This window comes from Ursus americanus, chromosome 21, assembly GCF_024610735.1.
Source record: "Ursus americanus isolate L20-20 chromosome 21, mUrsAme1.1.p, whole genome shotgun sequence".
Classification (NCBI taxonomy): domain Eukaryota; kingdom Metazoa; phylum Chordata; class Mammalia; order Carnivora; family Ursidae; genus Ursus; species Ursus americanus.
In genome coordinates, this window is record NC_142147.1 from 46,963,364 (window position 1) to 47,034,701 (window position 71,338).

The window sequence follows — 71,338 nt, forward strand, 5'->3', positions numbered from 1 at the left end:
GCTGGAGCAAATCAGCACATCTGCTGGCACCTGGTATGCAGCCATTGTGCTCACATGCTTCCCCCCCCCCATCCCTGTTAGTAAACATCATCCAAAGAAGTTTAGTTTCATCTGGTAGGGCCGTCAATACACTTTTATGGCCCCAGGTCAGAGCTACACCAACTTTCTTATCTTTGTTCACAGTTGAGTCCAGGAATTGGCAAACCACCGTCCAAGGGTCAAATCTGGCTGCCACTGTTTTTGTAAATACAATTTTATTGAAACACGGCCATGACCATGTATGGAATGTCCATGACAGGTACAGACACTGCATGGAGCAAGCATACGTATTTGGGATTTGGGAGCAAATCCGTTCTCTGCCTTTCTCAGCAGGTGGCATTACTCCTGAGAAAGCAGCTTCTGGCTTCTTTGATCCCTACCTAAAACTAAATCTTTGGCCGTGAGCCAGAAAATTACCATGCAACGGAGTCATAAATTTGAGGATACCAGTAGCACTTCAACATCACGTGGCAGGGACACAGATGAACCTGGGTTTAGACAGAAGTCACAAGTAAGCTGCATGAATAACTAACCCAGATTGCCATAGCTCCAATTCCTGCTTCTGGGACTCCCATCTCTCAGCCCCTGCCTGGGGCCTCACGAGGAGTTCTCTGTGATCAGTTGAAGGAGAAGGGAAAAATTTGGTACTTTTCTCCAAAGACAGCTACCCAGCCCCCTGCTAGGAGTTTGGTTACATAAGCCCACTTCCAGCATGGAAGGGACAGCACAGTTTTCATTGGAGAAAAGTTGCTCTAGATATGAAATTGCCTTTCCTGCTCCAGTGCTTCTGCAAAGTCACCGTCTATGGACCTTACCAAATGCTGTGTTCTCCCTCATGGTATTCCATCCACCAGTGCTGGTGCTTTTGTTAAAAGAAAAAAATGGTAGCAATTGGACTCATGTTCTCGGATTCACTGATCTTACACCATGTTCCCTGTTAACTGTTCTGCTTCAGCAGCTGGATGCGCCTGGATTCTCAGAATGCCTACAAACTCTGATATCTCCTCCCACATTTGTGTAAAATTCATAGTGACACAGCTCTCCTGATCGGACACTGGCTGACAGTGAACCCTGTAGTGTAAATGCCTGACGCTAAGCTGTTGATTGCCGAGGCATCCATTTAAAAAGATTCATTTTGAATAAACCTATTGCCAGCAATGTGACACAGTTTCTAGCAAAACAACCAGACAAGGATCTAGGCCACCCATGTCCATGAACTTACCCTTTCAGAAGCCACGGGTGACCTAGATAACTGACCGCTTGGGTGACCTGGCCTCTGCTCTTCCAGCCCCTAATTCCACTTGTATGTTGCAATGTAGCCAATGATGAGTGAACCCATGTGGAACCCCAGACGTCCCATCCTTGGACCCAATTAAAGGCAGAGCTCCTGTGTGGCCCTTGGGCATGCCATGTACCCTCCAGGACATGGGAGTTACAAATATTATTCCTGTTTTGTTAGTGAAGTGTGTCCTGTAATCATAATAAAAACCAATAAGGGCTGATCCAGCCACAACATTGGCCCCAGTGGGGCTCTATACAAGTAATACAGAGCCTGGACCAGGGCCTCAGGCATCCATGGCCAAGAGCATTACCATCGGTAGGCTTGGACAGACACAAGACCATTTCTGCTGCTCCTTTTCAGTGACTACCCCTCTCTCTTGAATGCACTTTCCTAACTTCTATCACCACTGACTACTTTTCCTTCTTTTTCTTTACGTAAATGGAATTATATTGTATATATTCTTTGGTGTCCTACTTGTTTCACTCAGTATTGTGTTTGTGAGATTGAACGGTATTGCTGTTTATAAGCAGTCATTTATTGATTTTGTTACTGCAGAGCAGCAATAGGCAAACTACGTCCTATCAGCCAAATGTTATATATATTTTGGGATGTGTGCGTAGTGTTTATTTTTCTGCTTGCTGGAAGTGGAATTCCTATGGCATGGAGGATGCGTATATTTAATTCTAGCAGACACTACCAAGCATTCTCCGAGTGACTGAACTAATTTATACTCTCACAAGCAAAGTGATAGAGGTACAGTTGCTCCATGTCCTTGTCAACACTTCGTAGTGTCAGATGTTTTAATTTTTTAATTAAAAAGTTATTTTAGTCACATTGGTATGGGAGAGTGGTGTCTCATTGAGGTTTCCATGATTACTCTGATGACTAACGCAGTTGAGCAAATTGAGGACCTGTTCAAAGGCTTATTGTACATTTGTATATCCTCCTTTATGCAGTGCTTGTTCAAGTGATTTGTGGATTATTCTGTTGGGCTATCAGTCTTATCTTTAATTTACAGAATTTCTTTATATTCTGCTAAGAATCTTTCAATAGTTGTGTGTATTGTGATTTTTTTTTCAATGCTGTGGCTCACATTTTCACTTTCCTTATGGTACCCTTCAGTGAACAATCATGCTTTATTTTAAGTTTTTCAATAGTTTTTTTTTTTTTAGTGATTTTTAGAAATCTTTGCCTATCACAAACTCATGAGGATATTTTATTTTATTTTATTTTATTTTATTTTATTTAAAAGATTTTATTTATTTATTTGACAGAGATAGAGACAGCCAGTGAGAGAGGGAACACAAGCAGGGGGAGTGGGAGAGGAAGAAGCAGGCTCATAGCGGAAGAGCCTGATGTGGGGCTCGATCCCATAACGCTGGGATCACTCCCTGAGCTGAAGGCAGACACTTAACCGCTGTGCCACCCAGGTGCCCCGGATATTTTATTTTTTATGAAGATATTTTAGTAACTCTTTTTATATCTTTTAAGATCCACATTACATCTCATATTGATGTTTGTATATAGGATAAGGTAAAGATCAAGATTATTTTTCCATATGACTATGCAAAAGACCTAGCCTTACTTCTTGAAAAGACTGTCCTTTCCTCATTATACTTGAGTGTCATCTTTGTCATGTGTCAAGTGACTGGACATGTGTGAATCTGTTTCTGAATTTTCTTTTGTCTTCTGCTAGTCTATTCCTATATCCTTGCATATCTATCATACTGTTTTATTATTGTAAACTCATAAAATATCTTGATATCTTGTAGTATAAATCCACCCCTTTCTCTTTTCTTTTAGATGGTCTTGGTTATTATTGACTATTGCTGTTCCCTATAAATTTTAGAATCATGGGGCAACTGATTGGCTCAGTCAGTAGAGTGTGTGACTCTTGACCTTGGGGTTGTGAATTCGAGCCCCACGCTGGGTGTAGCGATTACTTTAAAATTTAAAAAAAAATAGAATCAGCTTGTTAGTTTACACACACACACATACACACACACAATCTGCTAGGACTTTTGCTAAATAGATAGATCATTCAGGGGAGCACTGATATCTCCACAGTATTGAGTTTTCTCAAAAAAATATTTTTTAAGATTTTATTTATTTATTCGACAGAGATAGAAACAGCCAGAGAGAGGGAACACAAGCAGGGGGAGTGGGAGAGGGAGAAGCAGGCTCATAGCAGAGGAGCCTGATGTGGGGCTCGATCCCATAACGCCGGGATCACGCCCTGAGCCGAAGGCAGACGCTTAACCGCTGTGCCACCCAGGCGCCCCATGTTTTCTCATATATTCATAGCACTACATCTTTTAAAATTTTTGTTGAAGTACAAATACATGTAACAAAATGTACATCATAGGTTAATTTTCAACAGTCAAATCACCAGAACCGAGATAAAGGAACCAAACAAAACCAGCACCTGTGACAGCCATGAGAGTGCACTTCACAAATACCCTAATGCAAGTGACCAAGGGCTTCCAGTTGCTGTGTTTGAAGACCGTTGCTGTGTTTGCACTAAGGCCAAACACCCCACGTACCACTCCCAGACAGTAACTAAGTGCAGCAAGGATTCTAATTTAAGCCCATTCCTGGGAATGCGGGACTCCTCTGTCAAGCAGATGAGATGGTCTCTAGGACCCTTCAGTGAACTTGCCTAACTTTCCAAAGATGACCCAGATAGAAATCTAGAGCCATTCCACCCCGTCTTCTTTCCCATGTCCTTTACTCAGTGTTAGACTTACAGCATAGTCTGGTGGTTCTTCCAGCCGCTCCTGTTCACTTTCCACTTTCTCTCACAGTCATTTCCCCTAGTAAAATTCTTGCGCATTTGCAGACCTGCTCTAGCCTATCACCTTAGAAGCTCCCCTCATGCTTCATTCAAATCACTACCCTGCCCTCAAAGTAGCCACTATTTTGATTTATAATAGCACAGCTTTGTTTTGCTGTTTTTGTACTTGATATAGTATCATAAGATACGTACGGTTTTGTGTTGGCTTCATTTGCTCAACTTTATGTCCATGACATTCATCCATATGCTGGGAGTGAAAGTAATTGATTCACTCTTATTGCTGTGTATTATTTAATGTATAAATATGCCAAAATTATTTATCCATTAGATTGTAGATAAGTACTATGCAGTTTCCTGTCCTCGGCTATTACAAGTACTGGGGTTTGAGCGTAAAAGGACATGTATGTTGCTGAATATATGGATCTATTTCTTTTGGGAATATATCTACCTAAGGGGTTACAGGGCCATTTTAGTAGTTACTTTAATAGTAGAACTAAAGCTACTCACCTTTAGTAGTTACTGCAAAACCATATTTCAAAGTGGCTGTATCAGACTACCTTCCTATCTGTAGGATACAAGCACTTACATCTTTGTCAACCTTTCTTTTGTTCTTTCTTTTTCATTTTAGACCTTCTGGTTGGAATGTACAATTTCAAAATAGTTTAGCTTGCGTTTCTTTAATAACTAATGAAGTTGAACGTGTTTTCATATGATTATTGGGTATTTTGATATCCTCTTTCCTGAACCTCCTGTTCAATTTTTTTTTTTTTTTTACATTTTTCTATCTGTTCGCCTGGCTTTTTCTTATTGATTCAAGGATGTGTCTATTCTTTATATATTCTTTTTTTATGTTTTTTTAAAAGATTTTTTAAATTTATTTGACAGAGAGACAGCCAGCGAGAGAGGGAACAGAAGCAGGGTGAGTGGGAGAGGAAGAAGCAGGCTCATAGCAGAGGAGCCTGATGTGGGGCTCGATTCCAGATCGCCGGGATCACGCCCTGAGCCGAAGGCAGGCGCTTAACCGCTGTGCCACCCAGGTGCCGCTATTCTTTATATATTCTGTATCTAAGTCTTTTGTCAGATATATGGATTACAAAGTCTCCCAAACTGAGGATTACCTTTTCACTATCTTAATGGTGCTTTGCTGAAGAAGTTCTTAATTTTAAAATAGTCCAATTTATTTATTTATTTTAGCAATGGGTGATTTTTGGTCTTATTTAAGAATTTTGTCCCCCTCTTTTGTGGTAACAAACATGTTCTCTTAGGTTTTATTTTTAAAGGCTTCATTGTTTTACTTCTCAAAATTAGATCTGCAGTCATTATGAAAGTTATATTTGTAGATTCTATGAAGTAGAAATAAACATACTTTTTCCCCATATAGATATCCACTTGATGGAGAAACATATATAAAAATACCTTTCTCTCTCTCTCTCTCACTCTCTCTATTGCAGTGTCTCCTTTTCACAAATCAAATGAGAGTTTCTGCTTTGATGTGCACTCTATTCTCCCTTATTTATCTGTCTTTAAGCAAACACCACACTTTCTTAGATATTATAGCTTTATAATATGATTTAATATGTGATGAAGTAAGCCCTCTGTTTTGTTATCCTCACATTATCTTGACTATTCTTAGGCCTTTGTTTCTTTACAAAATTTTTATAATCATGCATCCAGAAAATTTCCAGAAAAAAAGCTAGTGTTTATTGGGTTTGCACTGACATTGTAAATCACTATGGTAGTTGACATTTAAATTATGGAATTTTCTACCCATAAATACCACTATTCTATTTCTTTTGTATATGCAGAAGAATAAAGTGGATCCTCCCCTAATAACATATACATAGGTTGACTCCAAAAGGATCAAAGGATCTAAATATAAGGGATACATTAGAAAGTTAATTTTTATTTAAAAAATTTTAAGAAAACATTGCAGGGGAGGGGCAGAAAGAGGGGGAGAATCTTTTTTTAAAGGTATTATTTATTTATTTATTTATTTATTTATTTATTTATTTATGAGAGAGAGCGTGAGCAGGGGGAGGAGCAGAAGGAGGGGATAAGCAGACTCCATGCTGAGTGTGAAGCCCGAGATCACAACCTGAGCCGCAATCCAGTTGGTCACTTAAATGACTGAGCCACCCAGGTGCCGTGAGAGAGAGAATCTTAAGCAGCCTCCACCCTCGGCATGGAGTCCAACACAGGGCTCGATCTCATGACCCTGAGATTATGACCTAAGCCAAAATCAAGAGTCAGACACTCAACTGACTGAACCACCCAGGTGCCCCAAGAAAGTTAATTTTTAAGATGCAGGATAATATTGTTGAAACTTGGAAGTTTCAAAAGCACAGAAATTAAAACAAATTTTGTTAAATTAATTTCTTCATAATTAAGGATGTTTATTCAATGTAGGACACAATAATTGAATTTAAAAATCCAGTTCAGGTCTCAAGACAATTCAGTGGCAAAAGAACAGTCTCTTCAACAAATGGTGCTGAGACAACTGGATGTGCATGTGCAAAAGATGAAGTTGCACCCCTACTTCACACAACAGACAAAAACTAGGATCAAGAACCTAAATGTAAGAACTAAAAATCAAACTTTTAGATGAAAACATAGACATAAATATTCATGACTTTGGATTAGGCAATGGTTTCTTTCTTTTTCTTTAAAAATAAGATTTATTTATTTTAGAGAGAGAGGGGGAGAGGGGTGGAGGGAGAGAGAGTCTCAAGCAGACTGTATGCCAAGCACAGAGCCTCACACAGGGCTTGATCTCACAACTCCGAGGTCACAATCCAAGCTGAAACCAAGAGTCAAATGCTCAACCAACTGCACCACCCAGGCACCCCAGGCAATGGTTTCTTGATGTGACATGAAAGCGTAAGAACAACAATAAAAAAACAGATTTATTGGACTTCATCATGATTAGAAATGTTTGTGTATCAAATAATACCATCAGGAGAGTGAAAAGACATCTACAGAATGGAAAACCATATTTGTCTTCATATTATATGTGAAATCATATGTCTGATAAGGAAGTTGTAAGAGAATATATAAAGAACTTGAAATTCAGTAATAGAAAGACAAATAGCACAATTAAACAATGGGCCAAAGAATTTGAATAGACATTTCTTCAAAGAAGTTATAGAAATGGCCAATAAGCACATGAAAAGATGGCCAATATCATTAGTTGTTAGGAAAATGTAAATCAAAACTATAATGAGATAGCACTTCTCATTCACCAGACCGGCTATATCCAAAACAAAACAACTAGATAATAAAAGGATCAGAAGTGGAGAAATCAGAACCATTATACGCTGTGAGTGGGAACGTACAATGGCGCGAAGTCTTTGAAAAACAGTCCAGCACTTTCTCAAAAGGTTAAACCAGCTATTATTTGTAAATGTAAGCATATGAATATGCTGTGAACCAACAAATGCACTTCTTAGATATGTGTCGTAAATAAATTCTCATACATTTGTATAGGACTATGGAGACATATCACATCATTATTGCCAATGGAAAATTGAGTGTCTGTCATGGAATAGTAAATAGATAAGATGTTGTAGGTGAGTTCTATAAAATAGATCTGATGTATGCTAAAAACATGGATGAATCTTAAAGACATACTACTAAATGAGGAAAGTAAAAAATCAACATAGTTTTATAATAGTACCACATATAAATTTAAAACGTGTACACAGAAAACCACCCCACACATATTTTGCAGAAGAATACACACAAAAAGAAATAGTTGACCCTAGAACAACACAGGGATTAGGGACACTGATCCACCCAACTGAAAATCTGTGTATAAATTTTGACTTCCTCAAAACTTTAATAGTCTACCATTGACCAAAGCATTACTGATAAACGGTCAGCACATATTTTGTATGTTACATGTATTATATATTGTATTCTTACAATACAGTAAGCTAGAGAGAAGAAAATGTTATTGAGAAAATCATAAGGAAGAGAAAATATAGTACTGTACTGCATTTATTGAAAAAGAATCCATGTATGAGTGGACCTGCGGTTCAAACCTGTGTTGTTCAAGAGTCGATTGTACATCAAATATATAATATCCTATGAGATAGAGGAGTGAATGAAAGTATTCCATGGGCAAAATAAAGGAATAAATACAAAATTATTTTATCATATTTTATCACATTTGTCCAGGATTTCAACTGTACTGAAAAGAAGTTCTGAAATTTGCTTTTTTTTTAAAAAGATTTTTTATTTATTTATTCGACAGAGATAGAGACAGCCAGCGAGAGAGGGAACACAAGCAGGGGGAGTGGGAGAGGAAGAATCAGGCTCATAGCAGAAGAGCCTGATGTGGGGCTTGATCCCATAATGCCGGGATCATGCCCTGAACCAAAGGCAGATGCTTAACCGCTGTGCGACCCAGGTGCCCCTGAAATTTGCTTTAAAATATTCCAGCAAGAATCTTTTTGAAAAGTGTGAATGGGCTAAAAGGAACAAGAGTTTTTGTCATAGCACAAAAGAAAGAAAAATAGATAAAAGATATAAAGATTGAAATAGAAGAAACAAAACTGTTATTATTTACCAGTGACATGGTGGTTATGTATTTAGGAAATCTAAAATAACTTACAACTAAGTTATTGGAATTGACAAATAAGTTTGACCAGTTTGCTGGCTACCAGGCCAAGTACAATTTCATTGAAAGGGTAGTATTCAGCATTCTCTTCTGATTCCTGTCCTCAGAGATATAATTTTCAACATTTTATCACTAAGTATTACATGTAATTGTTGTGTAAATTTATTTTAGTTTTCAGGTGGATTTTTCTAGGAGTTTATAACCATTTCACATATATTTTCAAATTTATCATTGTAATATTTCCCCGAATGTTGTCTCAATATCTTTACTGATGTTTCCATTTTTATCACTGAAATTGGTAACGTGTCCTTTCTGTTTTTCCTTGGGTCACTCTTACTGAACTTTGTTAATTCTATTGTTTTATTCATAGAACAGTCCTCTGGCCTTTAGAAAAATTCAATCAATTTTGTTTTCCATTTCATGAATTTCTTATCTTCATCGTTTCCTTCTATCTACTTACTGTAGTTTTTGTTTTCTGTTTATTAAATTCCTGAGATGGATGTTTCCATTTTTATTTTCAGTTTCTCGTCTGTTTTAGTAAATCCTTTTTAAGACTCTACAGTTCTTCCTAGATATTAAAACTTCCCATTCTGATTGTGAATGTTTTTCTCCTTGTAATTCTGTCAGTTTTGCTTTTTTTTGCTGGGGGGGGGGAGGGCAGAGGGAGAGGGTGAGAATCTCAAGCAGGCTCCACACCCAGCTGGGAGTCCTACCTGGGTCCTGCCTGGGGCGGATCCCACAACCCGGGGGTTCATGACCTGAGCCAAAATCGAGGCAGTAGCATAACTGACTGAGCCACCCAGGTGGCTCTTAATTTTTCTTTTTCAAGTTTGCTTTATATTATATTGAAGCTGTTATTCTTGATAATTTGAAACTTATGAAATGTTTCTTTGTATACCTCATAATGCTTTTATCTTCAAGGACTATTTTGTCCGGTATTAATATATTTTAAAATTATAGCAATAATTTGAAGCCTAAAATGATGCTCTCTTTCTCTAGAAAGATTTTCATTTGTTTCTCCACTAGGTGCTTGAAGAGTGTAACAAAGAAGGTTCGCTCTAATCCAATTTCAAGTAGTGAGGTGATCTGGAGTTTGTCTTCAGTCTCTACCACGACAGCCCACCTCCCTTCTATTTTTACTCCTACAGGGCCGCTCTGTGGGATTACTCACCACCCTACCCCGACCTCCTCCATCGTTTTTGTTTGTTTATTTATTTTTTTATGTTCAGTTAGCCAGCATATAGTACATCACGAGTTTCTGATAACAGATTGGGCAGGAGCCACCAAGGAAGACGCTTGCAGCCTAAAATGCCACAATTTCCTCAAGATTCACTCTGGCATTCTAGGAGTTAGTATACACAGCCCGGGGTACCCGGAAGTATTTTCGCTTGGGGGGGGTGGAGCTGAGGGCGTCATTTATCTCGGGCATTCTGGGAGTTGTAGTCTGGGGGCGGGGTCCGTGTAGCCTGGAGCACTTCCGCTTCTGTATGGCAGTGCGCGGGAATTGTGGGAAGTGGGCCAGGAGCTCCCTCTAGTCGGAAGGAGACTCGGTGTAGGAGGGTTACGGCGCTGCCCACCTTCCCGTCAAGGAGATGTGTCAGCTGTGTCCCATCCCAGCGACCCTTCCAAGCCTGGAAGTGCCCAAGTCTGGGCGGGGAGCCAGCGGGGCCCCTGTTCTCGGGGAAAGTAAGAGAAGCCGCGGCCGTCAGAGGAGAGTGGAGTTGGGAGAGACTTGCTTTCCCCTCCGCTAAGTCTCCCGCATGGAGCACCCGGTGCTTCTCGATTTTGGGGTGGCCCGGGTCTCGTGTCGCCTGGTCTGAAGGTCTCCTGGCACTCCAGCCAGCTTTCCTCACCTACCAGTCAGCTCTGCCACTTCCTAGCAGAACAACGTAATGCGACTTATTTAATCTCTCTTGGTCTCGTTATTCTCATCTTTCAGGTAGTGTCATTGGTAGTGGTCCCTTATAATTTTATACGAATTAATTCATGAAATGACCTTAACAGCCTTGTGAGGTAGGTAATACTATTATTGTTATTATTATTTTTTAAGCAGAGGTAGTTGGAAGTAAAACATTGTACTAACACGGAAAGTCCTGTCTATATAATGTAGAAAAGTAAGCTATCTTATTACTGAATACTCATATTCAGAATACAGTACTGTAGGTAATTTGGGGGAAGAGATTACAAAGAATGAAGTTTCACCCTATTTATACAGCCAAGCAGTTACAAGCTTTGTATATCACTGTATTTTTAAACACTAGATTCATGCATTCTCAAGATTAACGATATCTTTTTTTCCTGTAAGAGGAGTTGACTGCACCATTTGCTGCAAATTCTTTGGTAAATTTATGCTAAATTTACTTGGGAATCATGTTTTAGTTAATTGACTTTATCCAAGGGAATAATGGAATGTATCTTCTCTCCCTTGCTACCAGATCTACAGTTCAGAGTAAAGCACCTTGGTTCAACTCCCGCAGTGATAGGGACACTAGATTATTTTCTTGGACGTTTACATTTAAAGGGGACAAAGCCCCGACCTTTTATTTTATTTTTTAAATTTTTTATTTAAAGCCCAGACCTTTGAAAAACACTTCTGGATTTTAAACTTGGTAAGCTTATTTAGCCTCTAACAAGATTTACATGTGTCAGAGAAGAGATCCAAAAAGCACTGGATTTTCTATGGTATCGCTCTAAGAAAAGGCGCAGGGAGAATGCATCATTTGGACAAGGAAAATTCTTTTTTTTTTCTTTTTCATTTACTCTTGGTGAGTTTGCATTGTTTGCCCAAAACTTACAACTAGTAAGAGACAACTGCTTTTGAACCCAAGGTGTTAGAGTCTCAAGTCTATGTTTTTAATCTCAATGTTGTACAGTAAAAAAAAAAAAATAATTTAGGAAATAGTTCTGTATATGGTTTGAGGAAGTCTTTTTCTATCAGGTTTGGAAGATGGTTTGGGACTTTATATTCTCATTATAGAAAGAATGCATGTTCATTATAGAGAGATTAAGACATAAAAAATATAAAAAAGGTCGGACACCCAGGTGGCTCATTTGGTTAAGCATCTGCCTTTGGCTAAGGTCATGATCCCAGAGTCCTGGGATTGAGCTCCGCATGAGGCTTCCTGCTCAGTGGAGAGTCTGCTTCTCACTCTCCCTCTGCTGCCCTCTGTGCTTGTGTGCTCTCTCTCTCTCTCTCTCTATCAAATAAAAAAATGAAATCTTAAAAAAATAAAAAAAAACCAAAAAAACCCCCATAAAAATATAAAAAGGAAGGAATAGGAATCACCCATAATCTCAGGATTTAGAGGTAACCACTGTTAACATTTGTAGTGCATTTATGCATTGGTGCTGTACCATGCGTGGTATTTTCCTTAAACTTTTATTATGGAAAAACCCAAACGTACACAAGCAGAGAAAATAGTATAATGCACCCGCCATCAGTCATCTGCAACCCCTGTCAACGTTTTTCCCATTTTATTTCATCCATTTCCCTTCTCACACAAAATATTTTTGGGGGGGGTTGGGGGAAGGAGGAGGTGACATATCTCTTTTCAGGAGGCTCCATGCCCAGCGTGGAGCCCAATTCAGGGCTTGAACTCATGACCCTGAGATCAAGGCCTGAACAAGAGTTGGACACTTAACCGACTGGGCCACCCAGGCACCCCAGAGCTAGTGTATTTTAAACCAAAACCAAGTCCCAGTCATGGCGTCAGTAGAGTTCAAAATCCGTGAACATAAATTGATTGTATATGGAGAGCAAAGGAAAGTAAATGTTAGCTTCAGGGTTTGCATTCCTGGCAACAAGTAGGATGGTAGGAAGCTAGGAGGAATAGAAGGAGGCTAGGATATACAGAAACGTCGAAGTTTGGAGAGGAATAATTATGAGTTAGGTTTCTTTAGTTGGAGTTTGACTTGACACAGTCATCTGGATCGTCATCTTTGATTTGTTTCTCCTTTGGGCACATGCTGCTCTGTTGCAGGGCGTGTGTCCCATTCTTTACAGTGTGCTCCTCACCCAGCCAGAGACTCGGCAGAAGTCCTGTAGTGTTTGTGGTCAGTGTAGCTGCCCCACATCCTGAAACACGGGTCTGCCACTCAGTTCGATTTTACTCAGAATTCCTGAAATGGATTTAGGAAACAATAAAAGGGAATGACATAGATTTTAGTGATCCTTTATCTCACTTTCCACGGGATGCAGAACCTACCAGTTTTTTCCACAGCATTCAAAAATGGGCATACAATTATTGATAATATTTTAATGTTCATAAAGCAGAGCTACTAAACCAACCATCCCTCATTCATGGTTCCCCTCATCTGAGGATAATATTTACTTTTTACAGGGTGGTCATGTGTCAGGTCGAGTTTCCAGTGCCCTTACATGTATTTATCAAGATGTTCCTCATCTCAATCCGATTGTAGTCTCCATTTTTGCAAGTGAAGAAAAAAGGGACAGAGTTCACAGAGTAAGTGGCAGGATTAGTATTTTAACCTAGGCAGCCTGATTCCAAGTATGTAGTCTTTGTTTTTACGCACTGCTTTTATTAGTGTACCAGACAAAAACCCACAGGAAGTCCGACTGGAGCAGGGGATATTTAAGCCGTAGATGAAGACTACACTCTGGAATGAAGAGCAGCTGGGTATGATGTAATGAACAGCAGATGCAAAGAGGCGTTTTGCAGGAGTACAAGTTATTCACTATGGCTGGGCATGAATAGACAGTGGGTTTGAAGAGGAAACAAATTCGGAAGGTTCCTGTTCGTGTGACTTGCTAAAGCATTTGGAACTTCTCTTGAGGGCACTGGATGGAAATGCAGGTGAAAATACTGACTTTCCATGTTATGCTATATCTCTCTAGCATCAGGGAGGGAAGAAATGATTCAAATGAAGTATCTGTTCATGTTGATTATACGAGATGCGGCTAATGAGTGGTTAGCACTCAGGCTCTGGTTGTCAACTGCCAAATTTTGTAACCTGGACTTAGCCCATGCTAATTTAGTAACACGGGCAAATTACTTAACCTTCCTCTACCTCGGGCTCCTAAACTGTAAAATGAAGAAAATAATAGTATTTACCTTAAAAAAAAAAAACGTTGTGACAAGAGAATTTCAGAGTCTAAAGTTTGGGATAGTCCCTAGCACACACTAAGTACTTCATGAGAGGTAGTTGGATGTAACAGAAGGAATACCTGTTTATTATTGAAAGTTAGATGGAGAAGGAAAGAAGCCTCAGTTGTTTTCGCTGCCACAGTTAAGAATTACAGGACAGTGAAATGAAAGTAAAGCAGAGCAAAGTTGTATTCAAGTACACTCTAAGGGAGGAGAAGACCAATTCATAGAGACAATGTATCCCCTGACCCCCGACAAACTCCTGGGTGTGGGCTTACATGAATTTTTTTCTTTTGGGCTTGTCCTAGGGTCACAACATTTGAGTGACAGGCCTGGATTATATAATAATTAGCCAACTACACATGTCCTTTCCCAAAATATATTGGAAATGCCTGCACGGGGTAGGAAACCGCAATATTCGCTTCTGGAGATGGGTCAATTAAGGACAAGAGGCTGCTTTCTGCACAAGTGCAAGGAGCACAACAAATTTACGTCTGCTAGGATGTTGTAACTACAGATCTGCTACAGGATGGAACAGGGTGGTCCCTGGGCGATCCTTGTTTGGGGCTCTCCATCAGGACATCTAAGGTCCATCCTCTTGTCGCTCATGCCTAGCTTCCTGCCTATCATGTTCAGTAAATAAGAAATGCAAACATATATAGTAGTGGCTATATGGTATTTTAAGGTATTCCTCTCTGCTCCCTATCTTTATTTCTTTGAAACACCAGTGTGTCATATATTTGAGCAAATAATAATAGTTTTTAGTGACCATTTCATAAAAATATAATAATAATAATGTATTCATCTTTCAAATTCAGAAGCCTCTCTGAGGAATGATTACAAACGCCCCGGTTGGGAAATTGATCACACAAGTATGCTGAAGCTTCTCTTTTTACTCTGAGTATGTCTAATTGTCCTCAAAAGCCAAGTTTTGAATTATTTGTGCTACTCACAAAAGTTGACGTCTACAATCAATACACTGTGCCTCCATTGCATTGGGGGGGGGGCTCTCATTCTTTTTTTATATCTAAAAAGTGTCTGAAACTGCAAAATAAAGGCTATCATTTTATCCTTTCTTTGGCTAGTAGTAGTGGGTACAATTTCATTAGTAAAGGAACACGTGATCTGCGTTTGTTACTAATTTTTTTTCTTTTAAGGCTCTGTTCAGATATTTGCTAAGTACGTTTTGTTTGTTTCTCAGTGGGAAAAAACTCAACTTCACTGGCATCAGAGGACTGCATTACGTCGGCCAAACGGGAAGCCATAAAGCGGATTCTGAAAGTTGCAGTCCTCAAGCTACCAATGGGGAGATTTGCTGGGGGTAAGGGGGGGAGGTGGCTTAAGGGGGCGGATATAGTTCTTCCCCCTTTTGACGGTTCTGGGAAATGTAGTCCTCAACTCTGTCCGGAAACAAGGAGCCGCTGAGGCGCTTGTTCCCCCTCGGGACTTCTGGGAAGTGTAGTTCCGGGACACCGTGTAGTCAGAGGCACTTCCGCCCCGGAAAAGCAAGGCCGCCACAGTCTTTTCGTCTGGAGGTGAGTCAGCCTTGCACCCCCACGACCCCTCCGAGCCTTGTCGTCCTGAGCGTGGGACTAGTCGCTACCTAGCCGGCCGTTTTAGGATGGAGAAGTCGCGGCCGCCGGCGGAGGCTGAGAGACGGAGGGCGGAAGTTTGGATTCCCTCAGCTCTCCTCCCCCAAGCTCTCCTCCCCCACTTACCAGGCAGCGCTGCTCCTTCTATCGGTACAATATCTGGCGACTTGTTCTCTGCGCTCTACTTTCCTCCGCCGTAAAGTAGCGAGCGAGACAGAGAAACTACTGGGTAGAATTGTGAGTCGCAATAAACGAGACAATACGTGTCCCAAGTTTTGAAAGGTGGCGGCACGGGATAACGGATTGGCTCTTGCTATCGATGATAACAGCAGTTCTGTCCCCAGCGCCCTTTTGCCCGGACGCCCCAGTGCAGCGAGGGAGGCTCTGGGAGCAAAGGCATGTCCCCGCTGTCATCCTCCCGGACAGCGAGCTCTTGCCGAGCTTCCCCCATCTTTCCTTTAGGACGCCACGAGTCGCCCGCGCTAGCGCCTGGGGATGTCCGCTGCAGTTTATCCGCGAGGCGGACGTGGTCGTGCTGTCCCACCGAATCATGGTCTACACCGCCCCTGACTTCGGAAAGGGGAGGAAGGACGGACTTCTCGGCTCCTCCCGGCATAGACCCGGGTGCGTACTAGCGAAAGTACTTTCTTGATCTGTGGTGTCTGGTTTCAGGTCATCAGGTTTCCTTCACTCGGTAAATGACTTACTAGGGAGGGAAATGTTCCAATATTTGTTGCATCCACCTGCGAATGTGTCATCTCCGTGTTAATATGTGTGAGTGTGTATGTGAGTTTTTACCACACGCACGTGTATTTATTTTTGAATATACCACGTTTTACATTTCTTTCTTTTGTTCTCCTTTCTTGTCTTCAGTTTGGTTCCCTTTCATTTGCTCTCCACTGGTTTGGAATAAAAACGGCCGTCTGTCTCAGATACTAAATTTAGCCAGCATGTATTCTCATTCTGAGAAACGTAGAGACTAAACATATACTTGGTATTTGATGATGGCACCTCACCACCACCACCTTTTTTTAAACTGGAGGGCAGGTTATAAGCCTATATTTTGTTATAACCACCCTCAAAATTGGTCCTATCGATCTTGGACTTTTATTTTTATTTTTTTAAATAACAAAGATGTTACCAGCATATTTACAAGTGTTCTCTTACCATTGCTTCTTTCTGGATTTGTGTTGTTAGGATCGTTCTTCCTCTTCGTTCAACTGAATTGACCTTTTTTTCTCCCTCGTGTCAATCATTCAGTTGAGCATAGAATTCAAGTTTGACAATTTTCTTTTTTCCTTTTGGAGATAGCATTCAGTTGTTTGAGATCTCCATTCCCTTTCCTTGATTCTGTCAATCAGATTGTCATTTCTGTTAGGTAAACCGTATTTTCTTTCTGGGAGCTTTAAGGATTTTTGTTGTTGTTTTTAGTTCTTATTTACCTCCTGAGTTTCAGCATGATTTGATTAAGATGTATTTATTTTTAAAAAATTTTTAGAGGTGGAGGAGGGGCACAGGGAGTAGGAGAGAGAGAATCCCAAGTAGGCTCCATGCCCAGTGCAGAGCTCAAAGTGGGGCTGGGTCTCACAACCCTGAGATCATGACCTGAGCCAAAATGAAGAGTCCCACGCTTAACCGACTGAGCCACCCAGGCGCCCCAGGAGTGTATTTATTTTTATTGATACTGTTCAGAATTGCTGTCTATGAACTCAGCAATTATCTTTTGACATAAGACCTCTCTGCCATTTCTTCTGGTCTCTTTTCCTCATACTCCTATTGGACAAATGTTGGAGCCTCTCAATCTGTCTTCTGTGCCTTGATTTTTTATTTTGTATCCTTCTTTATCTCCGTGCACATAGGATAAAAGGCTTTTACCAATAAGCCTTTTTGACTTCATGAAGTAAATTGACTCAAAATGATGCTTTTTAGAAAACTAATGCCAGTGTGGATAAAATGTTATTAGGTGGGCAACAAATTATTAAGAAGAAACTTATTTATTCATTTATTTTTAGTTAGATAAGTAAGAAGAAATTTTAAGTCGGAATTAGGATTTTCAGAGAATGAAATGTGATGCAGAGTATCTTCTGCTTTTTTGCAGCTGCAAGAAAAAGGGACTCCTGGTTCTTTGGACTTTCCATCTACTCATTTAACCCGTGGAACAACCTTATGAGGTAGGTATGACTTTGCAAGTCTTATCTTCACGTGCAGATGATCCCATGAGGTGCAGACAGTTTTTTCTTTAACACCCCCAACGTTATATAGATGGTAAGTATCATTTCTAGGATTTAAGCCTAGGCCCTTGACCTCAGAACCCTTTTTTTTTAACCTACATGTTAACAATACCCTTCATTTCCTGCATCCTCAGGATGAGAAATTCTTATAGTAGGGATACTGCATTTGGTTGTACAGGTTGTTCACTGTCCAAGGGCCCCTGGCTGACAGACTTAGTAGTTGGGATCTACTCCATGCTCTGCTCACCGTGCTCTATGCGGCTATATCTGCCTAGAAGTAGAAGAGCTCTTGTATAATTTCTGCAAAGATCCACATGGGCTCGTGGCAGCCCTGACCTGCGTCTCATGGCTCCTTTGTCCTTCCCCAGTTATGCCTTCCCAGGACTCTGACCTTCCCCAGAAGGAGCAGGAGAAAATGACCATGTTTCCGGTAAGGCATTCTTTTCTGTCTCCTCACATGTGATTTAATTTCTCAGAGATTAGGCACATCTCTCTCCTCCTCCTTGGAAAAGTTAATGGAAAATGACAGATTTCGAGTGCATGTTGTATGGCAGGCTGTGTGTGTGCGTCTGTGTTTTGTTTTATATTTATTCTTTCACAAGACAATCTTTGAAAAAATGATACGAATTTGAAACAGAACAGAAGAATTTACGCTACCGCTTTGCTTAGAGGCCAGCTCTTTGCATTTTCCCGTGTTCCTTTTTCACTTGCATTCTGAACTGTATATTTTGTAATATTGGAAGTAGTGGGATATACAATGGACCCTCTGACAACGCAAGGGTTAGAGACCCTGACCTCCTGCATGGTTGAAAATCCACATTTAACTTTTGACTCCCCAGAAACTTCTGTCTTAGCCTACTGCTGATCAGAAGCCTTACCAATACCATAAGCAGTTGAGTAACACGTATTTTGTATGTTCTTTGTATTGTATATTGTGTCTTACAAAATAAAATAAACTAGATCAAAGAAAATATTATTAAGAAAATCGTAAGAGAGGATACATTTATAGTACTGTAAGAAAATCTGCGTATAAGGTGGACCCATGCTGTTCAAGCCCTTGTTGTTCAAGGGCCTCCTGTACTTCGATACATTAGAGAAAGGCTTAGTAACTCTCTTACTAAGAATAGTAAGATAAGGAAAAATGAAGTTGGAATATGAGTAAAAGAAATGGAGTGTCAAGGCAAATTTATGACGAAAATAATGGTCATTAATAAGTAAATGTGTGTGAATGTTAACAAAGGTCTTCTATTTATTTGTTTCACTTAGATTGTCGAATATTTTTTTTTAAAAGGAATTATGTCCTACTTGGCCAGAGTGTAGAGATTCAGGAACACTCATACTCTCTTGCAGGAAAATGAATTGGGAAAACCTTCTGAAAGGGACATCTGCCACTGTGCTTTGAAAATTTTGAAAGTGTTTATTCTGTGACTTTGCAGTTGCCACTTTTAGCGGAGGTCTCTGTAAAAGGATCTTTGCAGCATTGATTAAAATTAAACATCTGGGGGCGCCTGGGTGGCTCAGTCTTAATCATCTGCCTTCAGCCCAGGTCATGATCCCAGGGTCCTGGGATCGAGCCCCGTATCAGGCTTCCTGCTCAGTGGGGAGTCTGCTTCTCCCTCTCCCTCTGCCGCTCCCCCTGCTCGTGCTCTCTCTCGCTCTCGCTCTCTCTCAAGTAAATAAAATCTTAAAAAAAAAATCTGTAACTAATGATACATGATTGGGATTGATGAAAGATCAATCATGAGTTCTAAGGAGAATTATACTCTGTGGTCATAAAATGGAACGAGACACTCTAACGATAATAACTGTTGAGATTTATGGAGGAGATTGCTACGTGCCAGGCACCATTCTACGTGCTTTACATATACTCACTCATCTAATGTTTTCAAACACCTTGCGGTTTAGACATCATTAAAGAGAAGAGGAAATTGAGATAGTGGGACGTTAAGGAATTTCCCCAAGGTCCTGGAATTAAAACTTTGAACTCAGTGCCTTCACCAGCTGTGAATACTGCAGGTGGATGCAGCATGTACGTTGAAAACACAGAAGAGCTGTGTGCTTGTCCCGGGAGGGCTGCCGAAGCCTGTGAACATAGCAAATGTTACAAACAGTGACAGAATCCAAGCTTTGTGGAATAGTCAGTTTTTTTGGTAATCCCCTTATCCTTCTCGATGCTGCCCTTTTTCCAGTGGAGATTATGGGATTGAGGTCGCATGTGCTTGGTGTTGTAGGAGGCTGTGACGTTCAAGGACGTGGCAGTGGTCTTCACCCTGGAGGAGCTGGGGCTGCTGGACTCCACCCAGAGGAAGCTGTACCGAGACGTGATGCTGGAGAATTTCAAGAACCTGGTCTCCGTGGGTGAGAACAGGAGCCCCATGACACCCCTTGAGAGTCGGTGTCCTTAGTTCAAAGCTTTGGACCTTTTGAATTGGTTCTCTGACCCTGAAGACACAAGTTTTGCTAATCCCTGGGACTACAGGCATGGGTTTTCCTGGTTTTTCTGCTCAGGTAAAATTCTGTCCAGGGGTGATTTTGCCCCCAGGTGACATTTGGCAATGTCTGGCGACAGTTTTGATCTGTACAACTAGGCGGGGAGGGTGCCACTGGCTACCAGTGCCGCTAAACGCCCTACAGGGCACAGTACAGGTCCCAGGACAAAGAATTCGCCAGTCCAAAATATCAGTAGTGCCTCAGTTGAGAAACCCTGTTTAAATTAATTATAAATGGGAAACATAAAAAAATTATAAATTGGCTTCTATACTGTCTTTCAAATACTTTTTCAGATTGTGGTCGTGACCCTTTGGTGCGTCATGGCATTAATTTAGTACCCTGGGCTGGCATTTTTTTTTTCCAATGAAATAGAATAAAATAGAATAAGGATAGAAACTATCAGAGTTCCTTATCAAGATCTGCTTGCATTGCAGCAAAAACGGACCCTTTGCGGTGAGTGGTGTGAGAGTGTGGGAAGTAGGGTGAGAACAGACCTTGGCTAAATCTGGTTTTATCTCTATCTAGACATGAACCAGGTCATGACCTAAATTTACTTATTGTAGCTCATGATCAGAAAAGCCCCTAAAATATCCCTTTAGAGGTTCTGAGGATTGTAGAACTTGGACAAAAATGTATTTTAGCCGTGTGTGTATCTTAGAAGCGTATATCTGCCTTTTCATAGGACATCTTCCCTTCAAGCCGGATATGGTATCCCAGTTGGAGGCAGAAGAAAACCTTTGGGTGATGGAAGGAGAAACCCAAAGAAATGGGTATTCCAGTGAGGACCATGTGGCTGTTCCTTCAGGTGTCAGCTGGTCTGCTTCTCACCATGTCTGTCATTACCACTCTTGTCTGAGTACTGTCCTCTCCTTCCTGGACTGGGACAGCAGCCTCCACATTGGCCTCCCTGCCTCCTGCCTTGCACCCCTGTCATCTGTTCTCCACGTGGTACCAGAGTGACTCCTTAGAAAGCAAGAGAGGTCATGCCATTCCCCTTCTGAAAACCCTCCAGAGACTTCCCATTTCACTCAGAGCCCTCACAGTGGCCTACAAGACCCTACCCGCTCTGGATTCCTCATCACGTTCCTCTTTGATCAACCTTGCTTTTACCCTGGCTTAGATCCTTCCTGGCATCCTCGCTGCCTTGGGGTGTTCTCTCTGCTGTTTCGACTAGCTCCCCCTCTGCCTGGGAAGAGTCCGTGGCCACTCCCTGTCTAAGGTCTTTGCTTGGATTTCATCTGCATCCGCTCGGCCTTCTGTGCCTGCCGTTTAAAACACCCCCCTCTCTCCGTTCTCCGTCCCCTCACCCTGCCTTATTTTGTGTCTGATCACCTGACCCACTAACACATTTTTATTTACTTGTTCACCGTCTGTCTCCCCGTGAAGTAGGAATTTTGGCATTTTGTTTGTTGTGTCTACTCAAAGCCTCAGGTGGGCCTTCTGCATGGAAGGTGATCCTGTGCACTTGTTAAATGAGAATAAGTTATTTAGTTGTTCTGCCCTTGTAGAAGTGAGCTAGGATACCAGCCTTTCCCGGATGGGAAGAATGCCTGGTCTGTGTCCCCTGCATGCTGATTTCTTTCCCACCTAGTCGTTCACTGCCTGCCCCCCTTCTCCTGCCCTCTCCCTCTTCTTCATTGTTCACGTCACTTTTCCATCTCCTTTCCTTTCTCTTTAATTTACATATTCCTCAGTTCTACTCATTTAGAAATTAAAAACTCAATATTCCCAGAGCGAGTAAATTCATACAGTCTCCCTGTGCTTGAAAAAACGAAGACAGAGAAGCCTGTCTGCAAATGTGATAAATTAGGTGATGAATTCTGTGAGTAATTGATGGATGTACTTCTTTTGTCCTTTTCCCTGTTTCTGTTGCTTCATGTTTGATGTGTTCAGGATGTTAGATACTTGCTTCACTTCGCTGGGTCTTATTTTCACGTGCAGACTTAACCTCAGGAACGATGACCCTAATAAGTATTGTCACGTCTCACTTTTGCATGATAGACCAAGTCTCTCTTCTAACAAATCTTGTAGCATTTTCTGTCACCTTTTCTCAAAGGTTTTTTGACCTCTTCAACGTCAGCATGTTTCAGGGTTTTGCAACCATGCCCCACATTCAAAAACTGTCCTAAAATGGTCTTCGTAGGTCACAAGAGGACAAATTAAAGGGCTTATTTTTGTAAAGATTCTTTTTTTTTTTTTTCTTAAAGATTTTATTTATTTGACAGAGACAGCCAGCGCGAGAGGGAACATAGGCAGGGGGAGGGGGAGAGGAAGAAGCAGGCTCTTAGTGGAGGAGCCTGATGTGGGGCTCGATCCCATAACGCCAGGATCACGCCCTGAGCCGAAGGCAGACGCCTAACCGCTGTGCCACCCAGGCGCCCTGATTTTTGTAAAGATTCTTAATAACGAAAAGCTTACAGATATTGGAGACAAGTGGACATCACATCTCTGTTATTCCTAGAGATGGCTGATAGGTTTAGAGCACACTAGTGTGACCGGTGGATTGTCCTGGAACATTGTCTTCCAGTGAATGTCTAACATAATTCTCATTTCTCAGACATCTTTGAATATGTAAAGATTCATACTGATAACTGTTATTCACAGTTACCGGAATGCATAACTAAACTATAAGAAATTGTCAATGTCGGTGTGCCAGGCAGTTCCGTTCGTCAGCTCTCATGGAACAACCTCAGGTTGGCTACCTCATTCATGCAGCCAGCTTCCCACTTACCCACCCTCCCCTCTCTCTAACACCGAAATAATCATAAAACCCACATATGGTTAGTCGTTGAGTAGTTTCACATTGGACATTTCTAGACGTCAAAAGACACTGATACATTTGTGGAGATGAGGAGAGTCCTGTTAGGAAAGAAAATTACCGACTTTCTAAGGTTTTCCAGTACAGTTTGCCTCCTGCCCATATTAACTAGCTGATGCAGCAATGTGAGAAGCCTTTGACACTCTGTGGTGAGTTCTAAGACCAAACACCTGAAGTTAGCTTCACCAAACACCAACTTCCCAGGTTACAGGCACAGTCCTCCTCAAGACTGCCCAACGAGACGTCCGACACCAGCCAGGCTTTCCAGGGCCACCTTCCCTTCTGACCCGATGCATTCACTAGAATGACAGAATTCAGGAAAGCTCTGTGCTGAAAATTATAATTGTATTATAGCAAAAAAGAATATAAATCAGCCATATTTTTTTTTGAAGATTTTATTTTTAAGTAATCTCTACACCCAACGTGGGGCTCCAACTCAACCCCAAGATGAAGAGTCACATGCTCTATTGACTGAGCAAAAGAATACAAATTGGAACCAACAAAAGGGAAAGATGCATGGGGTGGGGCCTGGGAGAGTCCCCTCCCCCCTCCCTCTGATAAGGACCCTTGTAACTGTTTTGGCCCCATCTGCATAATCCAAGAAAACTTCCCATTTTGGGATTTTTTTTTTTTTTTTGAGGGAGAGAGAGAATGCACATGCAAGCAGAGGAGGGGGGAGGGGGGAGGGCTGGAGGGAGAGGGAGAGAGAATCTTAAGCAGGCTCCACGCTGAGTGTGGAGCTTGATCTCATGACCCTGAGATCATGACCTGAGCCAAAATCAAGAGTTGGATGCTTAACCGACTGAGCCACCCAGGCGCCCCCATCTCAGGATCCTTAATTTAATGAAATTTAAAATCCCATTTGCCATGTACGTGAACATACAGGTTCCAGGGATTAAGGCATGGACATCTTTAGGGGCCATTTGATTAGCTTACCATACCTAGAAATGCATACATACGTATTGAGACTTTTTCAGCTTATATTATCAGAATGTAACTTTACATTTAAGCAACTTAATTATTAAGGACTTGGTACCCCTCCCCAACATTTTAAGCCAGTGGCTTCCATTCATTTCATCCTCAATCAAATCTTTTACATCTCGACCCAGCATGAACATAATGTATGTGCATATATATCTGTGTGTCTATAGCTGAAACAGGCATTTCGTATAGTGGTGTCCTTACTGCTTGTGATCTACGTCTCATTCTATTTCTTTGTCTTTTTTTTTCATAACTATTTGTCCAATTTATGGAATTGGTTTCATAGTTCAGTAATGCATCCCAACAATTTGAAAAATTCTATTACAGTGGAGATAATATAATGAAGAAAAAACGCATGTTTTCTTCATGACTGTTACACTCTAGTGGGTCTAAAAGGCAAGAAAAAGTTAGGAAGTATACAGTAAGTCAAATAATACGTGCTGCAGGGAAAATAAAGCAGGGTAAGCCAAATGTGGAGAACCAAAGGTGTATGGGACTGGGGAGGAGTTATTTTATATTGGGTGGTGAGGAAGGCCTTACCCAACGAGCAGCATTTGAGTGGGGATCTAAAGGGAATAAACAAAAAAGCAAGCCTTGCAGCCTCCTGGGAGAAAGCCTTCTAAGCCGAGTTTAACTCCCCTCTTCCTCCTCCGGGTTGCTTTTGAGAGTCTGCTCTCTGCTCTGTTTCTTTCCTTCTCCCAGGTTCTTTCTCGGTCGTACAAGATGAGTTTTCCCTTTTCCATTTCTTTCTAGAGCCCTGAATTCCTACCAGGTTTAGAACAGTGAATGTTAGTATTCCAACCACTTCCCAGATTTACTCTTGGAAGAGAATTCCTGCCAGGACCTAAAATACTATTTTCTGCTTACAATCTGAGCTTTTGTAACCTAACTGGGTAGTATCCCTCTTGTCCTAAGCCTACTGAGGATAAAGGTGAGTAGGCTTTTAACTGATGTTATTGTAGGATGGAGTGTGGATTGTCTTTGTGGCCTGCAGCCGTTTTATTTCAAACACAGTTCTCAGATTAAATGATCAAATTTATGGTTCTAAATGGGTGGCATTTACACTTAGTGGATAAGAGTCTGTTGACCCCATTCTTTGCTTCCAGTTGCATGGAGAAACATAAAAGGGTAAGTGATGTACAGACATGACCCTCCCCCTGGTTCATTGAGGCCTTCGCCTATGGCCTAGATGTGAAGTCCTGACATTTCTCTACCTAAGCCTTTGCTTGTCCTCATCTCTGAATATTGTTTTTTCTTATAGGCAGCAAGACTCAAAATGAGATGGAGACGCTTCAAAAAGTTGCATTGAAATACCTTTCCCATGAAGAACTATCCTGCTGGCAAATCTGGAAACAGGTTGCAAGTGATTTAACCAGGTACCTTCAGAGAAAGCATTCCCAGTTACTACAAGGCGATTCTGTTCAGGTTTCTGAAAATGAAAATCGTGTAATGAATCATAAAGGAAATGGCTCCACTTACGCTGCCAATCAAGAGTTGTCAATTTCGAGAACCCAGGACTCTTGTGGGAATACATACCTGCGTGGGTCACAGAATCAGAGTAGAGGTCAGCAAATTCACGTGAGAAATAACTGGCATGTATGTGAAGCCTTCATGAAGAAATCACCGCTTAGAGATCATATTAACACTGACACAGAACAGAAGCCTTACAAGTTCAACAAATGTGGCAAAAGCATGAGTGATGGCCTCAATCATCACGTACCCCCAGGAGAGGAATTCCATCCGTGTCGTGAGTGCGGAAAGGGCGTCAGTTATAGCTCGGTGCTTCCACTTCATCAGAATGTTCACACGAGAGAGAAATGCTCTAGTCAGAGCTCACATCTACAGACCCATCAGAGAATTCGCCCAAGAGAGAAACTCAATAAATGCCATGAGTCTGGTGATTGCTTTAGTAAGAGCTCTTTTCATCAGCTTACCCATACTGGGGAGAAGGCCTACAGATGTGACAGTTGTGGCAAGGGATTCAGTAGCAGCACAGGTCTTATCATTCATTACAGGACTCACACTGGAGAGAAACCTTATAAATGTGAGGAGTGTGGGAAATGCTTTAGTCAAAGTTCCAACTTCCAGTGCCACCAGAGAGTCCACACTGAAGAAAAACCATATAAATGTGAAGAGTGTGGTAAGGGCTTCGGTTGGAGTGTTAATCTTCGTGTTCATCAGAGGGTCCACAGGGGTGAGAAACCCTACAAATGTGAGGAGTGTGGGAAGGGCTTCACTCAGGCCGCACACTATCACATACATCAGAGGGTCCACACTGGGGAGAAACCTTACAAATGCGACGTCTGCGGTAAGGGCTTCAGTCACAATTCGCCGTTAATATGCCATCGGAGAGTCCACACTGGAGAGAAACCGTACAAATGTGAGGCGTGTGGGAAAGGCTTTACCCGCAATACAGATCTTCATATCCATTTCCGAGTTCACACGGGAGAGAAACCCTACAAGTGTAAGGAGTGTGGGAAGGGCTTCAGTCAGGCTTCTAATCTTCAAGTCCATCAGAATGTCCACACTGGGGAGAAACGATTCAAATGTGAAACGTGTGGGAAGGGCTTCAGTCAGTCATCAAAGCTTCAAACGCATCAGAGAGTCCACACTGGAGAGAAGCCGTACAAATGTGGCGTGTGTGGTAAGGACTTCAGTTACAGTTCCAATCTTAAACTGCACCAAGTGATCCACACTGGAGAGAAACCATATAAATGTGAGGAGTGCGGGAAGGGCTTCAGTTGGCGATCAAATCTTCACGCTCATCAGAGAGTCCACTCTGGAGAGAAACCCTATAAATGTGAGGAGTGCGATAAGAGCTTCAGTCAGGCTATAGATTTTCGGGTACATCAGAGAGTCCACACTGGAGAGAAACCATACAAATGTGGTGTATGCGGTAAGGGCTTCAGTCAGTCCTCTGGTCTTCAATCCCATCAGCGAGTCCACACTGGGGAGAAGCCGTACAAATGTGATGTCTGTGGAAAGGGTTTTAGATACAGTTCGCAGTTTATATACCATCAGAGAGGCCACACTGGAGAAAAACCTTACAAATGTGAGGAGTGTGGGAAAGGGTTCGGAAGGAGTTTGAACCTTCGCCATCATCAGAGGGTCCACACGGGAGAGAAACCCCACAGATGTGAGGAGTGTGGTAAGGCCTTCAGTCTCCCCTCAAATCTTAGGGTCCATTTGAGTGTTCACATTAGGGAAAAACTGTTTAAATGTGAAGAGTGTGGGAAGGGCTTCAGTCAGAGTTCACGTCTTCAAGCCCATCGGAGAGTTCACACTGGAGAAAAACCGTATAAATGTGACGTCTGTGGTAAGGACTTCAGTCACCGTTCACGTCTTATATACCATCAGAAAATCCACACGGGCAGGAATCGTTAAAGGTGAAGAATGTGTTAATGGCTTCAGTCAGGATGCACATCACGTGTTCAGAGAGTCCGTGCTGGTAATAAACTATCAAGCATTGAGCGTGGAAAGGGATTTCTTCAGATAATCTTTCTAACAAATCCATTAAAATGATGGCTTGGAACCGTAATAACAGGAATAGAACTAATATTCAGGGGTGGAATGGCTTGCAACCATCTTGGCAAGATCCGAGTGATATAAATGGTCTCTAAGAGTGAATTTATACCTACAGATAATGTGTGAAAAGAATATTTGCCATATACTAGCTAGTTTTGGGGGGTCAGGGAAGCTTTTGGATAATTTTCCCTTTAACTTACATTTTATACTTACACAGTGACTTATTTTTACGGAAGCTGTAAAGCTATGAAAAATGAATAAAATTACTGACTAAAATTTCCTGTAACCAAGAACTCATAATATGATTGCTTTCTTTCATATGGTATATTTTGGATGAAAATTAAGGAATAGATGCCCAGTGATGAATCCTTGATCTTCAGAAGTAAATTTATATCTGTTGCAGATGTATATAAAAGAATGGTCATTGCATCATTGTTTATAATAGCAAACATACAATCAAGTGGGTTACCCAAGTATTTTATGATTTATTAATCCAGTGGAACACTATGCAGACATCAAATGGGAAAATGGAAGTCTGTAGTAACGATGTTGGAAGATGTCCAGAATATATTAACCTGAAAAAACAAAGCGTGGGATTTTTGTGTGCTCTCATTTAAAAAAAAAAAAGTATAGATGAAAAGGTGTTTAGTTCTAGTTATCACCGAATGGTGAGATTTTGCTTCATATATATTTTTACATTTCTTTAAACTTACTGTTTTGAAATAATCTAAAATTTCACAAAAAATGTAAAAATTATATAAAATCTCTTGTATACCCTTTACTCAGATTCACCAGTTAACATTGTTGACTCATTCTCTCCGTGTGTGTATGTCTGTATATACACACATACGGGTATCTGTGTAGACAGAATTTTTAACCATGAGGTTGTTACAGACCTCTTGCCCTTTGCATCTAAATACATGAAGTGTGTGTACTAAGAAAAGGATATTGAATTTACTTACACAGCTTTATACAAAATATAGCATTCAGGAAGATTTAATATTGATACACAACACTAACGTACAGACCCTCTTCAAATTTTATCAGTTGTCCTGATAATATATTTATCACATTCTTTCTGGTCTAGAATCCAGTCAAGGATCAAACACTACATTTCAACTTCTTTTTTTTTTTAAGATTTTATTTATTTATTCGACAGAGAGAGACAGCCAGCGAGAGAGGGAACACAAGCAGGGGGAGTGGGAGAGGAAGAAGCAAGCTCATAGCAGAAGAGCCTGATGTGGGGCTCGATCCCAGAACGCCGGGATCACGCCCTGAGCCAAAGGCAGACGCTCAACCGCTGTGCCACCCAGGCGCCCCTGCATTTCAACTTCTTTATTCAGGATCACTACTACCTCATTGTTCTTAATGACATATTTTTGAGTGTCTCTTAATTTGGATTTGTCAGACGTTTTCTCGTTATTGTATTTAAGTTTTGCATTTTTTGGCACAAGGATTCCCTAAGTGATGTGTCCTTGATTGCATCACATAAGGAAACATGTTTTTCCTATTACAGGTGAGGTTAACTTGGTTAACTCGATTAAGGTAGGTGTGAGTTGGGTTTTTCCACTATGAAGTTACCATTTTTACCTTTGTAATTAGCAATTTGTAGGGAAGTACATTCTGGTTCTGTAAATAGCTTCTTTTTCCACAAAATTTCCTCTGCTAGTTTTAGCATCCATTGCTAAATGTGGCCTAAATCAACTGTTACCAATGGTTGCAAAAGTGGTTTTCTACCGTCGTCATTCCCCCCAACATTTGTTAGCAAACATCTGTCCTGTTCGCTCATTTACTTTTCATAAATTTGAGCACATCCTTACTCTGGTGCAATACGATGTCCCATACTTACCCTGTACTCCCCCACCCCAGCCATGGAATCTGCTGTTTCTTCAGAAGCCCGGGTTCTTCACATAGGGAATGGTTTTTAGAAATCAAGACATGGGAAATAGATATGCTACTAAGGGGATGGAGATGATAAATAAGTAGATAGGGAGGTGGGCAGGGAGGTACATAGGTAGAATGAATTGTGAGTTTATACTTCCACCACCAATTTTTTGAAAGATTTTATTTAGAGAGCATGAGTGGGGAGAGGGGCAGAGGGAGAAAGAAAATCTCAAGCAGACTCTGCTGAGCATGGAGCCCAACATGGGGCTCGATCTCAAGGTCATGAGATCATGACCTGAGCCGAAATCAAGAGGCAGACACTTAGCTGACTGAGCCATGTAGGCGCCCCCCACCACCAATTCTTTTTTTTTTTTCTTTTTTAAGATTTTATTTATTTATTTGACAGAGATAGAGACAGCCAGTGAGAGAGGGAACACAAGCACGGGGAGTGGGAGAGGAAGAAGCAGGCTCATAGCAGAGGAGCCTGATGTGGGGCTTGATCCCATAACGCCGGGATCATGCCCTGAGCCGAAGGCAGACGCCCAACTGCTGTGCCACCCAGGCGCCCCTCTACCACCAATTCTTAATTCAATATCACAGCGTCTTTTCTAGCCTTCCCCCCTTGTAAATTGCATCTTTGTTCTCCAAGAATAAAAAATTTGGCACCCAGGATCATCACATATTTACTGGAGAGTGTAAACATGCACCCAGCTACAACACGGGGGTTCTATTCATGGAAAAAGAATGGGGTATTGGACAACTAGTGCCAGAGATGATTTGAATGGCATAGTCTTTCCACCATAACTTTTCCCATTCTCAGGGCAAACATCATTGACTCTTTAAACCAAATGAAGTCTCATAGGACCCAATAGAAGAAAAGTACCCAATAGAAAAATAAATCCAAAGATGGGCATATCCAAATGAGAACCCGCCAGTTAGTGATTCCTTGCCGATGCTAGTACAGCTAATGTGAAGGAATGGTTCCTTGTGAAGGGCAGGTTGGGGCACAGTTCTGGCCATTGACCAGCCCTGATTTACACCATCTGCTATTCACCACCCATCTACCCCTATACTTCTCAGAGTGAGTTTGACAATTCCCAGGCCATCAAGGACCACATCCCTCCATCGTTTCTTGAGATAACTGAAGTATTTTAGGAGAAACTGATGTTAAAAAGACCAAACCAGAATATTGGTTACAAAGCAGTATATTGTAATTAAAAAGCAGACTCTGGAACTAGACTTGTTTGGTGCAGCCACTTGTCAGTTGAGTAACTGCAAACAAGATGCTTAACCTCTCTGTTCCTCAATTTGCTTGTGTGTTCAGATGATATCTGTTCTGTTGAACAGAGGGTTGAAACTTTATGCCTGGCATATAGTAAGAGCCTTCAATAGATAAATTTATTACTATGTATATTACTATGGAATTCTAAGCCGGAGAACAGTAAACTATAGGTTGTTGGCCAAATCCCGCCTCTATCCTATTTTCGTACGGCCTGAGAGCTGGAATTTCACATTTGTAAAGAATTTTAAGAAGAAAAAAAAGTATATATAAAAAAGGAGAAAGCAAAGAATATGCTACAGAAAATGTATATGGACTGCAAAGCCTAAAACATTGTCTAGCCCTTAAAAAAAAAAGATTCGTTTATTCATTGTAGAGAGCGTGCACACATGGTGGGGGAAGAAGGGTAGAGGGAGAGGGAGCGACAGTCCCACGCTGACTCTACAGGGAGTGCAGAACCCGATGTTGGGCTTGATCTCAAGATCCTGAGATCAGGACCTGAGCCAAAACCAAGAGTCAGATGCTTGAACCCACTGCGCCACCCAGGCGGCCCCCCCACACACAAAATTTAAACAAGGAAAGAAGGAAAAGAAACAGAAAACATGCCCTAATATCCCCCGAGAACGCACTGAATTGCAACAGTTTATACATTTAAGGGGTAAAAAAGTGGCAACCTACCGTAAGCGCTGCCTTGCTGAGGATTCTGGGAAATGTAGTCCGCGAGCGCGCCGCAGTCAGAGCCACTTCCGCTACCGTCGGGAGGCGCTGTCAGCCCTTGTTCCGCCAGGGGTTCTGGGAAAGCTGGTCCGGGAGCGGCGTCGGGTCCGGGCACTTGAGCTGCGGCGGGGCGAAATCCCGGTCAGTGGTACCTCCTGGGAGGTGAGTGAGTGCCGAGCCCTTGCGTCTTTGCCGATCTCGCCTGGGCGTGGGACCCGCAGGTGCCGCCCTCGCCCTCAGGGAATAGGAGCCGCGGAGGGCAGGGGCGGCGGGGTGGGGGGGGCGTCACCTGGGTTTTAGGGCGGGTCGCGCGTCCCAGAGTTCGGGGCTAGCGGGGGTCGCGACCTCGGTTTCCCTCGCCTTCCCCACTTCGCGCTCCGCCGCCTTCTAGCGATATGTTCGTAGACTTGCTAAATTTCTCCGTTTCTCGCTCGTAAAGTGGAATTAAGGGTAGTTCCTCCGTAGGAGGCGTGTAGTGGGGTTTACGTGAATTAAATAGATGTAAAGACGCTCGGAAGCGGTGCTGGCACGGGAACGGTGGCCGGTGGTTACCAATCTGCGATTTCTTTCCGAGAAGCGCTCAGTCCCTGAAAACTTCTGTGAGCCCGGGGTGGGTTCAGAGGTGCAGGGCTGCTTAGGATTCCTCATGACTCCCCACAACCCCACCCCTCCTTTTTAAAAGGAAGGATTGGTCTCACCCCAGCTGGTGCCTGGGATTGTCCACCGTGATTTATCCTGGACCAGAGGGAAAAAATTGTCACATCTCCCAGCCTCCTTTCCCTTCTCCGCCCCGGAGTTCTCAGAGGGTGCAGAGAGGAGGAGGGAGTGACCCCCTGCCTCCTGGTAACAGTGTCCCACCGTGGGAGAAGTTCACATGCTGTGCCATTAAAAAAAAAAAAAAGATTTTATTTATTTATGTGAGAGAGAGAGAGCACGAGCGGTGGGGAGGGGCAGAAGGAGAGGGAGAAAAGTCCCCGCTGAGCAGATTTCCTTCACCTGTAAGCAGATATTTTTCTACTGGGCACTCGTTCATATGTTTATAGAATTAATAGGAGGTCAGATGAGACGATGTGTTGATGAACGAGTAATAACAATTTGGTAACATGCTGAGTGCCAGATAGTCCTCTATAGGCTTTCTATGCATTAGTTGGCTTAATCTTCCTCACACACAAAGATACTGTGATTATCTGTATTTTACAGATGACAGCGTTGATAGGTGAAGAACTTAAGTTATTTATTTTCCCAAAGTCAAACAGAAGGGAAGAGACAGAACTGGAAATTTGAGCACAGGCAGTCTGGGTTCTTAACCTTTATGCCATACACTTTTTCAGCCCTAAAATGGTAATTGTGGGACATCCCGATGGGGTGGAGTCCAGCATCCCAGGGGTGAGAGAATTCATCTAAGGCAGAACAGAGGAGATAGAAGTTTATTGAATACCCTGCAAGGAAGGAGCAGGCAGGACAGCAAAGGAGAAACTTTACTCCTGGGTGGTGGTGAAAGGCCACAGTTATAGGGCCAAATGAGGGAGTATGGGGCTGTATGGAATTTTCCCTTTTCTGGTAATCTTAGGAACTGGGCCTGGTTGTAAGTAGCCCACTGGTTATTTAGGGACTGTGGCCATTTTGAGGTGGGTCCCTTAATGAGTCTGTTTGCATTAGCTCGGTGGTCACTGTGCGCCTTTTTTTTTTTTAAGATTTTATTTATTTACTTGACAGAGATAGAGACAGCCAGCGAGAGGGGGGGGGAACACAAGCAGGGGGAGTGGGAGAGGAAGAAGCAGGCTCCCAGCGGAGGAGCCTGCTGCGGGGCTCGATCCCAGAATGCTGGGATCACGCCCTGAGCCAAAGGCAGACGCTTAACGACTGAGCCACCCAGGCGCCCCACTGTGGGCCCTTTTGCCTTGCTCAAGGTTCCATTGCTCAAGCCTGCTCCCCAAACTTGGCCTCTACAGTAATCCTTATGACCGAAGGAGGGAGGCCAGTTGGTGATAATTTGGGACCTGAAAGCTATGCTCATTTAATTTCTTTCTTATTTTCTGTGACATTATGTTTGTTCTCTGATTATGGTGGTAGTTTGTGCTTGTCTTTGAGAATTCGAGAAATAGATGAAGAAGGCCAAAAATGATCCATAATCCCAGGATGTGGAAAGACCTGTGAACATGTTAATGTATTTCTTTTAAGTTGTTTCTGTGTATATTGCATTTTTCTATGCTTCTCGGGAGTTGTATCATACTTGTGGTACTTTTACATTTGGTAACTTGTGATTGTGAACATTTTCAAACACAGATACAAAGTGCTGTAATGAATTCTTACATCCATCAACCTTGGCCAGCCTTCAATGTTAGTCCAAGTTTTGTCCATCTTTTTTTGTTTGTTTGTTTCCTGCCTGTTCCATTTATTTTTTTGATATGAATTGGATGTTTTATTATAATAATATTTTTTTATTATGTTAGTCACCATACAGTACATCCCTGGTTTCTGATGTAAAGTTCGACGATTCATTAGTTGCGTATAACACCCAGTGCACCATGCAATACGTGCCCTCCTTACTACCCTTGTTATATAATCCTCCCACCGTTTTTTTTTTTTGCTTGAATATTTTAATGCAAAAAATCCAGACATTGAGGCAAGAGGATTTATACTAGATTATCATAAGCATATGGAGGTCGAGGGAGAGAGGACATAAACAATTCCAAAGTTTTTACGTGGTGATTAGGAGAATGTGGTTAGTGAGAAAGCTAGGGGCCCTGTAAGAGCTGCAGTTAGAGGGGGGCACCTGGGTGGCTCAGTCCGTTCCGCGTCCAACTCTTGATGATTTTGGCTCAGATCGTGATCTCAGGGTCATGAGACTGAGCCCTGTGTCAGGCTCCAAGCTCAGCGTGGAGTCTGCTTTGGATTCTCTCTCTCCCTCTCCCCCATCCCCCTCGTGTGTGCGTGCTCTCTCTCTTTCTCAAATAAATAAAATCGTTTTTTTAAAGTTGCAATTAAAGAAAGAACGTGACAAATTTAGTTTGTGCCTTTGGAATCTAATTTGCTCTTGGTTTCCTGAAGTCAAATTAAGTGACAAAACAGTAGCAACGGTTCATAGAGAGATTTTTTTTGTCCTTCGTCTCACTGTGTGGCTGTATACAGAAGCCACATAGTGGCTGAATACAGAGCATCCAAAAATGGACAGACATGTACTGATAATACTTCCATGTCCTAGAACAATCTCGCTTAGGAACAGACCAGCACTAAGGCATCATTTGTGCATTTCTCACCACCTCATACTAACGGAGGTGGTGAAAACAATAACTAGCATTTATTGGGGGCTTCTGAAGAGTCAGGCAGAGTTTCCAGTGCTTTTTGTGTATTAATTCATTAATTCCTCAGAAGAGCCCTGTTACAGCTGAGGTACAAGAGGATAAGTGGTCCCCAGAGGATCACTCAGCCAGTAGCCACGCCACTGAACTGAACCCATCAGGTCTTCACATGGCACCGCCAGCCCCATCACCCCTTCTCCCCGCCGCCATGTTTTTCTTAACAGTGTCAATCACCGGCTGACACATGCTCCGCTTATCTGTTGGTTGGTGAATTATAGATCTTCTCAACTATGATATCAGCGTCATGAGAGCAGGGACTTTGTTCACTGCTGTATCTTTAATATATGGAATTGTGCCTGGCACGTAGCAGATGCTCAGTGAGTGTTGGTTGCACGTGTGAATGAATGTGCTTGGTGAGTAGTAATGAGGCTCTCAGCTAATATAATACAGGATGTGTCTTCATGAACTGTTCATTGGGTCATTCATATATATATATATATGAATCTTAAAACAAATGTTTTTTTTATAAGATTTTATTTATTTATTTGACAGAGAGAGACAGCCAGCGAGAGAGGGAACACAAGCAGGGGGAGTGGGAGAGGAAGAAGCAGACTCATAGCAGAGGAGCCTGATGTGGGGCTCGATCCCAGAGCACCGGGACCACGCCCTGAGCCACAGGCAGACGCTTAACGACTGCGCCACCCAGGCGCCCCAAAACAAATCTGTTTTAAGTGCCTGCTACTGGAGAAAGAGTAGTGACCAAAATAATGCAGCTTACCTTCTAAAACGTTGGATAGATATGAGCAAGATGAATAACTAAAACATGCATTAATCCGTTAGGGAGTTTCTGACACCGAGGATAAAAGGGGAGTGAATGGGAGGAAAAGGGAAGTGGTGGGGTGGGGGGTTTCAGTTACCTAAATATGTCCGTGGAATAATGTTTGAGTGAGGAACTGATGGTGCAATATAAATAAATAAACAGATAAGTAACTTTAAGAATTAAGTAAATACCTAAATGGGGTTTGCTTTATCCACAGCCCATGATTGACCCTTTTACGATTATTTTACTTTTAAGGATGACCGTGATTTTGCTTGAACAAAGCAAATAAACCCAGAGGAAGAAATTGGAAGATAGTTTGTCCTCTCCTTCTCCCAATTAGGAACAGCCTCAGAATTTTATAGCTCAGAGGAACCTCAGAGATCGAGGGGTCCAATCCTTGCCCGATGGAGTGTTTTTTTCAGTCATTTTTTGATTCCTTGTGTTTTGAGTACTCAGTACGTTCCGGGTGCTGGGGAGGAAAAGGTGTGTTAATCATCTCATAGGCAAAACAGATGCTTAACCTCTAATTATCGCCTCGGTTGCCCCCAGGGGATGGAAGGCTTCTCAGAGTCCAGAAGCGGAGAGCTGAGCCAGGGACCCCAGACCTCGCTTGCTTTCTCCCACTAAACACTGTGAAAGGTCAGGTCTCCCTGCCAAACCCTGTAACTGAGCAGAGCAGTCGGGGGAAGCAGAAAGGAGCCAGGACCAGGGAGTTGGTGTTACGAACTGAGATTTCTTCCCGGCTTTGAGAAGTGGATCCGTTGCTCTCATCTCCTCGAGCATGTCTGTCTGGAGTAGGAGACCCGAACATGAGTGGCTGTCGCCTTTTGGACACTTACTTGTGTGTGTTGTGTTCACGGAAACCTCCTAACGGCTCTAGGTGCTAGAAACTGTTATGAGCCCATCTTACAGATGTGTAACTAGGCACAAAGAGCTAGGAAACCAGAAGAGTCGATGGTGGAATCCCGACGAACGGGCTCTAGTATCGCCCAGCAGGTCAGTTTCTGCAGACCTGTGCCCTCGGGCTCCCTTCCCTGTCATCCCCAAGGACAGACAGCCTTCCTACCTACGTCCTCTTTGTGTTTGTGGTTAGAAACATGGAGATCGGATAAAAACTCCAGCTCTGGAGTCACAGCTGGATTCAGGTTCATTGTCATCTCTCACCAAGCTCTGTGACCTTCAGTGACTTAATCTTGCGAATCCCCTGCTTCCTCATCCATTAAATGGGAACAGTAATCATCATACCATCACTTACTGAGAGTTTATGTAATGTGCCAGGCATGAGCCAAGGCTTTTTTTCTTTTCTTTTTTTTTTCTGTTTTTTTTTTTTAACTTTAGGTATCATTCACATATCATACCATGCACCCTTTTAAAGTGTACAGTTCCCTGGTTTTTAGTATATTCACAGGGTTTTATAACCACCACCACTATCTAGTTGCAGAACATTTTCATCGCCCCAAAAAGAAACCCCACACCCCTTCGCCATCACCCCTCACTCCCTGCTCTACGAGCCCCTGGAAGCCACTAATTCCCTTTCTGTCTTTGGGTTTGCTTCGGCAGGGCTGCTAGACCTGCTCACGTAATCCCCAGAGCAACGCTGTAGGTTAGGATCTGTGAATATTATTCATTTAAATGAGAGACTGCCAAGGTTGTGTTTCAGATGAAAACATCTAGAAGTCATACTTTTAATTAGTTTTTCTTTGCTACGGTTAGCATAGGAGAGGGGCAGGTACCACTGAGACTCTTCTAGCCGCGCGAGGAAAACTCAAGTATTCATACCTTTTACAAAACCGGATACTGATGTCAAGTAAACATCAAGTAAACATCATTTCAAGACAACAGATTATTAAGTAATATCGCCCATCAGAATTACGGGCTCTACAGTGATAAAAGTGAATTTCTAAAGACTAGGAATTGTAAGGGGCGCCTGGCTGATCTCAGGGTCGTGAGTTCGAGCCCCACGTTGGGGGTAGAGTTTACTTAAATAATAGATAGATGGATAAATAGAAGAAAGAAAGACTTGGGCAGGCTCTGGATGTCTGATAAAAGATTCCTTTACTGGAAGTGATGTCCGAAGACATTTGCAAAGACACATTTATAAATTTGTTAAGTCGCCTGCTTTTTTTTGCGGTTGCAGGGGAGTCAGCCATGAGTTTCTCCCCCTGCTCACATGTTGACCCTCACAGCAATCACACGAGGGAAGTGCTATTATTCGCTTTTGCGGGTGACAGATTTGAGGCACACATTTGTTTGAAACTCACACAGAGCAGCCATCTGGGCCGGGCCCGCGTCTCATGCCCCTTTCTTTGCCGGTTCTGCCTTCCCAGGACCCTGCCCTCTCCCAGAAGCAGCAGGAGAGAATGACCAAGTTTCAGGTGAGTTGAGTTTTGATTTTTTATCAAAATTACATGCCTTTTTCTCAAAGACGAGACGCATCTTTTTTCTGTTCGCTGGGAAGGATAAAGGAGGAAAACGGGCATTTGTTATGTGCGAGTTACTTATTTTTTTGTTGGTTCTCTTTTCTGTTTCTGTCCTTCACTTTTGTTTTGGCTTTAGCTTTGGTTTTCTTTTAGCATCATCTTCATTTCGCAAATGATAGCTCAGAAGTTTATAGATATCAGAAAATTAAAAAAAAAAACCCGCGTTACCAGACTGCATATGTCAGCTGTTTTCCCCGTGCTATATTTATTTATTTTATTTATTTATTTTTAAGATTTTATTTATTTATTCGACAGATAGTGACAGCCAGCGAGAGAGGGAACACAAGCAGGGGGAGTAGGAGAGCAAGAAGCAGGCTCATAGCGGAGGAGCCTGATGCGGGGCTCGATCCCAGAACACTGGGATCACGCCCTGAGCCGAAGGCAGACGCTTAGCCACTGAGACACCCAGGCGCCCCTAGATTTTTTTATTTTTAAGATTTATTTATTTGAGAGAGAGAGAGCATGAGTGGGGTGAGGGAGAAGCAGTCTCCCCACTGAGCAGGGAGCCCTATATGGGGCTCGATCCCGGGACCCCGGGATCATGACCTGAGCTGCAGGCAGACGCTCAACCGACTGAGCCATCCAGGCACCTCGCCACTTTCAATTTCTTTCTAAGTCAGCGTGAAGATACATAAATTTTGTTGAAAAGCAAAAGCCTGATTTATGGCTCATCAAGCAGACATCGTGCACCTGCTTCATCAACAAGTTGCCTAAAGGAAAACCATCTTTTTTTTTTTTAAAGATTTTATTTATTTATTCGACAGAGATAGAGGGAACACAAGCAGGGGGAGTGGGAGAGGAAGAAGCAGGCTCCCGCAGAGCAGGAAGCCCGATGCGGGGCTAGATCCCAGGACCTTGGGATCACGCCCCGAGCCGAAGGCAGAAGCTTAACAACTGAGCCACCCAGCTGCCCCCCCATGCTATATTTACAAAATTATAATTGCACTATATGTACAGTTTCTGATTTTATTTTTTTTCTTATTGTTATCACTTGAGTTTTTTATGATTCAAAATTCTTTTATGTGCTCGTCTTAGAAGGGCTTCTAGGGGCACCTGGGAGGCTTAGTCGGTTAAGCGTCTGCCTTCGGCTCAGGTCATGATCTCAGGATCCTGGGATCGAGCCCCACATTGGGCTCCCTGCTCAGTGGGGAGTCTGCTTCTCCCTCTGCCTCTGCCCCTTCCCCTGTGTGTGCTCGCTCCATCTCTTTCTCTCAAATAAATAAAAATAAAATCTTAAAAAAAATCATCTTTTGAGTTACAGTTTACCTATGATTTCCGTATAATAAAGCATTTGATCAGTTTTGACAAATATGCACACCCTCATGACCACTGCCGCAATCTAGATGTAAACCTTTTCTGTCACCACTCAGAGTTCTGGTTCCCTCATGTCCCTTCCCAGTTAATCCCAGTCCCACACACCTGGCTGTAGGCAATGACCAGTTTACTTTATGTCACCACAGATTAGATTAATCTTCAGTTACTTGAGTTTCGTACGTTGGTCCTCAACCCCCTCGGGCGCTTCCCAGGCGTAATCTGATATGGGCCCCCATACATGGGAGGCAGGGAAAGAGGGAAGAAAGGGGCGGGCCACCCCAGGTTGGTAGGTGGCAGTTTTACTAAGCAAAGGGAACTTAGCTATGAGGCTTGTCTTGGGCGGCAGCGAGACGATTGGATCCCCTCAGCTGCCCTCCAATTCCCCAAAGTTTATAAAGAAGCCCTAACTGTCCTCAGTCATGTATACCATGCAGGTGTTTTCAACACCATGTCATTATCTCAAGGCTGTGTCCATGGAGCAGCCCGCGGGAGCAGGAAAGACCAGCAGAACCCACATTCCAAGGATGGGGTGGGGGGCGGCGCGGAGCCTCCGAGGGCCAGGGTCCAGCTGCCGGCTCATTTGGAAATCATGTCTTTTTGATGACGTTCCCCCACGTCATGTAAATGAAGTTATACGGTACGTACTCGTTTCGTGTCTGGCTCCATTCGTTCATCATAATGTCTTTGGACACAAGTCAACAGTTCTTTTTATTGCTGCGTAGTATTTCATGGTTGGGTGTACCACGATTTGCTTATCCATTCACTCATTGATGGACATTTGGGTTGCTCCTTGTTTTTGGCTGTTGTAAATAAACTCCTTTAAGCATTTGTACACTAGATTTTTGGGTGAACACAGGCTTTCTCTCTCTCTTTGATAAATAACTAGGAGGAGAACCTAACCTCTGGGTTATATGCTTAACTTTTTAAGAAATTGTCAAATCACTTTCCATTGTGGTTGCGTATTTTATATTCCTTCCAGCAATGTGTTCGAGTTCCAGTTGGTTCCACGTTTTTTCTAACATTTGATATTTTCAGTCTTAAATTCTAGGCATCCTAATGACAGTTATGTTGTGATATATCATGGTGGCTTTCATTTGCATTTTCCTGATGCTTGAGATGTCGAATGTCTTTTTTCTGCTTTTGGTCCTCTGCATATCTTCTTTTTGAAAGGTGTGTTCAATTCTTTTGCTTATTTTTAAACTAAGTTGTTTATATTTGAATTGAATTTTAATAGGTCTTTTAATATTCTCAATACAAGTCCTTTTGACCCACGAGCATTTAGATCTTCTTTCATTTATTTGGGTCTTATTTCTTCCCCTCAGTCACGTTTTATAGCTTTCAACATGTGAATTTATTATCTGTGTCTTGTTAAATTTATCCCCGAGTGATTTATGTTTTGGGGTGCTATTCGGAATGCTGTTGTTTTTTGAAATTCAATATCTATTTGTTGCTAGAATGTAAAAATATAATTGACTTTTGTATCTTGACTTTGCTAAATTTGCATATTAAATCAAGAAACATTTTTCTAGCCTGTCAGGATTTTCTGCACGGTCATCAGTAAATGAAGAGTCTTATTTTTTCCATTCCTGTCCCCATTGTGTAGACTTCTTTTTCTTCTCTTATTGCACTGGCTAAAACTGTTAGAACAATTTTGCCATATATATCCTTTCCTTGTTCTTTTTTTTTTTTTTTTAAGATTTTATTTATTTATGTGACAGACAGCCAGCGAGAGAGGGAACACAAGCAGGGGGAGTGGGAGAGGAAGAAGCAGGCTCCCAGCGGAGGAGCCCGATGTGGGACTCGATCCCGAAACGCTAAGATCACGCCCTGAGCCGAAGGCAGACGCTTAACGACCTCGCTACCCAGGCGCCCCCCTTTCCTTGTTCTTAATCTTAGGGAGAAAGCTTTCAGTCTTCCATCACCTGGTGGGCTTTTTGTAGATGTCCATCACTGGGGTTGAGGAAGTTCCCTTCTAGTCCTACTTTACTCAGAGTTTTTATTATGAATGAGCATCGACTTTGCAAGTGCAATTTTCTTCTAATAATCAGATAGTCATAAGTTCCTTTGGTTCAGTTAGATTCTTTGGAACCTTGTTTTCTTTTTTTTTTATATAATAATTTTTTATTATGTTATGTTAGTCACCGTACAGTACATCCCAAGTTTTTGATGTAAAGTTGCATGATTCATTACTTGCGTATAACACCAGTGCTCCATGCAGTATGTGCCCTCCTTACTACCCATCACCAGCCTATGCCAATCCCCCACCCCCTCCCCTCTGAAGCCCTCCCCTCAGTTTGTTTCCCAGAGTCCACAGTTTCTCGTGGTTCATTCCCCCTTCTGTTTACCCCCCTTCATTCTTCCCTTTCTTCTCCTACCGATCTTCCTATTTCTTATGTTCCATAAATGAGTGAAACCATATGATAATTGTCTTGGAACCTTGTTTTCTAAACTTGGTTAGGATGGGTCTAGAGTGATCTTTATTCCAGAGCAGTGCCTCTCAGGAGCAGTTTTGCCCCCACCCTGGGACACTTGGCAGTGTCTGGCCATTTTGGATTGTCAGGACTAGAGGGTGGGTACCACTGACAACTACTGGGCAGAGGCCGGGGATGCTGTTAAACGACCTAGAGTGCACAGGATAGCCCCCAGCATAAAGAATTGCCTGGTGTAAAATGTCAGCTGTCGAGAACCTCTGTTCTAGCCATAGTTTAGCCCTTTGACTAAAGCGTGGCCCTTCAGTTGCTGCCATATGTCCCTAATGGTCAGTGAGGGCTTTCCATTTTGGCTCTTTGGAATTCAGACACCTCTAAGTCCTAGTGAGCTCTGGGAACCATTCAGCCCGTCACTCCCCAGATACTTCTTGCCTGACCTGTGGGCTTTCGTCCTCTATGTGCAGTTTGGTTCTTAGCAGCAGACTCAAAGGATTACTGTGCGGCTTTCCAGTCCTTCTCTTATGCATAATTCTCTTCTCTCTGGAACTCTGCTCTGCATTTTCCACCATCCGGTCTCCCCATTCTGGTTTTCCCGTCTCTTCAATGCAAGGCTCTGTTTGGGTTCCCCCTTCTTGCACTTGCAGCTCAAAAGTTATCGACAGGCAAATATGTAGGGTGATCATAGGGCTCACCTCATTTGTGTCCTTCCTTTCAGAGATCGAAGTATTGTGCTTTCAGAGCCTGAAAGCAGTTTGTTTCATATTTTTTTCTATTTTACTACTTATGATAGGAGGGCGTGTTTAGTACCAGTTATTCTGTTATAGCCAGAAACAGAGGTTTCTGTCACCTGCATTTTTGACGACTGCATCATATTTCAATAAATTGATGTTCCTTAAAAAAAAATTCCCTAATCCTAGACATTTAGGTAGTTTCAGATTTTTTTTTAAAAGATTTATTTATTTGAGAGAGAGAGAGCCTGGGACAGGGAGGAGCAGAGGGAGAGGGAGAGAATCTTAAGCAGACTTCGTGTGACGCATGGGCTCAATCTCACAACCCTGAGGTCATGACCTAAGCTGAAATCAAGAGTCAGATGCTTAACCGACTGAGCGACCCAGGCACCCCTAAGATTTTTAAAAAATGTTTTACAGAACATTGTTGTAACAGTTTTCCTACATAAAAGCTCTGTTCTCAAAAAGCAATTCTGGAGACTGCCACTTCTGGAAAGATGGAGGAGACGTACTTTTCCCTTTTCTTCTCACTAAGTACAGCTAAAAATCCTGGATGTTGTATGTAAAGCAAACATGAAAGGTGGCGAGAAGGCAGACTGGCTAGGGACCTAAGAGTTGAGGAGTGACGTGGCAGTGAGTGACTTGGGTTTTCTTTTTGCCTCATGTATCCCAGACTTAGTGCTAGAGAAGATGGCAGCATGGAAATACCAATGAGTTCAGACCAAAAAAGCCCAAGAAAGCCTTCTCTGTTTGGTCAGAGGGTGAGGAAAGGGTAGCTTAGCAAGATAGAAAACTTTTAGATAGTAACTGCTCTTTTTCAACCGCAAAAAAACCCCTGCAGCCCCACACCCGCCCCTGCCAGGCTCTAACAAGGAGACTAGACTTCCCGCCTTGCCAGGCTGTAATGAGCCACTCCAACCTCCCTGTAAGGGAGTAATGAGTACCCACCCGCCACTATGGTGTCAGTGGAGACAATGTGGGAGCCTGGACTTCCACACTCACCCAGCAGTAATGAGCTGCCTCTCCTTTTCCCGGCATGGGTGGTGTCCGAGGAGGCCTAGTGGACAGTCAGGGCTTTGACTACTACCCAGCGGAGTTGAGGCAAACCCCCACTATCCCTCATGTCAGTAGAAGCCAATGGGGAACAGTAACAACTCAACTCTGCCCCTTTCAGCCAGGGTATTGTATTATCCACATAGACCTAGTAAGGGGCCAGAAGTCTTAGCCCGGAAGTAGTGACCTTCTCACCCCACCAGGTGTCAACAGAGGCCAAGTGGAGAATCTGATCTTATCTTCCCTAGCTGGCAGTAACAAAGCTCTGCCTCCCTTCCCCTTTGAGAGATGTGTCAGAGGAGACCTAGTAAAACAGAAGACGTAAATGAAATCCCGAGTCTCATAATACTCAACATGTTCAAGTTTCAGTGGAAAATCATGTGCTATACAAGAACCAGAGAAATCTTTTTTTTTTTTTTTTATTCGACAGAGATAGAGACAGCCAGCGAGAGAGGGAACACAAGCAGGGGGAGTGGGAGAGGAAGAAGCAGGCTCATAGTGGAGGAGCCTGATGTGGGGCTCGATCCCGCAATGCCGGGATCACGCCCTGAGCCGAAGGCAGACGCTCAACCGCTGTGCCACCCAGGCGCCCCAAGAACCAGAGAAATCTTAACTTGTACGAAAGACGATCAACAGACACAGTAAAGTGACGCTCACTGATGTTAGTTCTCAGTTATAAGTGATATAAAGTGTTAGTTACCTGACAAAGACCTTTTTATTGTGGTAAAATATACCTAATATATATTATTTTAAGTGGTTTTCGGTGTACCACCCAATGACGTTAAGTACATTCACAGTGTTGTGCAACCATTACCACCACACATCTCCAGAACTTTTTTCATCTTCAAACTGAAACTCTGTGCCCATTAAACAGTAACTCCTATTTCCACCCCCCTACCCCAGTCTCTGGAAACCACCATTTTACTTTCTGTCTCTACGTATTTGACTCTTCTAGATACCTCACGTAGGTAGAATTATATACACAATCCTTTTTGTGACTGGCTTATTAGTCACTTAGCATAATGTCTTCTAGATTCATCCATTTGATAAAGTTTTTAAAGCAGCTATCCTAGAAATATTTTAATAAGCAATTACAGACATGCTGGACAAATGAAAAAAAAAAAAAGCCACAATCTTAGCAAAGGAATAGAAGATATAGGGGCGCCTGGGTGGCGCAGTCGTTAAGCGTCTGCCTTCAGCTCAGGGCGTGATCCCGGTGCTCTGGGATCGAGCCCCACATCAAGCTCCTCCGCTGGGAGCCTGTTTCTTCCTCTCCCACTCCCCCTGCTTGTGTTCCCTCTCTTGCTGGCTGTCTCTCTCTGTCAAGTAAATAAATAAAATCTTAAAAAAAAAAAAAAGAAATAGAAGCTATAAAGGAGAACCAAATGGAGATTTGAGAACTGAAAAATACAGTAAAAGAAACTTAAAAATTCAATGGATGGGCTCAATAGCAGAATGAAGGGACAGAGGAAAGAACTTGAAAATAGAATGATAGAAATTATTTAATATGAATAAAAGAGAGAAAATATACTGAAAAAAATAGCAGTCTCAGGGACCCAGGGGACTGTAACAAATAAGTAACATTCATGTCATTGGGGTCCCAGGAGGAGAGGAGGAAGAGGGTGGGACCGAAGAAGTATTTGAAGAAATATGGCTGAAAATTTCCCAAATTTGACAGAAGACAAACCTACAGATTCAAGAAACTGAGTGAATTCCAAGCAGGGTAAACCCAAAGAAATACACCAACACGTCTACTGTCTTTTTTAACTTTAAAAACTCAGTTGTGGGGGAAGAAAAGTATTGTCTTGGTTTTGCTTTTTGTAAAAGTAATTTGACTTCTTGTTCAAACTAGATGTTTCGTTAAGCTCAGGATAATGAGGAAGATAAACACACAGACTGTTCTGGGGTCTTCCCCCCTTTTCATTGTTGTCATTAATAACAGTAGTAGCAATAATAATAGCTAAAAAGAGTTGCATGGTGCACTGGGTGTTATACGCAAATAATGAATCTTGGAACACTACATCAGAAACTAAGGATATACTGTATGGTGACTAACATAACATAACATAATAAAATATTATTATAAAAAAAAGACCAAGACTGTATGATTCCCTTTATATCAAGTATGGAGAGTAGTCAAAGTCATAGAGACAGAAAGCAGAATGGAGGTTGCCAGGGACTGGGGGGAGCAGGGAATATGGAGTCAGTATTTAATGGGGATAGTTTTAGTTGGGGAAGATGAGAACATTCTGGAGGGGATGGTGTGAACGTATTTAACACCACTGAACTGAATACTTAAAAATGGTTAAAATGGTGAACTTTATGGTGTATTTTACCATAATAAAAAGTACTGCATTAAAATATTAAAAGAAAAAAAGAAGTACACCAAGACATGGTCTAGTAAAACTTCTGGAAACTAACAACAAAGAAAAACATTTTGAAGGCAGTCAGAGAGACATGACTTCTTAGCCATCAGGGAAAAAACATTCAAAGACAGTGGATTTCTCATCAGAAACCGTGGTGGCCAGAAGAAAGGGGCACACTATTTTTAAAGTGCTGAATGGAAAGAACTGTCAACTCAGAATTCTGTACCCAGTAAGGATATCCTTTGAGAATGAAGGGAAAATCAAAGACATTCTCTAATGAAGGAAACTAGTGCATTTGTTGCCAGCTATACTGGAAAGAAATAAAAATTAAAAACAAATAGGACCCAGGGCCCCTGGGTGGCTCAGTCAGTTAAGCATCCTACTCTCAATTTGGGGTCAGGTCATGATCTCAAGGTCATGAGATCAAGCCCTGCATCAGGTTCTGCACTCACCACGGAGTCTGCTTGATATTCTCTCTCTCACCCTCTGCCCCTGCCCCCCATCTCTCTCTCTAAAATAATAAATAAATAAATCTTTAAAAAAAATATGACCCAACTGTATGCAGTCTATAAGAAACACCTCAGGGGGTTCCCTTCTACTTGCTAGATGGGCTGCTACCTTATTCATGAATCACTTTATAAAACTAATTAGATGTTCAAATTAAAAAAAAAACTCACTTCGGATATCAGGGTATCAGCAGGTTGAAAAGTAAAAGGATGGAAAAAGATAAGCCATGCAAACAATAATCAAAAGAAAGCAGGGGTGACTAAATCAATGTGAAAGTGTGCTCGGATACTTGCCGTATCAATTATAATTATATTAATAAAAATTAGCATCTAGTGACCTACTCTGTGGCAAGTTTATATGTTGCAGGGAACTTCTGCGACGATGGAGATCGTCTGTATTGTCCTGTCCGATACGGTAGTCACCAGCCACATGTGGTTCTTGAGCACTTGAAATGTGGCTGGTGCAATGGAGGGAGTGAAGTTTTAATTTTATGGAATTTAAAATTTACATTTACATGGTCACATGTGAGTCACGTAGCTACTGAATTGGGCGGTACAGTTATAAGAACGTTATGTATATTCATTTCCATGGCTAGGAATCTTCCAGTATGGATACCATCACACAGGGGAGGAAGTAGGTTAAGGATTTGTCTGTTGAAGATCTTACAACTTGTGAAGGCCACAGCCTGGGGATTTAAATAGGTATTAGAGCATGAAAAACTGAGCACTTTACCGCTTTGAATGCTGTCTTGGAGAGGTGGCATGTTCCTTTACAGTGCGGAGGGTCCTTTGCATAGCTCCCCAGGACGTGTGACCTGCTGGCTTGTCAAATTGTAACAAAGTGACAGTCCCTTGACTTAGGGACGGTGTGAAGCAGAAAGGAAAGACAAAAATTATTTGACCCTGTTCGGCCTAAATTGACCTAACATCTCTGGGACTATTTGGCAGTATCTATCAAATTCTAAAATATATATACCCCATGATTCTAGAGTTACTGTTCTAGGGCACTTAGTACAGGAATACTCACAAATGACACCAAGTTAAATATACAGGGATTATTTGTAATTGGTTGTTTTCTTCTTCTTTTTTTAATTATGTTCAGTTAGCCAACACATGGTACATCATTAGCTTTTGATGTCGTGTTCAACGATTCATTAATTGCATATCACACCCAGTGCTCGTCACCGCACGTGCCCTCCTTAATGCCCGTCATCCGGTTACCCATCCCCCACCCCCTCCCTTCTGCAACCCTGTTTTCAAATTGCAGTTAAATTTTAAAATTTAACTTAAATTTGAAATTATTTTTAATTATTTTTATTTTTTAGCTTTTAAATTATTTTTAATTTTTAAATTAGCTTTTAATTTTTTATTTTTTTTATTTTTATTTTTATTTTTTTTTTTAAGATTTTATTTATTTATTCGACAGAGATAGAGACAGCCAGCGAGAGAGGGAACACAAGCAGGGGGAGTGGGAGAGGAAGAAGCAGGCTCATAGCGGAGGAGCCTGATGTGGGGCTCGATCCCAGAACGCCAGGATCACGCCCTGAGCCGAAGGCAGACGCTTAACCGCTGTGCCACCCGGGCACCCCCCCCCCCACCTTCTTAGTGCTGCCTTTCCCCACTGGCCATTGGTTATGAGATTGAGGTCGCGTGTGCTTGGTGTTGTAGGAGGCGGTGACGTTCAAGGACGTGGCGGTGGTCTTCACGGAGGAGGAGCTGGGGCTGCTGGATCCCGTCCAGAGGAAGCTGTACCGGGACGTGATGCTGGAGAACTTCAGGAACCTGCTCTCTGTGGGTGAGGACAGGCGCTCTCTCTGCCTCAACGCCAGCCCCCTTCCAATATTTAAGACTTTGGGACTCTTACAGTGCTTCCCGAAACTTGGGGGGGCGGGGTGTCTCAGGTTCCTCATTCCTGCAGGACACCTTGTCTGTACCTTGTCTGTTTTTTTGTCAGATGACAGTTGCAACATCTTGGCAGGTTAAAATCAGTTGATGGGTGACGTCATTATTGTGTTGAATGAGATCGGTCAGAAATAGCGTAGCTCCTTGTCACCAGGATGTGCGCCAGAGACTGTGGGCGGAAGCAGCAAAGGCAATGTGGCCGCAGTGGGCAGTGGTTAGGCGGAGGTCGACACATCTCCGTGCTTGCGTACTGGCTCACGGCGTACAAGGTACTTCGTACGGCAGGCCGTGGTCGGAATTTGGGGAAATACGACTTAAAGAGCATGGGGGTTGTAATTCTGGAATTCCAATTTTTGCCTTCAATTTACTCACGTTGTACACGTGCCATTTCTTTTCCATAGGATACGAACCGTTCAGATTAGAGACATTACCGTTGGGGAGAGAAGAGAAGCTTTGGGTGATGGAGACCGAAACCCAAGGGGACGGGCCTTCAGGTGAGAGGCGTGCAGCTCCAAGTCCTCACCACCTGCCCGCTGGCCACCGTGCCCGAGCCCCCGCCAGTCATTACCCCGCCTCATCGCAGCAGCTTTCCCAGTGCGTCCCTGCTCCCGTGGGCCGGTCTGTTCTGCAGACACGCGAGGTCACGGAAGTCAGCCCGTGTCACTCCATTTGTTCAGCCTTCCGTGACTCCTGTCTTGGTACAACCCATAACCCTCACGGTGGCCATTTGAACAGGAGTGAGAAGGCCTCCTCTGGGCTCGTCCTGACCTGTGGTCTCTGCTTTACCCTTGGTGAGCGCTGCCTCCCCTCTTTACGGAGTTACATCCTCCCTGCTCTGGCCTCGCCTCTCTCCTCCCTTCCTTCATCTTTAGTTTGCATATCCCCCAGGTAAACCCAGCCTAAAATAACAGCGATCATAGTCATTCCTACTGGATATAAGCACCAAAAGCCAAAACCCAATCAAACAAACAAAAAGCCAGAAAAATCTGTCTGCCAATCGGATGGTGTAAGTAGTGAGGGGAAGGGTCTTCCTGGTCCTTCGACTGTTCCTCTTCGTGTATCCTCTGCGGCATGAAGGTTTCATGCAGGCAGTCAGGCACGTTGGGGGCTTGCTCTGCCTGACTCGCTCCCTTGTTTCTATGTATAAACCTGACCCTGGGAGGTAGGAGCCCAGTTATTACCGTTGTCTCTTTGCTTCTTAATATGTAGCTTCCCAGTTGCTTTGCCTCCGTGTACGAATCCGTATTTTTATTTTTTTTGATTTTGGGCTTTTTATTGAAACGTATCTTAGATACAGAAAACTGCACAAATTATAAACGTACAGCCTGATGAATTTTCAGCATGGGAAGTGACTTGTCTTACAGGTCTTTTTACTGAGGTACAACTTAAATTTACACATCTTCAGTACGCAGTTTGAGGAGTTTTGACGAATGGATACTCCTCTGTAACCCATATTCCTCAGAATGCTGAGCAGATCTTACGGCCTATTCTATCCCCATCTTCCTTATCAGAAGTTCTTTTGGGGCACCTAGATGGCTCAGTCAGTTGGGCATCTGCCTTCGGCTCAGGTCATGATCCCAGGGTCCTGGAAACGCGTCCCGCATCAGGCTCCCTGCTCAGTGGGGAGCCCGCTTCTCCCTCTGCCCCTCCTCCTGCTTGTGCTTGCCCTCTCTCTCACTCTGTCAAAAAAATACATAAATCTTTTAAAAAATTCTTTTGGCAAATATCAGAATACCCCAGGGTTCTGCATTTTGTCTATCCATCTAGGTGCCCTTCTCCATCTATGAAGAATATTCTTGAGGTCTGTTTTCACCGCACAGAAACACAAACTAATGGGTTTCTTCTCCCTTAACGATCCTTGGAAACAAAAGCTCACAGAGAACGGTGCTAAGTGGATCCCACTGTCTTCACTCTTACCGGAGACAGTTGACATGAGCAGAATAAGGTAGCATGATCAAAGGATTATTTCAGAACATTGTTAATGTCTACCCTAATTAGAAATTCTGTGGCATTTGTTTTTTTTGTTTGTTTGTTTGTTTTTTTAAAGATTTTATTTATTTATGTGACAGAGAGACAGCCAGCGAGAGAGGGAACACAGCAGGGGGAGTGGGAGAGGAAGAAGCAGGCTCATAGCGGAAGAGCCTGATGTGGGACTCGATCCCGGATCACCAGGATCACGCCCTGAGCCGAAGGCAGACGCTTTAACGACTGTGCTACCCAGGCGCCCCCTTTTTTTTTTTTTTTAATATTTTATTTATTTATTCGACAGAGATAGAGACAGCCAGCGAGAGAGGGAACACAAGCAGGGGGAGTGGGAGAGAAAGAAGCAGGCTCATAGCAGAAGAGCCTGATGTGGGGCTCGATCCCATAACGCCGGGATCACGCCCTGAGCCGAAGGCAGACGCTTAACCGCTGTGCCACCCAGGCGCCCCCGAAATTCTGTGGCATTTGTATTAACTATCTATTGCTATATAACAAATTACTCGTAAACTTATTGGCTTAAAACCACAAACATTTTTTACGGTTTCTGTGAGCCCAGGAATCTTGGGGCAAGTTTCTGGGTGATTCAGGCTCAGGATCTCATGAAGTCGCTGTCAAGGAGCTGCCAGAGCTGCAGTCATCTGAGGGCTTGATGGGGCCGAAGGGTCTACTTCCAAGATGGGCTCACTCACATTATTGTTGGCAAAATACCTCAGTTCCTTGCTTGCTGTTTGGGGGTCTCAGTTCCTTGCCATGTGGGCCTCTCCCTACAGCTGCCTGAGTGTCCTCAAAACATGGCACCTGGTTTCCCCAAGAGCTAGAGATCTAAGAGAGTGGAAGGCAGAAGCCACCATGTCTTCTATGACCTAACTTTGGAAGTGACATAGCATCACTTCCGCCATATTCTGTTGGTTTCAGAGACTGATCCTGGTACGTTGTGGGAGGGGACCTCTCTAGGTATGGATACCAGGAAGCAGGGACCACTGGGGACCATCTTGTGTGCTGACCACCACAGCACCTTTTGTACAGATATGAACCCACAAAATCTAAAAGATGATATTAACTGTCCAGGTTTATTAGAAAATCCAGCCAACTTAAGTGGCCATGATGGTCATAGGATTTTTACCCCCATGGGCTGTGTCCACTGTGGGATTACATTTTCCAGGGTTGTTTTTTTCTAGTTCTAATATTCATCAGTTGAATATTATATATTAGGACTTCACTGAAATAAAGGGGAATCCTCTCAAATCTAGCTTGTTTGATATGTGTTTACTGGCTAAACTAAGGTACCATTTCAAGGATTCATTATTAGGACAGAGGAAGTATTTCCTTTTGCAAATCCATTCTTTTCACTTTTCGAGGATGTCCTCTCTTTTTTCCTGTGGGAACTCTTGGCATCACGTGATAATCCATCTGTAAACACTAACGGACAGATTCGGCCTTTTCTAGCCATTTTTAGCTTGTCTTACACAACTCTGCAGGTGGTGTAATGTAACCATGATTTTAAGGCTTATAAATATGCAGAATTTTGTAGTTCTTATATACTTGCTGCAGAAAAGGCCAGGATTATTTAAAGTGATTATTGTTATGGACAAGGAAGTAACGTTTCTCCTCTGTAAAATCTTCCCGGGACACTTTTTGTTGTCTATAGCCTTGTATTTCTAATTTGACCTCAGACATTAGTCTGGGTACAGTTGGAAATGAGTTTCCTTGGCCCTTAGTGGGCAGGGGCCTACTCATCAGCTCTTCGTCCCCAGAGGCATGCAAAAGCCAGTGGTAAAGTCAAGCTCAAGTCTTCGCTGGTTGAATAAGGTCTCTTAGGGTGACTGACCTGTGGAATATTTCACTTGTCCACATTTTCACCTCTGAATCCTCTTTATCCTTCCAGGACTCAGGAATCAGAACGAGATAGGAGCTTTCCAAAAAGCAGGATTCAGATACCTTTTACATGAAGATGTTATATGCTGGCAGATATGGGAACAATTTACAAGTAAATTAACCAGAAATCAAGACTCAGTAATAAATCTGCAAAGCAAGAAGTCCAAGTTGCCAAAACAAGGTGACTCCTTCTGTCAGATGTGGGCGGGAGAGTCTCCTCAGGTTTCTGAAGATGAAAACCAGGTAGTGAAGCTTCAAGGGGAGAGTTCCCATAATATCAGAAGACAAGAGTTTCCAATTAAGACCACTGGGGAGTTCTGGAAGAATATCTATCTGAGAGAGACACACAATCATCAGAGTAGGTATCAGCAAGTTGATGTAAAAAATAAACAGTGTAAGTGTGACCATTGTGTTATGACAAGGATCTCACATCATCGTGATGGTCGGGAAATACACAAAAGCAAGCAGGCTTATAGCCACGATGATTGTGGAAAAGACTTCATGAGGAAATCATGCCAACATAGTATAACCCACTCAGGAGAGAGGCACCACATATGTAGTAAGTGTGGGGAGGACATCGGTGACAGCTCAGTGTTCTGCATTTGCCAGAACATTCATGCAGGGGAGAAATGTGGTAGGAATGACAAGTGTGGTGGGGGGTTCAGTCAGAGCTCACACCTGCAAAATCATCAGGGAGTCAACACAGGAGAAAAGCCCTACAGATGTCAGGTATGTGCTAAGAGCTTCAATCAGAACTCCTGTCTTCCCATCCATGAGACCCTCCACCCAGGAGGGGATCTGTATAAGTGTGACACGTGTGGGAAGGACTCCAGTCACAGCCTAGATCTCAACATTTGCTGTGTAGACGACACTGGAGAGAAATCCTCTGAATGTGAGATACGTGATAAAGGCTTCAATCAGACATCACACCTTGAAGCCCATCAGAGAGCCCACCCTCGAGACAAAACCTCCAAATGGGAGGCGTGTGACAGGCTAGTTAATCAGAATCCTGGTCCTCCTCAGAGGGTTCACACGGGAGAGAAACCATATAAATGCGAGGTATGTGGGAAGGACTTCAGTAAGGCCTCAAATCTTCAAGCCCATCAGAGAATCCACACCGGAGAGAAGCCATATAAATGTGATGTGTGCGATAAGAACTTCAGCCGGAATTCCCATCTTCAGGCCCATCAGAGAGTCCACACAGGAGAGAAACCATACAAGTGCGAGACATGTGGTAAGTACTTCACTCAGATCTCCCATCTTCAGGTCCATCAGCGAGTCCACACAGGAGAGAAGCCATACAAATGTGAGACATGTGGTAAGGGCTTTTGCCAGAGTTCACATCTTCAAGACCATCAGAGAGTCCACACTGGAGAGAAACCCTACAAGTGTGATGTGTGTGGGAAGGATTTCAGTTGGAGCTCCCATCTTCAAGCCCATCAGAGAGTCCATACGGGGGAGAAACCCTACAAATGTGAAGAATGTGGGAAAGGCTTCATCTGGAACTCGTATCTTCATGTTCATCAGAGGATCCACACGGGAGAGAAACCCTATAAATGCGGCATGTGCGGTAAGAGCTTCAATCAGACCTCACATCTTCAAGCCCACTGGAGAGTCCATACGGGGGATAAACCCTACAAATGTTTTGACTGTGGTAAGGGCTTTAGTAAAAGTTCACGTCTTCAAGTTCATCAGAGAGTCCATAGTGGTGATAAATCCAGCACACGTGATGAGTGTGGTAAAAGTGTTCTTCAGAATGCAGACTTACCATTTTCATCAGAAAATCCACACAGCAGAGAATATTTATAAAATATTGTGTTTTGATAATTCAGAGGTGAGCTGAATTTTTTTTTTATAGTCATCTGAATTCCACTGGAGGAAACCTATGTGTTGTGTGAATGTAGCCAGTGTTTCCAGCAGAGCTCAAAATTTCACAGTCCTCAAGACCTAGAAACCCTGTCAGAATGGTACAGTAAGGTTCAGTTAGAACCTTCACATTCAATCTAATCTACACGGAGGGAGGCCTTAAACAGGATAAGTAAGGTCAGGATGTTAGCAAAAGTGTACTGATGGACACGACAAAGTCCATGTCCACTAGAAAAGAAGCTCCGTGGGGGCAGGAAGTTTGTTTACTGCTAAATGACCGTGACCTCCAACCAGTGCTTAACAAACAGTAGATGCCCTGGAAATGTCTAACTTGGTGGAGAGGAAAACCTACTCTAAATAAGATAAGTACTTAAAAATTTTAAGGAGCTTAACCCCAGTTAGTCATAATCAGTTGTACCAGGAAGAGGATTAATTATTATTATTAATTTATTTGAGAGAGTACGAGCAGTGGGGGAAGAGGCAGAGGGAGAAGCAGACACCCCCTGCTAAACAGGGAGCCCAACACGGGGCTCGATCCCAGCACCCCGGGATCATGACCTGAGCTGAAGGCAGACGCTTAACCGACTGAGCCACCCAGGCGTCCCCAGGAAAAGGATCCTTGTAAGAAGTTTTAAAACAATTTGAGGAAAAAAAAAAATAAAACAACTCAAGGAAGTGACCACTTCATAAAAATACATAAAATCATGCAACCTGCAACTTGAGTGTCAGATTTTTTTGCAGTTGGCTCCTGTCCCCTGCACATCTTCACTTTTCCAGCAGTAATAAGTTTAAGTTTTCATCTTACCATTTAAGACTTTCTCTGTATGTACATCATCAGTTGTGTAAAGCATGTATCTCCCTGTCTCTTTTGGGTCTCTTGTGACAGGAACAGACTGAATGAAAAAAAGAGAAACTTGTTTTTAATTCTATAAAAGATCATAAGGAAGGGGTATGGAAAAGGGGGGAACATATTTTAGTATGCATTTTGGACATTGAACTAAGGCATTAAGGCACAGAGCATTCTGGGGCATTCTGGATACCACCCCACACTTCCTAGCTGTTTCAGTAGCTTTCAAGTTTGCTTGGTTGAACAGTTTACTTCAGTGTATATTTACTGGAGAGAGACGTTTCCCACATTATTCCCCCCTGGGCCTTACCTTCCAGGAGATTGGATACTTAAGTTCCATGTTACCATCAGAAATCCAGCGCCTGTAACACTATGGTTTGTTGGGACACCTGGGTGGCTCAGTTGGTTAAGCATCTGCTTTTGGCTCAGGTCATGATCCCAGGGTCCTGGAATCGAGTCCCACAATGGGCTCCTTGCTTAGCGGGGAGTCAGCTTGTCCCTCTCTCTCTGCCTGCCACTCCCCCTCCTTATGTGCTCTCTCTCCCTCTCTGTCTCCCTGACAAATAAATAAAATCTTTCAAAACCAAAACCAAAACAAAACACTGTGCTTTGTCATTACCAGATCCTAGGGTGGGCTACTGGATCTCCTGGCTCTTTATATCAGGATGTTTTCGGTTATAAGAAATAGAAAACCCAGCTCAGACTAGCTGAGACAAAAGGAGAATTTACTGGTGGGCATAATTAAAAAGAATACGGGTAGGACAGGACATAGGCCCAGTTGAAATGGCTCTGGATCAATCTTGTGATTTCTCACCCCTGCCCTTCTTGTTGACTTGGTTCTCACATTCGTTTTTTTCCAGTCCACTCAGGAAATTTATTTAATGCTCTGTTAACTCTTCTAGCACCCCCCCTTCTATATACTTCTAAAGCATTTGTTCTCTGAGCCGCTAGTCCCTGTTCGTCAACCTAGAGGCTTGGCGTTTTCCTAAATATACCATATCTAAGTGCAAATATTTATACGGTTACGTGAGTTACTTTTTGCCATTTTTATCGTGCATCTGTGTTCTGGAGAATCTTTTTCTTTTCCCCCGTGTAAAACTAGATTTTTTTTCCCTAAAAACTAATGCCTGAAAATGTTTAGATAAGCAAAATAAGGGAGAAAAGGCACTAACGTGCCTGACATACGTAAACAATACTGAACATTTTGGGGTATCTGTGCATATAGTTAACAGATCTTTTTGGTCTTACAAAACTAGGATAACATGCATACTATGTTGTAACTTGATTTTCTCCACTCACGAATATGTTGGAAACATTTTTCTCTCAGTATTGGTCTATAACATTTTAATTGTGTGGTATTCTGGTGACGCAGACATATCGCATTTTAACCAATTTCCTACTAATGAATGTTCAGTTTGTATCTTCCAAGCAGTTCCATGAAAAATTAGAACAGTGACATCCATCTTTATGCTCTTGTGAAGAAATTTCTAGAACCAGTGCTGTATCCAAGAATAATCACTTTTGGATTTGGTGTATACTGGGCAGTTATCTGCGAAAAGTACCCAAGACTGCTCGTTTCCCTAACCCTCATGAGTAAAGGCTATACAATCTTGATGGGATAAAAATAGCCTCCTGGTATTTGTCTTGCTTATCAGAAGAAAAGAAATCCTCTGTGGATAAAGATACCAGACAGAGCCTCCACATATTTTTATAAACAATGTCTGGCATTAAAACCTAGATTAATTCTTTTCAGGAAAAATAAAGATTAAATGACCCAAAACAAAGAAAAAGGTGATTGAAACTGACGCGTAGTGATCCAGAAGCTGGAGTTACCAAACATGGATTTTAAAATAACTTCTATTATGTTCATGAAAATATGGAGAATTTCATGAGAGAACTGCAATCTATTAAAAAAAAAAAACATCAAACAGTCCTGGATTTGGTAAATACAGCAACTCATTAAGAATTTAGTAGATGGACTTAAAAGCAAATTAGATGTGGCTGATGCTGTTTGATCTCTAGCCTGAAAGCTCCGTGGACAGAGGAACTCCAGGGCAGACACCATGTTTTATTGTGTGATGTCTGTGCAGTGAACACTTATAGAAAAATGAGGCTTCAGAGGATAGGATCCTTGCTGGAGAGAATGAGTTTTTGGAGCCCTTTGGGCAACAGATCCCAGGCAGACATGAACAAGTCTTGCTTCTGAAAGTCAAACCAGACAACTCTGCCAATAAAAATCCTTCCAGAGATTTCTTTCCGAATCAGTAATTCTGGAACTTTCGGTCCTTGGTAATTAGGGCCTAGGTAGTGCGGCTGCACTTGGGAGACTTGGAAAAGAAAGAAAAAAACATGGAGGATTTGATTCAGAAACACAAGAAGAGAGGTGAGAATGACAAGGGTCTCAGGTGGGGGCAGTCTTTGCAGGTAAGAAGAAAGGTGAAGATGTCTTCAAGGAAAAGGGTGTATGAGGAGATGTTTCAGGCAGGAAGGAGCCAGTTGTCACAGCTGGTTAAATGGCGCACTTCCTACCAGGTTATGCCCAGACCGCATAGTCAGAAGGGTCAGGCAGACCTGGTTTTATGGATTCTTTTCCGTCATTTCCCTTCTCCTGTTCCAGAAGAAGACAGTTCAGCGAATTCCAGGGAAGTGAAATGTCTTTTCATCCCATACCTTGTGCAGTCTCAGAGATGGGTATTTCTGTCCAATGAAGGAAGCTTAACATCCCCAGGGAGTTGGGGGAGGGGCACTGCAGGGACATCATCCTTATGTATTGGCGCCTCGGTGAGGTAAGTGATGGTAATCCTCATTGTAACGTAAGAAACTAGGCTTGGGGAGGTTAAAACCATTGCCCCAGTTCACACAAGTAGCAGGATTTCCACAGGTTGTCAAAATTCAAGATTTTATTTTTATTTTATTTTTTTAAAGATTTTATTTATTTATTCGACAGAGAGACAGCCAGCGAGAGAGGGAACACAAGCAGGGGGAGTGGGAGAGGAAGACGCAGGCTCACAGCGGAGGAGCCTGATGTGGGGCTCGATCCCATAACGCCGGGATCATGCCCTGAGCCGAAGGCAGACGCTTAACGACTGAGCCACCCAGGCGCCCCAAAATTCAAGATTTTAATTCTTAATTATGAAAAACTTCAAAAAGAAAATATAGTGGTTCCCCACATGCTCATCTCTCAAATTCAAGTTACCAGGATTTTACCACATTTGCTTAATCTATCCCCTTTTACTTTTTATTTTAAATGCTGAGACAACTGAAAGCAAGTCCCTGATATATTATTTCACACATTTCAATAGCCATCTCTTTAATATTGGCTATTTTGTACAAAACCAGAAAGCCCTTATCAAACCTAACAAAATAATCACATTTCTGTGATTGCTTCAAATGTTTCATTTTAGTCTGTAGTTTTTTCTTTTTTTCTTTTTTTCTTTTATTTTTTTATTTTACCCTCCTCCATACTGTTGTTGTTGTTGTTGTTTTCTAACTTTGGTATTGGGATTATATTGGCCACTTCTGTTTTCTGCCAGAGATTGTGAAGACTTAGTTCTGATTATTTAAATATTTGGTAGAATTCTCCAGCGAAACCATCCGGGCTTGGTTGTTGTGCCTAAAAATACAAGTGTGAACTCAGCGGCTGAGGTTTAGATGCTGGTGTGACCACGTAGCAGTCGTGTGACCTTTATGCGTAAATGAACCTCTCTGCCTCTATTTCTTCATTGTTAAATGAGGCTAATATTTGGAATGTTATGAATGAAAGAATACATGTCAAGCAGTGGAAACTACCCAGCTCACAGTAACAACTCACGGATCTTTGTCTCACCAGTCTAATAGACGGTGCGTGGCAAGCATAATTCTTAATCGTTACACACCAAAAGCAGCCCCCTGAGATCAAGAATAACACAAGAATGTCTACTATCACCTATTATCTATAATTATGGATTTTAGCCAGTGCAAGGAAACAATAAACAAGGAGTAGAAAGAAAATGAGTTATTTGCAGATATTATCATGTATGTAGAAAATCCAAAATAATCTGCAAGTAATATATTAGAGGGGCCCCTGGGTGGCTCAGCCGGTTAACCAGTGGACTCTTGATTTCAGCTCAGGTCATGATCTCAGGGTCATGGGATCGAGCCCCACCTGGGGCTCCATGCTGAGCATGGAACCTGCTTAAATTTCTCCCTCTCCCTCTCCCTTTGACCCCCCGCACACATGCTCTGTCTAAAAACTAAAAATAAATTTTAAAAAATGTAAACATATTTTAGAATTAGTCAATTTAAGCCACAACATACAATAAAAATTAAAAATTCAATGGTATTCCTATATACTAGCAACAATTGTAATATTAGAAGTAAAAGAATTTATAAAGAAATTTAAAGTGGGGCATTTGGGTGGCTCAGTCAGTTAAGTGTCTGCCTTCAGCTCAGGTCATAATCCCAGGATCCTGGGATCGAGCCCTGCATTGGGCTCCCTGCTTGGCGAGGAGTCTCCTTCTCCTTCTCCCTCTGCCCCTCCCCCCACTTGTGCTCGCTCGCTCTCTGTCTCTTTCTGTCTCTCAAATAAAATCTTTAAAAAATTGAAAGTATTAAATAGGCAGAACTAAATCTAATGAGAGAAATGTGAGATCAATGCAGAAAACAACAAAACATTACTGAGAGAAATTGCAGACCCGAATAAATGACAGACAAAAAGATAATCAGATCTCTTCAAGTTGATCTATAGACAAAATACAATCTCAATAAATAACCAAGCAGTGTGTGTGTGTGTGTGTGTGTGTGTGTGTGTGTAAAATAAACTGACTCTAAAATGTACATAGATATTTAAAGGGCCAAGAACAGTGAAGACAGTCTAGAACAACTGGAGGGGTTATACTTTCTAATACCAAACCTTTGATAAAAAATACAGTTATTTATGGGGTGCCTGGGTGGCTCAGCTGGTTAAGCAGCAGACTCTTTTTTTTAAAAAATAATATTTTTTTATTATATTATGTTAGTCACCATACAGTACACCCCTAGTTTTTGATGTAATGTTCCATGATTCATTACTTGCATATAACACCAGTGCTCCATGCAATACGTGCCCTCCTTAGTACCCATCACCAGTCTATCCCAATCCCCCACCCCCTCCCCTCTGAGGCCCTCAGTTTGTTTCCCAGAGTCCATAGTCTCTCGTGGTTCATTCCCCCTTCTGTTTACCTCCCCTTCATTCTTCCCTTCGTTCTCCTACTGATCTTCCTGCTATTCCTTATGTTCCATAAATGAGTGAAACCATATGATAATTGTCTTTCCCTGCTTGACTTATTTTACTTAGCATTATCTCCTCCAGTGCCGTCCATGTTGCAGCAAATGTTGAGAACTCGTTCTTTCTGATGGCTGAGTAATATTCCATTGTATATATGGACCACATCTTCTTAATCCAGTCATCTGTTGAAGGACATCTCGGCTCCTTCCACGATTTAGCTATTGCGGACAATGAAGCAGCAGACTCTTGATTCCAGCTCAGGTCATGATCTCAGGGTCGTGAGATCAAGCCCTGCATTGGGCTCTGCCCTCCACTCTGAGTCTGCTTGAGATTCTCCCTTGGCCCCTGATCTTACACCATAGTATATAAAAAACCAGGAAATTGACACTGTCTAGTCCCCAAATTTTACCAGTTTTACAAACACTGTGTGTGTGTGTATCTATGTGATTTGATGTCGTTTTATCTAACCACCTCTGCAATCAAGATACAGAGCTGTTCCATCACCACAGGCTCCCTGGTGATACACCCTTGATAGCCACACCCACTCCCCACCACCCCTCACCCCCGGCCACCACTGCTCTGTTCTCCATCACTACAATTTTAGTTCAAAAATGTTACATAAATGGAATCCTACCGTGTGTAAGCTTTTGAAATTGGCTTTTTTCATTCAGCATAATGACCTGGAAATCCAACCAAATTGTGGTTTGTATCAATGTGTCCTGTTGACCTTAAAAATAAAACAGTTATTTTACCAGCAAAAATGGGTTTATTCGGCAATAGCAGAGTATTGCAATTTGGGGCAAGCAAGCTGCAGCAAAAACCATAGGCTGGTCCAACAAACAAAGGAAGAGCTGGGGGCGCTGACAATCTCTCGTTGGCTGAGTTGCGGGTCCTTGTCTTGTAGGAGAGGCAGGGTACCTACCAGATGCAATGTAGTCTTTCCCTGTTGGGGCCTGTAACTGATGATTCTTTCCTTTTTTTTAAAAATAATTTTTTATTATGTTAGTCACCATACAGTATATCCTTAGTTTCTGACGTAGTGTTCCATGATTCATTATTTGTGTATAACACCCAGTGCACCATGCAATACGTGCCCTCCTTACTACCCATCACCAGTCTATCCCAGTCCCCCACCCCCCTCTCCTCGGAAGCCCTCAGTTTTTTTCTCAGAGTCCATAGTCTCTCATGCTTCATACATCCCTAGTTTTTGATGTGAAGTTCCACGATTCATTACTTGGGTTTGTACGGGAGTAATGAATCGGGTTGAGAATTCGGTTGAGGTCTGTAATTGACACCGCTTGATGATGAATGGGACGATGTGAGAGCTCCCCCTTCTGGCCTCCTGACTCCATCTTGGTGAGGTTTCCTTTTACTAATGTTCAGTTTCCTTTATTGCGGATTAGTATGCCATGGGGTTAGACGTACGACAGTTCGTTTAACCATGTGCCTGCGAGAGGACATTCGGGTTGTTTCCGGGTTTTGATGTTATGAATAGAGCTGCTGTAAACACTCGCATACAGGTTTTTGCTTAAACATAAGTGTCTGTTTCTCTGGGATAAATGCTCAAGAGTGCCATCTAAGAGTGCTTGTTTTGTTTTAAACGAAATTACCAAACTATTTTCCAGAGTATCCATGCTACTTTATATTCCCACCGGCAACGTACGAGTGATTCAGTTTCTTCCACCCTCACTAGCATAGTGTTGTCACGTTTTACATTTCGAGCCCCATCGCCCGAGAGTCTTCCGGAAACCGACAGAAGGTTCACGAGAAACCTATTTCCCTATCCCATTACCAAACAGTAGGCGCTGTCAACTTCTCTGTGTCAGATACAAGGAAGCAATGAGAGGAGAGATACCTGTAAAAGTATCTTGTAACAACTTGTAACAGATACAAAACAACTTGTAAAAGATACTCATGACCTCTGACATCCGGGAACTTGGATTTCTGTAGGGTTTTCTCCCTTCCCTCAGTGGTAAAGTCTGCACTACGCCTAGACCGTACAAATAATGTGGTTTATGGCGAGCACTTGCTTTCCTTCTGGGTGTCAGGAGTGTGGACGCGGGCTAGGCAGAGTGTGCTTATGTGACGAGCCTGTAAGAGAAATCTGGGTACTGAGTGCCTAATGGGCTTCCTTTGGAGACACACTTCACATGTCTTGTCACAATCTGTTGCTGGGGAATTAAGTGTGTCCGGGGTGACTCCCTATGGAGAGGACTCTTGGAAGCTTGGATTCACCCCATGAAACAAAGTTATAGATAAACCAGACCAAAGAGAGAGAGAGAGAGAGAGAGAGAGAGAGAGAGAGAGAATGTAGAGGGAAACACTGAGCTTCCCTGATAGACAACACTTGGCGGCATTGTCATAACCTCCCTCCCCAGCTGGTGTTAACCTTGTAAACGTTAGACCTACTGCTTAGGGTTTGAGCAAGCTTACAACGAGAGGGTAAAAAGGGGACTTTTTAAAAAGACCTATTTATTAGAGAGTAGGGGAGAGGCGAGGGAGAGGGAGAGAGAAAGTCAAGCAGGATGTATGCTAGGTATGGAGCCTGACGCGGGGCTCAATCTCGTGACCCTGAGATCACGACCTGAGCCGGAACCAAGAACCAAGGGTCGTATGCTTAAACCACTGCACCACCCAGGTGCCCCAAGGGAGGACTTTTAAAGACATGGCTTTGTATTTTGTCGCTATTGCCCCTGGATGCACGATAAAAATTGAGGCAAGTTTATGTGCTTTCACCCAAACACTGGAGGGATCATCCCAATCAGGGAAAGCTGCAGAGAACGTGTCAGGGGCCACGCTCCCTGGCGTCCTGCTGCCTGTGAGCAGGCTGAAATTTAAACTTTGAATTTTGGGAACAGAATGAGTCTCTGGAACTTATGATTTTTGCGATGAGTCTTGCCTATGGGAGCCTCTGGGGTAAAGGAGGCAATATGAAAAGAGAGGCCATCTCCATGTGGATACACTTTTGGAGTTTTCAAAAGCAAATTTTAGTTGCTAATGAGCTCTTGGAAAATCACATATCTGCCCCTGAGAGACAGAAACTTCTCCAACCTGGTGAGCCAACCTTTGAGAGGTCAGTTTGGACTCAAAGAATGACAAGGTAGAAAGGGCTTCGCACAGCCTCACCTGGATTTGGGCAGAGCTGTCTGACCCTCTAGGCTCAGCGTTGCCGCTGCCGGAGAAAAGCCAGCTGGCTGTTTTGGAATGCTGACGGCCCAGCGCCTCGGTGCCTGGACCTGTCTCCGGGCTGAGACCCGACGCAGTCTGCCTGAGCCGTCTCAGCCCCAGCATGTACTGCACCGGATTGAACTGGGTTGGAATCGCTCCACTCAGGTAAGTGGCTCAGACGATGTGACTCTGGCACCCCTCTGGGGGACCCTCCACTGTGACGAAACATCATGGGTGCTCCCGCTTCTGGGTGTAGATCCGAAGGAAATGAAAGCAGGTTAGGTGGGAAATGCTGCACCCCCATGTTCATCACGGGATTAGTCCCAAGAGCCAGGATATGGAAACAGCCTGAATGTCCACCAGCCGATGAATGGATGAAAAAGACATGACGTATATATACAATGAAATGCTATTTGGCCATGAGAAAAAAGGAAATTCTGCCATTTGGGACAACATGGATAAAGCTGCGGGACATTATACTGACATAAGTCAAACAGAGAAAGACAAATACCGTATATATATTTTTAAAGATTTATTTATTTGAGGAGAGAGAGAGAGAGAGAGCCCGATGCAGAGCTCAATCCCAGGACCCCAAGATCATGACCCCAGCTGAAACCAAGGGTCGGCTGCTTAACCAAATGAGCCACCCAGGTGTCCCACCATATATTTTTTATATGTGGGACATATAAAAAACAAACAACAAAAAAACTGAAGTCATGGGGCATCTGGGCGGCTCAGTTGGTTAAGCGTCTGCCTTCGGCTCAGGTCGTGATCCCAGGGTCCTGGAATCGAGTCCTGCATTGGGCTCCCTGCTCGGCGGGGAGCCTGCTTCTCCCTCTCCCTCTGCCTGCTGCTTCCCCTACTTGTGCTCTCTCTCTGTCAAATCTTAAAAAAAAAAAAAAAACCCTAAAGTCATAAAAGCAGAGTAAAATGGCAGTTACCAGGGACTAGCAGTGGCGGAATGGGAGAGATGCTGGTTAAGGCTACCTCTGGTTACCTAACACACAGTGCAGGGATTATAAACAGCATCACTGTATTATACACATTAAGCTCGCTAAGAGACTAGGTGTTAAGTGCTCTCAGCACTAGAAGAAACCATAATTCTGTGACACCATGTTAACTGATGCGCCAGGGGCAATCCTATTGTGATATAAATATATCAAATCAATGTTGTACACCTTAAATTTATACAACGTTATATGCCAGATATAGCTCAATGAACAAAAAGTGGAAGTTGCTGGGCCCTCTGAGTCACATGGAAACACCCCCAGTAAAGGGCTTATTGCCCGATGGGGTCAGCCGACGCCGATCCGCTGACCCACACTGGACGTCGATACAGAGGCTGATTGCATTCCTAGCTCGTGAGACCCACGTGTCAAATAGAAACATGTCTGGACTTCAATTAGGAGAGAATTTGTTCAAAGGGACTTGCAGTAGGGGGACTGCTCCAATTTCAGAAATCTGTCTCAAGCTGGGACAGAAAAGAGCTTTTCTTTTCTTTCTTTTCTTTTTTTTTTTTTTTTAAGATTTTATTTATTCGACAGAGACAGCCAGCGAGAGAGGGAACACAAGCAGGGGGAGTGGGAGAGGAAGAAGCAGGCTCATAGCGGAGGAGCCTGATGTGGGGCTCGATCCCACAACGCTGGGATCACGCCCCGAGCCGAAGGCAGACACCCAACTGCTGTGCCACCCAGGCGCCCCAGAAAAGAGCTTTTCTTTTCAAAGGCGGGGTGAGCGGGCACTTGGTAGGGGAGGAGTAGGTGACCAAAGTGGGGCTTCACCGGATATGTTCCATGTCTTGGATGATACCCCAAGACCTCCTCCAGATGCTGGAGAACAGTAGGTAAGAAACCCAGAAAGAGCAGCCAGAAAATGGCACTGCTGTCCTCCAAGTCCCCTGACCCGGGAACCTCAACCATCACCTAGCCCACAGCACCCTGCCCAAGTTGGGGCACACACATCCCTCCATTCATTTTGCAGTCTTCTCTTCATGTGTTCGGGGGGCTGTTAATACGAAGCTGAGGAAGAACTAATCGCCTCGCAGCCAGTGCGGGAGGTTGGTTAATAAGTAAGATACCCCTGGAAGGTGTTGGAAGGCTTCACGAAGTCCACACCTGCGGACGGTTTTGAGGGCCCCGTGGAAGTTCTCACGCTTGCCCTTCAGAAACGAAGGGCAAGGGGGCCTCCCAGGTGGAGACACTGGCCTGAGCAAAGTGGTGAGAAAACTTGACTCTGGAAAGACCGTGTCTGGAAAGCTGGGTCTGCAGAAGGGACCCTGTGAGCTGAGGGGCAAAACTGAGCTGGGCACACCAGACCCTTCTTTGGTCCAGTGGGTTTTTCTGCGCAACTCCCAGCTGGAGGCATCTCCGAGGATCCTGGGGTCAGCGAGAGGAAGCCCGTGTGCCCTGCACGGCCCTGTGTGTTTTCTGTATCTTTCCTGCATCATGCCTCACAACAACCCCACGAGGAAGGTACGATTATGTTCCTTTCACACAGATGAGGCCACAGAGCACAGAGAGGTAGCAGGTCCGTGTTAGAACCTCAAAGACGTGACTCCAGAAACCAGCCCCTTCCCTGTGTCTTATTATCTGGCACACAGGTCATTTGTCAGCAGGAGCTTTCTCTTTTCTGTGTTTGTCCTCCACTCCTTGTGGTGGGCTGCACAGCGGCCTGCAGAGCCGTCCATGTCCTAACCCCCGGAGCCCGTGACTATGTTCCCTTGTGGCAAAAAGGATGTTGCAGGTGGGATTAAGTTACGGGTCTTGAGATGGGGAGAGTAGCACGGGTTATCCAGGTGGACCCAATGTAATCACAAGGCTCTTAAAAGAGGAAGGCAGGGGGTTGGAGGAGCTCTAGCTTTGAAGATGGCGGAAGGGGCCATGAGCAGCTTCTAGAAGCTGGAGAAGGCAAGAAATGGATTCTCACCGTGGAGCTTCCAAAAGGAATCAGACTTGCTGACACCTCGATTTTAACTCTAGAACACTGCCTTTGGACTTCAGACCACTAGAATTGTAAGAAAATACATCTATGTTGGTTTAAGTTAGCACGAAGTTAGGTTATTACAGCTGCCCCAGGAAACGAATCCGTTCCTGGACCTTGCACTGATTCGGCGAGAATCCGCCCCCCCCCCCCCCCCCCGTATTTGTCTTGAGAGCAGCCCGGTAGCAAACAGCAGACGTTCTAGACTCAGAGCCGGATTTGCGTCAAGCCAGTGCTATTTCCCCAGCTTTATGACCTGGGTAACTTAGTCTCACTGAACCTCAGTATTCCTATCTGTTAAATGGGAGCAACGGTCAGCAAAATCCTCATTATTTACGGAGAATTTATCTCCTGTGCCAGATCTTACATAGATAAGCTCACAAAAGCCCCCAAACAACTCGATGGGTTGGGTTTGGTTACCGCTACTCGGGTATTGTTAAGCAGGGACTCAGGCTTTGTTTAACACGACACAGAAAAGCTAAAGTTTTCATTGGCTCATGAACGAAGAAGAGGAATGTGCCTTTGAGCCGCTTCTGGCTTCAGAAGAAAATCCAGCAGTAGTTATTCCTTTTTATAAAACAAATATAAACATTAAAACACACACACACACCACCCCCCACCCCCTACCAGGCAACAAATAATGAAAGCCGCCAGTCAGGATTTCACAGTTTTCGAAGATGAAATTCCCTGCTGTTCCGTGTCTTACAAGCCCATTTACAAGGCTGCCTCAGTGAGGGGAATACGCCGCCTGCAGACAGCTGTCCTTCTACCCGCAGGTTGAGTTCTCCCAACTACCTTACTAGCTAGGTGCATGGATATCCTCACCTTGCAGATAACTGAATTAAATCAGTTCTTTGACCAGGTAGTAACGTGGCCATGATTTAAACTGGGGCGTTTTAGCGCCAGGGCCAAAATACACGGTCGTGCCTCCCCTTCCCACGCTGCCCAGGACTGGAATGGCCCGCCTGGGGGCCCCGACGAACAACATTCGTTGGCGCTCTCAGACCCCATTGTTCTCATCCCGGGGAAACTAGCGGTAGCCGGAATCCAGCCTATGCTCCCCTCACCAATCCGTGTGGGGCTGGGACGGTTTCATGGAAGGGGCACTTTTTTTTTTCCTTCAATTTTCACAAAGATGCCAAGTAGGCTAGAGAATTTCTGACCTTTCTCTCAGGACTACTTTTCCTTTCTCTAGTTCTGTCTTCCCGAGATTCTGTTCCTCCCCAGAAAAAGGAGGAGACAATGACCGAGTTCCAGGTGAGTTGTGCTTTTTATCTCCTTTTGCAATGAGTGGACGCATCTTTTTCTCAATTTCATGAAGAGTGAAAGCTGACACCAAATATTTAGTGTCTGTAACTTATCAGACATTGACTTATTATTTGATTTCATTTATGGTTCTCATTCTCACTTTTGTGTCACAAATCGTGTTTTTAGATTTATTTAATTTCAATTAGCCGACATATAGTGGATGCTTAGTTTTTGATGTAGTGTTCAATGATTTATTAATAGTGTAAAAGAATTCCTGTGTTACTTTATTTTGCTTACAAATCAGCTGTTTGCAATGCTCTTTTAAAATAGACCTTCACGGGGCGCCTGGGTGGCACAGCGGTTAAGCGTCTGCCTTCGGCTCAGGGCGTGATCCCGGCGTTACGGGATCGAGCCCCACGTCAGGCTCCTCTGCTATGAGTCTGCTTCTTCCTCTCCCACTCCCCCTGCTTGTGTTCCCTCTCTCGCTGGCTGTCTCTATCTCTGTCGAATAAATAAATAAAATCTTTAAAAAAAATAAAATAGACCTTCATAACTACAGTTGCAATTATAGAAATTACAGAAAAAGTGATTTTCTTTTTAACTGGTGCTTTCTTTGCCTAATTTTTAAATAACCACTTTGAAATGTAATTCGCATAGCCTAGAATTCATCCGTTTAAAATGCAAAGTTCAGTGGGTTTTGGTGTATCTGGTGGTATATCTGCAGCTATCGCCACGATTTTAGAACCTTGTCATCACCTCAAAAAGCAACCCTGTACCATTTAGCTACCACTCTCCCCTCATAAAAATGGAATTGTCTAGTGTGTAGCCTTTTATGACGGACCTCTTTGATTTGATGTAATGTTCTCAAGGTTCATCCACGCGTCGCACGCATCACTGCTTCCTTTTGAGGACCGAGCAATGTTCCGTGCTGTGGACGTAGCACGTGTCTGTTCATCAGTTTGGATTGTTTCAACCTTTCGGCTCTTAACGTATGATGCTATTGTAAACGGCGGTATCCAGGTTTTCTGTGTGGACCCATGTTTTCGTTTCTCTGGGGGATTTCTCTTGGGTGGAGGTGGGATTGCTGGTCATATGGTAACTCTCTGTGTTTGACCATGTGAGGAACTGCTGGGCTGTTTCCCAAAGTGGTTGTACTACTCTCCACTCCTGCCAGGACTGGACGGCTGGTTTCAGTTTCTGCACCTCCTTTTAGTTTATCTCCTGCCTTTGTCATTCAGGAATAAAGCTGCTAAAACAAAAACAAACCCAAAGAAACAAAAACCAAAAACTTTGCATGTCGCGTTTGGGTGTGTTTTCATTTCTTTTGAGTCCCTACTCCAGGAGTGAGATTGCTGGATCTTAAGGTAAGTTTTAGTTCTATTGCAAACTATTTTCCAAAGAGCTGCTATATTTTGTACAATAGTTCCAGTTGCTCTGTGGTCTCAAAAAGAACTTGGTATTTTCAAATTTGTTTTTTAATTTGATCCATTCTAATAGGTGTGTAGTAGTGTCTCGTTGTAGTTTTAATTTGTGTTTCCCTAGGACTAAAGATACTGAGCGTGTCCGTGTGATTACCGACCATTCCTATAGCTTTTGAAAGTGTTTGAAAATATTTTTTTCCACTTAAAAAATCATTTCTTACTGAATTCTTTTTTAAAATAATTTTTATTTTATATTAGTCACTATACAGTACATCCCCGGTTTTTGATGCAACGTTCCATGATTCATTACTTGCGTGTAACACCCAGTGCACCATGCAATACGTGCCCTCCTTACTACCCATCACCGGCCTATCCCATTCCCCCACACCCCCTCCCCTCTGAAGCCCTCAGTTTCCCAGAGTCCATAGTCTCTCATGGATCATTCCACCTTCTGTTTACCCCCCCTTCATTCTTCCCTTCCTTCTTCTACTGTTGTTCCTAGTTCTTATGTTCCATAAATGAGTGAAACCATATGATAATTCTTTCTCTGCTTGACTTATTTCATTTAGCATAATCTCCTCCAGTGCCGTCCATGTTGCTGCAAATGTTGGATAATCGTTCTTTCTGATAGCTGAGTAATACTCCATTGTATATATGGACCACATCTTCTTTATCCAGTCATCTGTTGCAGGGCATCTCGGCTCCTTCCACGATTTAGCTATAGTGGACATTGCTGCTATGAACATTGGGGTGCATATGGCCCTTCTCTTCACTACGTCTGTATCTTTGGGGTAAACACCCAGTAGTGCAATGGCTGGATCATAGGGTAGCTCACTTTTTAACTTTTTAAGGGACCTCCACACTGTTTTCCAGAGTGGCTGTACCAACTTGCATTCCCACCAACAATGTAGGAGGGATCCCCTTTCTCCACATCCTGTCCAACATTTGTTGTTTCTTGCCTTGTCCATTTTGCCATTCTAACTGGCGTAAGGTGGTATCTCAAGGTGGTTTTGATTTGAATTTCCCTGATGGCTAATGATTTTGAACATTTTTTCATGTGTCTGTTAGCCATTTGTATGTCTTCACTGGAAAAGTGTTCATATCTTCAGCCCATTTTTTGATTTGATTGTTTCACGTGTATTGAGTTTGAGAATTCTAAGACTTCTTTGAAATTCTGGGTACAAGTCCTTAATCCGTTCATCTTCTATCTTCTCTATGTAGCTTAACATTGAAATTTTATTTTATTTTTTAGTAATTTTTTATTATGTTAGTCACCATACAGTACATCCCTAGTTTTTGATGTAAAGTTCCATGATTCATTACTTGTGTATAACACCCAGTGCATCATGCAATACATGCCCTCCTCCATACCCATCACCGGCCTGTCCCAACCCCCCACCCCCCTCCACTCTGAAGCCCTCAGTTTGTTTCCCAGAGTCCATAGTCTCGTGGTTCATTCCCCCTTCTGATTACCCCCCCCATTCTTCCCTTTCTTCTCCTACCGATCTTCCATTGAAATTTTATAATAGTGTCGTGAGAAGTTTTTAATTTAATGAAGTTGATCAAGTTTTTCTTCATCCTTTGTGTTCAATATAAATCTTTGAATAACCCATGTTTATAAAGGTTTTCTCCTATGTTTTCTTATAAAAGTTTCATATCTCCAGTTTTACTAAGTCTGATGGATTCTTAGTTATTTCATAAATATGGTGCAAAGGATGAAGGTTCATGTATCTTAATATATGGTTGATTACTTCAGCACAATTTGTTCGAAGATTGCCCTTTCTCCATTGAATTACTTTGGTCCCTTTATCAAAAGCTAACTGACAGGACATGTGTGGTACTAGTTATGGATTCTCTGTAATGAGCTGTGTATGCATTTCCATGCTAACAACAACCTGTCTTGATTGCTCTCTAGCTTTAGAGTAAGTCCTGAAATTAGTTATGAGTCTTCTAACTTCATTCTCTTTCAAAAGAACCACCGTATGGAGTGCAGTAGAATGTTGCTACTTTCCATCCCTTAGCTAGGATGTCCCTGATAAACACAACTGGCCAAACCTGAGATGGTCATCGTAGCACTGATGCCCTGGCCAACAAATGGCCCATCTTCATGTTTATAGCCATTTTTGGACCATTGCCTGAAAAAATTGCCCCCGCGAGGATAAAGGACTTTGGGAATCTCTTTCCTCAGATACCCAAAATCTAAATCCAATTCCACATGTCTTTCCTCTTCAGAATTCCAGAAATTACTGATGGTTATCAAGGCACCCATTCACTTCCCCAAATATGCATTGCTAGCTCTAGGAAAAGGCATGGATAAAACTTGCATATTTCTCATAGGTACAAGATAGCCAGCTTAATTAAGAGGACCTAATGGTGACCCCAAACAATTCCTTCTTAAATTGGACTCTGGGAAACAGAGGGCTTCGGGGTGGGGCTGGGGGATTGGGATAG

At 43.0% G+C, this 71,338-nt stretch overlaps 2 protein-coding genes and 2 long non-coding RNA genes across 6 annotated transcripts; 3 read left to right on the plus strand and 1 right to left on the minus strand.

The window, feature by feature from the left end:
• Positions 1-15,916: 15,916 nt before the first annotated feature.
• ZNF227 (zinc finger protein 227) lies at positions 15,917-27,763 on the plus strand. Of its 3 annotated transcripts, XM_045815910.2 has the most exons (6): positions 15,917-16,054; positions 17,529-17,601; positions 18,030-18,091; positions 19,893-20,019; positions 20,834-20,956; positions 25,212-27,761. In XM_045815910.2, the coding sequence occupies exons 3-6, from the start codon at positions 18,032-18,034 to the stop codon at positions 27,332-27,334; spliced, it is 2,433 nt and encodes an 810-aa protein (XP_045671866.2). In that variant the 5' UTR covers positions 15,917-16,054; positions 17,529-17,601; positions 18,030-18,031; the 3' UTR covers positions 27,335-27,761. The 3 variants fall into 3 exon arrangements, with proteins under 3 accessions (XP_045671866.2, XP_045672001.2, XP_087726972.1); XM_045816045.2 differs by lacking the exons at positions 15,917-16,054; positions 17,529-17,601; positions 18,030-18,091 and having other exon boundaries at positions 19,996-20,019; positions 20,834-20,921; positions 25,212-27,763; XM_087870846.1 differs by lacking the exons at positions 15,917-16,054; positions 17,529-17,601; positions 18,030-18,091; positions 19,893-20,019; positions 20,834-20,956 and adding an exon at positions 21,111-21,973 and having other exon boundaries at positions 25,212-27,763.
• A 185-nt stretch (positions 27,764-27,948) lies between these two features.
• LOC148108283 (uncharacterized) lies at positions 27,949-31,825 on the minus strand. The gene is made up of 3 exons (XR_015728119.1): positions 31,645-31,825; positions 31,317-31,475; positions 27,949-28,050 (listed from the first exon to the last, which is right to left on the minus strand). It is a non-coding gene; the product is annotated as an uncharacterized LOC148108283 (long non-coding RNA).
• ZNF233 (zinc finger protein 233) lies at positions 31,427-53,953 on the plus strand. Its single transcript, XM_045815787.2, is given in 6 exon segments — positions 31,427-31,517; positions 37,805-37,852; positions 48,022-48,148; positions 48,657-48,749; positions 52,124-53,788; positions 53,791-53,953. Coding segments are annotated over 5 exon segments (1,929 nt in total). The 5' UTR covers positions 31,427-31,517; positions 37,805-37,837; the 3' UTR covers positions 53,820-53,953.
• A 12,158-nt stretch (positions 53,954-66,111) lies between these two features.
• On the plus strand, positions 66,112-68,725 carry LOC148108284 (uncharacterized). Its single transcript, XR_015728118.1, has 3 exons — positions 66,112-66,250; positions 67,414-67,475; positions 68,336-68,725. It is a non-coding gene; the product is annotated as an uncharacterized LOC148108284 (long non-coding RNA).
• Positions 68,726-71,338: the final 2,613 nt, after the last annotated feature.

Bases quoted from the DNA above. Each gene is read 5' to 3' on its own strand.
- ZNF227 (XM_045815910.2), top strand. From the start codon at position 18,032: ATGCCTTCCCAGGACTCTGACCTTCCCCAGAAGGAGCAGGAGAAAATG. The intron at 18,092-19,892 runs GTAAGGCATTCT...TTGGTGTTGTAG, and splicing joins AGAAAATGACCATGTTTCCG to GAGGCTGTGACGTTCAAGGA. The intron at 20,020-20,833 runs GTGAGAACAGGA...GCCTTTTCATAG, and splicing joins CAAGAACCTGGTCTCCGTGG to GACATCTTCCCTTCAAGCCG.